Genomic DNA, 63,221 nt, shown 5'->3' with positions numbered 1-63,221 from the left:
TGTCTTAATTTGGGGGCCATGTATGATTTGTACTTGGGTCGGGGCCCACGGAATTAGTTTTTATGCTTTTTTTACCCCTTTCCTTCTTTGGTTATGACCTCGTTTTGTGTATGCCATTTTTCATGCTCGGTACATATTGTCCCGACCCCCACTGTCGAAGTCCGTTTCGAAAGCGCGGGTACCCACGGATGAGTAGATGGCGTTAGGGGAAGCTTTCCCCGGTGGTTTGGGAAGCTCCTTTCCCTCAGGGATTTTGCCCAGTCGGGGTGTTTTGTATGGTTCGAAGTTATGGTAGAATTTTCCCGAGAGGGTGTCGTGTTTTATGATTTTCGGTTTGTAATGGGTATGTAAGCGACGTATTATTATGTATTATGCTACGAACTTCGATGTTTTACGGTTTAAAAATTACGACGCTATTTTTATTTGATTTGACAAAGATAAAAGGGGCACCTTTTTTAAAAAAAAAAAAAATCATTATGTGCTTATGCCATGTTTTTGGGGCCCCGGTTGATTATGAGTTTTTAAAAAAGTCCGGGTTCGCTGGGCCCCTAACCCAAGGGTGGGGTGCCCCCCCCTTCCCCCATGGGGAAAGGGGGTGTGAGGGAGGGAAATTTCGGTGAATAAGGTCTATAATCGTCGTATCGTTTTTCATGTCTCGTATCCATCTATATATATACGAAACGTCCCGGGCCTACAGTGGGGGAACCGGTCGTGCCAAACCCTTTCGGGACTCGGTGGATAACGTCCGGGCCCCTTTGGGACTCGGTGGAGTCATCTATGTTAGTACCCCCCCCTTCGAGTGGGGGACTCGGTCGTCCCGCCCTTTGGGACCGGGGGTTCCATATCAAATGTGCACAAATACGTGCCGGCCGGGACTCGATGAATGATGTCATAGTAGGCACAAAGCGAGGTAACGAACCCACGTACACTACCCGATTCATCTTTGAAGTTTTCAACAAATAAGTAACGGATCGGCGGGTCGGGGTCACGGAAAACATAGTCCGTTAAGGTTCCCCTTTAAATTTCCCAAGGGCTGTCCAAAAAGAACCGGAAATCATGGTTACGTATTAAAAAACATATGCTACGAAATTTTCTTTCATCATTTATGATTCCCAAGAACCAAACAAAAAAGACTATTTTAAAAAACGAGCCAAAGGTCTAGTCAAAACCCAGTTTTTTTTCGAATTTTACTCGGGACTTGTCAAATTGAACTTTAGCCATCATAGTTACGTACCTGAATCATATACATACGATTTCTGCCTAAAATTTTAACACATAAGTGAGTAATCATATTCCGGAAGTCAAGCAGCAACTATGTTAAGTTCTTTTAACAAGTGGCTAGAACCATAATAAAGGAACGTCTGCGGCCCCACGGACAAGCACCAACCGATCTCGGCCCGCCGTGCTACATCATCATACGCTACGTAATCCCTCCACGGACATATCGAAGTTTATCCGAGCCTTCCTATGGAAGTTACGGACGGTCAGAGTTGGCCGACCGTTTCGAACATAATCTTTTATGCACATTCATATTTGATCATACAAAGTATAAGAATCATAATTCGACTACATTATGGAATACTTGCGTATATCAAGAAGCAACGAGAATCAAGCGTACATGCCTGGATCGCAAGAGTGGAGTTACCTCGGGATCAAGTATCATAGCCTACTTTAACTAAGACATGCTAAAGAAAGAAAGGTGGAGCTTTACATACCTTGGCCGTCTTTAGCTAATCCGAACTATCGACTTCTCACGATCTACAATAACGTCATCGTGCATCAACCATTAGTCATAACACTTGGAGAATCCAATTCCAAACCGACACCTTATTTGCGAAATTCCGGCAAAGATCTCTCCTATAAATCCAAATTTCCTCCACCCCCGAGAATTCAACCTGGCCACAACAACAAACAACAATACCAATAACTATATAAACAACATCCATAATTAATTCAAAACACATTCTAATATCAACAACCTTCTTCCACATAGTTCGCCGACATTCCATTTTCATTCAAATAAACCGCATACAATCAAGCCAACTTCATTGATCATACGTTCAAGTATTAATCACAAGGCCATTCAAAACACGATTCAAGAACATTTCAAGCAATTCGCACAATATTCCAAAACAACCCGTCCACTACACCATGCACCCAAAACCTTCCAACTTCGTTAGGAACATTCATAACACGTTTTCTTCTTCCAAATTCATAAACTACGCCAACAATCCCATACATTACAACATTATCCTCATAATTATGAGAAAACATGTTAGGATCATATTGACTTTCAAAACAGTCCACACGACTACAACTTCCATTTGGATCATTAAATCTTCATTTCTCTGTCATAGAATTCACCATACGACAACCAAATTCTACCAAATAAAATTAGTCCATCTCTTCCACACAAAACAGCCACCATTCGGTCAACACATCAACACACACAACTTCATGCATTTCATCCATTTCAACACATTACAACATGCTCAAACTACCATAACAATATCAACCAAACACTAAATATGATTAATTTTTCAATTCCTACATAACATTATACATACACGGCCAAGCACACACCCAACACCATATTTCTATGAACTTCATTCATTCCCACATATCACAACATGTACTAATCACCCACAACACATGGAAGAAGTATGGAGTCCTTACCTTTTCCCTTCAATTCCTCTTTCCGGCTAGGGTTCCAAATTGCACAACGAATGACTTTCTCCTCCAACAACCACTCCATGTCGTAGAGAACCTTCCAATTAGTAAGGGAAACGTTAAGAAATAATTTTTCTAGCCAGTCTAAATTCATATTCGCCGCTTTGGCCGAATGGTTGCCCCTCTCTTTCTTTCTCTCCAAACTTTGAATTTTCTATAGTGGAAAAGATGATTAATTACCTTAGAAAATTATCACTTATATATATATATATATATATATATATATATATATATATATATATATATATATATATATATATATGCATAGCACATGGCCGGTCATGTGCTTCTTTCTTTTCTTTTTTTTTCCAATTTTCTTCAATTTTCTAGAAATTTCCAAGGTCACAAAAGATGAATTTATAGTCTTGCTTAGTCATTCCATGCATATACATAGCTCCACAAATATGTAATGTACACACGTACATTTCATGGCATGAAAAATATTGTCCAACCAAGGGTGGGGCCTACCCGAACATGTCATGAACTAAAAATTTTCAAATTCCAAGTTTACCCTTAATGCTCCATACCAACAAAATGAATATGCGACTCATGCATTCTTAACAAAGCCGTAAAAATATAACCTTGCCTTTAAATTTCCGCCACTAACTTTATCCAAATGTGCAAAATGCGAGGTATAAATGATTATCACATTTGTCTTCGTACATCGCTTATGTATGATTTAGGCCAGTGCAAGCACTTTGGTATTCGGGATTTTATGCTCATTTTCTCGCACTTTATTTTGGGTTATGACCCCGGCTCGTATGCCATGCTTTACATGCTCAAGACATATTCCGTACCGACCCCCGTCCTCGGGGCCGCGTTTCATGCCGCGGGCAGTACCTACAGTATTTATAGATGATGGATAGCAGAAGATGTTCCACCCGGATTGGCGAGCTCCATTTCCTGAGCGCCGCCGAGTCCGAGTGTTTTTGTGTATGGTATCTGGTTATGGAGAGACTTTAACGTACGTGTACGTGTGTGTGATATGTCGGTTTTGTAAATGGCTATGTAAGACGACGTATTATATGCATTATGTTACGAACTTCACATGTTTACAGATTGATGCTAGTTTCATTTGATTTTGATAAAGATTTAAAGTCATGTTTGTTTTCAAAAAGAAATTTCATTATATGCTTATGTCCCGTTTTACGGGCCCGGTGGTTATGATTATGCCGAGTGTGCGGCCGGGTTCGCTTCGGCCCTAAGTAAGGGTCGGGTACCATCATGCCTTATCGAAATTAGGTGTGACACCTTTCTTCGAGGCAGGCTGCGCTTTCGTACAGGCAGTACAGATACTCGTTTGGGTGATCCGCGACCTGATTCCCATTCAAATTGTCTTGGAGTGCTCCTTGTTCCGAGCCTATATTTTGGGTACGCATCTTTTCGTTGTATATGTATATGTTTATTCAGTGGGTACGGCGGCCCCGCTCGTCATATGATACGATCGTTAATCTTAGAGTGTCCGTAGACATATGTGTGGGTTGCAAGTAGTTATTGTTCAGCTTATGTCCGGTGGTGATTTATGTTTTGGGCATCCCTATTTTACAGTAGGCGTACTTGTCGTCGTGCGTATATATGTCTTCGAGATGTCAGGTATTATGATAGCCTTGCCGGCTGCATGCGATATCATCTCACAAAGTCGTGGATCGCGATATGTATATATATATATATATATATTTGTGTACTTTGGGGCGACGTTTTACTTTTCGTATGTATATTTGTATGATGATTCTCAAGTTAATCGGTGTGTACGAGTGCTCCATTTTCGGCACTAGTCACGCCTACGGGTCAGGTCGTGATGATTGATTTGGATACGTTCTTGAGTTGTGACTTGTTATTAATGTTGTTAATCTTGTGGTTGGGTTGTGGATGTGTATAAAGTAGGGGAAATGCTGGACGATTCTTTATAGAAGCAAGTTATCATTCGATATACGTGATATACTAGAGATACCTAAGTTACACCTTTGTTATAGAGTGGGCGTACTAGTTGAGACGAGTTCATTGTTGGTTTGAATTGACCACACGAGGTATGAAATGGATATCTCTTCTTTTCTTGGCATGATTCCATATCTAGTAAGAGCTTACGAATCACATAAAGAGGAACCTATTGACTAGATCTTGTCTTAGCGATATATAGACTCCCGAGTGGTTGTGTTGTACTTTCTGAGAGATTCTTATCCGCTCCTTATTCCCTCAATGTTAGTAGAGATAGAGAGACATGTTCGTGCCTTATATATTCCAAAAGATTGCAAGGATCTACAAAAGATGATATACTTTTTATTTTCTTTAGCTTGGCCATCGGGTCGCGTTGATGTCACGACTCAACCCTTAGGCCGTGACTAGTGCCCGAGCTGGACACTCGTATACCTCCTAGACATAATCGACTAAGTCTCAACATAATATGGAAGTTTTTCAAGACAAGACGTTATTTCAGTAACGTCACTTTTACATATAGGTAACTCCGTCTCCTCAAGAGTCACCAATCAAAGATAACATAGGCACACGAGCCGACAAGGCCGCCATAACGTACGGGAACGTCCCAAGTATATATATACGCGAGCTCTATTGCCGCCACTACATACAACATCCCAAAATAAATCATATTGACACAAAATTAACAACATCTATATACAACCCACACATATGTCTACGTAATCTATAAAGAGTATCAATGGTAAAATATGACTCCGTATCGTGGCCCAAATTGCATTCTCAGATAAACATATACATATATACATCAAAGATTCCGTATCGAAAGTCTAGGCCTGCAACAATGGGAGCACTCCAAGACACTCGAGTAAAGTCCTAAGTCAAGGATCACCAAAGCAAATATCCGACTGCTGGCATTTAAACGAGCCCCCGAAGAAAGGGGGTCGGTATGAGATATGTAAATTTAGTATATAAAGTACGGAATACAATAAAGAAGATCATATCCAAGTAGAGATTTCAGAGACAAGTATGATAATCAAGAAATCACTGTACCTGTGCCTTACGAATGAAATCATGCATATCATTATCATATACCATACCCTTTATAGGACTCGGTGAATAAAGTCGTATACATGTATGTATGTATACCATACCCGGCCCATCATGGGACTCGGTGCCATCATCATATAATCATATCATCATATCAACATATCATCATATCATCATATACATATATCGTACCCGGCCCTCTAGTGAGGGACTCGGTGAATAATGCAATAACCGTGCACGGGAATACATACACCTACGGACACGGTGAAAGATGTAATAACAGTATGCACGAGCAGAGTAGTGAGCAACCATATGCAAATTAAATCATCATCTGAGACTCAATAGAATCAGTAGAATGAACTAACATCTGAGTATCAAGGCGATAGTCATGTTAAGTACCCTTTAAATGTCACTATGGACTACATCGAATAGAGCCTCAGGAATCATAGAGATGTATCAAGATAATATGAAATAACTTATGGAGGTCAAGGACATTAGTCATTGTAGAGTCTTTAAGAATAGGAACTTTTACGTACCAACTACTATCCAACGTATAGAAGACTCGAGGGGCAATAGCTCAATTGTCACGACCTAACCCCGTAGGCCCCGACTAGTGCCCGAGCTGGGCACCCGTACACACCCATTAATCAGAAATAGCGAGAATAACTTATACGAAATACAAATGACATATATATGCTTAAAAGTGAACGTCGCCCCGAAGCCGTCACAAATATATATACGTATCATAATCATATCTTTCAACAGATGATATCACACATAAGTTCTGCTAAGGCTATCATAGTATAGGACGTCCAATTCACAAATCACACGTACACATATGAATAGTGAGTACCCACAACCCACACATATATGTCTAGACTCTAAGAACATAACAGACATCTCATGACTCGACAAGGCCCCCCGCTCGTACCCGAGTAAACATATACATATATACAATACCGTAATCTGATCAGCATAGGCTCCAACGAGGGAAGCGCTCAAAGACAAAATTCGAACAGAATCCTAAGTCGTGGATCATCCAAATAAGTATCCTGCATCTCGCCTGATGAAAACGCAATTTCGGAAGAAAGGGGTCGCATTTTAATATGTACCGAGTATGCAAAGCATGAAATATAGTAAACGCAGTCATAATCAAAACCAAGGGCAAAAGTAAATGCAATATCTGCATATCAAAAATGCTTACTCATAAAAAACATAAATCATGCATTAGGCTCTAGAATATGGTCGCCCGCACTGTCATTGACGCCATAACACATCATACTCCGTAAGATTTTCATATCTCCGAACCCGACATATCACATAGCACATCATAACGCTGATATACTCTCGCACCTTGTACCCCTCTAGCAAGGCTCGCTAACCGGACATCATACTCCGAATATATCATAGTGCCACGAAACATAACCGCCGGACTCGGAAGGATGTAAATACGTAATGCACGAGGTAGTCGTGAGTAACCATATGCAACTTAAAAACATCTTTCAAAGACTCGATAGAATAATCAAATGAGCCGTCATTTAAAACCAAGGCGATAGTCAAATCAAGGTTCTTCCGAGTGTCGTTCGAGAACATATCAAATAGAACTTTAGACTCATAGATACGTATCAAACCATATGAAATAACTTATGGAAATTAGGGGCATATAATCATCTTTACAAACTCGATAGAGAAGTAGGTAGTCGACGTCCGGTTTAAGACGATAGTTGCACTAAATCCTTTCAAAAGTCGTTAGTACTACACAAGTGGAAAAAAGTCTCTGTGGCCCGCGACGAGTATCAAACCAATCCGAGTCCATCTATAAAAGTTGGAGACCTTATTCATTATAGAATCTCCACAAACGTTTCAAACGATCCCAGCTCGTCTATGAAAGTTACGGTCGTTCGTAGTTACTTTAATCTTTTTAAAACAACATTCTTTATGCAACACTTGAAATCCAACTATATAAAAGACGAAGAACCATAATTTGACCATACTAAGAACATTAACATCGAAGTGAATAAGAATCGTATACGGCTTGATCCTAAGAATAGAGCTACCCCGAGACTCGTGTCATAGTCTACTTACAACTAAGACATGCCAAGAGAAAGAAAGGTTAGCTTTACATACCTCATCCGCTTCCTAAGCTAATCCAAACTTAAGTCTCGCTCAAAATCTACAATAACATCATTTGGCACCAAACATTAGTCATAAGCGTTTAGAAATCCAATTTAGATTAACACTTTGTTTACGTAAATTTGGGCAAAAGATTTCCACCAGTAATTAACAACCCCGAGAATTCAACTCGGCCAAATCTTCAGCAACAATACCAACAACCATACTAACAACATTAACAATTAATTCAAAGTGCATTCTAACATCAATAACTCTTTTCTACATAAGTCAACAACATTCCATTTATATTCAAATTAACCACATATGATCAAGCCAACACCAATGCTTATACATTCAAATACTAATCCGAAACCTTCCAAACAATATTCATGAACACTTTAAACAATTCACACAATATTTCAAGCAATCCAACCAATGGGCAACATCACCCGAAACCTCTCAAATTCCATAAGAACAACGACAACACATTTCTTTCTTCCAAATTCATATACTACACCAACAATCTACATGTTAACAACTTCATTTTCATAATTACAATAGATTGCATTAAAATCGCATTAACATCCAAATCAGCCCACATGCTTACCATTTCAACTTGGATCATTAAACATTCATTTTCATCATATAATCCACAACAATCATCAACCAAAACACTAAATAAAATTAGTTCATCTTGTCCCACCAAAACAGCCCATTTCACGGCCACACACCATCATCCATATTTTCATGAACTTCATTCATTTTCACACTCTACAACATACACAAACCATGCATAACATGTGAAAATAAAGATTGAACCTTATTTTTCCTCCTCCTTGGCTTTACTCCCCCTTTTCTTTCTCCAAATTTTTCTTGAAACTTTTAAGAAATGAAAATGATGAAGATGACTTAAGTTGTCATCTTTTGTGTCCATATAAAATTTACACATGTGGCCCTATGGCCCACACCCCTTGGCCGGCCACCTAGGCCCCCTCAAGTGATCACATGCACCCTTCATAGCTTGACTAGTCAAATTTGGCCAACCAAGGGTGGGACCCACACCACCTACCACGGCCAACATGGCCATTTCATGAAAAATTAACAACTTTCCATAATTCACTTTTAACTCCAAATTTTCTTTAATATTCCATACCAACAAAATCATAAGCAACTTATGCCTTAAAACAAAATCGGATATCAAAAGTCTCAACCTCGTATCCCGGAGTAGTCTTGTCCTTATCTTTTCATGGTTAGCTCGGAATGTCCCGTCGTACAAAATACGGGATATAACATCAATTACCTTAAGAGTTCTAACATCAAGAAGTGAATAAGAATCATGAATCACACTCGGAACTTATGAATAGAATTACCCCAAAGTTTATATCGTACATCACTTATATCTAAGACATGCCAAAAGAAAGAAGGGATAGCTTCACATACCCATCGTAGATCGACCGTAACCAAGCTTGCTTCGTCGCTTCCTTTAGCCTATTTAATATGAGAGTAACGCTATTGTCACTAAGCTACGACTTCCCAAACTTATAAATCTACAACCAATCACTTATAGGAATCACTTCTTAATTCATACTTCTTGATTAGTGTTTTGATTAGTTAAGAACTTAACAGAAATCGGGCAAAGATTTCCTCTATATAACTCGCCTAACCCGAACTTCCAATTAATCTCCGATGATCACAACAATACCAACAACAACGATAACAGAAATAATCATATCAAATCTTTAAATTCCAGCCCATAAACAACTCAATCAACCACCAACAACTTACACGACAACAACCACATCGACAGTAACAACAACAACACGACAACGACATCAACTACCACACGTTCAAGTACTCTATCAAGATTAGCCAAAACAAGATTCGAGAATGTCCCGAAACAACCCGCACAACATACCAAATCAGCCCACATATTACGACATTCCATAATCTTTAACATAACGACTACGACATATTCAAGTTACTCTTAATAATCTATAGCCACAACACTTCATCGAGTGACCTTATAATAGTCCAACAATTACAACAACACAATACATAGCCTTAACTACTTTTAGTCCTTCAATTCAACAAGAACTTAGTCTTCCAATTCAACAAGAACAACAACACAACCAAACCAGATCGTTCTCGATACAATACAATTATAACTTTAAATATCAAATTCCTTCACTTTCATCATATAACCAATGACAACACTAATTTAAAATTAACCCACCATTATTAGATTAGAACAGCCCCAACATGGCCCAACGGAATCTTAACACTAACATATACAATTCCTTCACTTTTAACACATAATCCATAACAATAATAACAACAACAACCATCAGCCCAATCTAATTTAAACAACTCCAAATCTGTCCATTTCAACACCAACGAAATCATACCATTTTTCTTACTTCCAATTTCATCTAATACAAATTAATCTCTTCATTACAACATCATTAACTCCAATTTTCTAACAAAAGAAGAAACCTTACCTCAAATTCAACTTGGGCAGATTCCATAATGACTTGCACCATTTGCACCATTTCATCTTCTTCAACTTAAATCCCTAACCTTGCTGCTCCTCTTAGTACTTAGAACACCTTGGAGATTAATAATTTCATCAAGAACATGGATTCACTCAAGGGCGGCCATGGTCGTGAGCTTGGCAGCCATGGTTGTTCATGCTTCCTTCTTCAATCCAAGGTGAAATTGGTGATTTAATGGTGTTGAAAAGAGGGGCTGGCTGTGAGCTTGGTAGAGCTGCCATGGCTGTGGCCGAGAGCTTCTCTCTCTTCTTGGTGAAGATGGAGAGCTTCTCTCTCCATATTCACAATTGATGAAAATGAAAATGAATTGATCTTGGTCATTAATTTCACTAATATATGCTGCCCATATTGGTGACACATGTCCAACCACAATGACATGTGTCCCATTATGCCAAACACCAATCGGATTCAGCCACATGTTGTGGGGCCCACTTAGTGGTCTTAATTAAGCTAATTAATCATAATTAATCACTAATCCTCACTTAATAATCTAATCATGGTAAATTAATCCCTAATCTCCACTAATATTTTCATGCTATTTGAAATTTATAAGCAAATTGTGCACTAATTAAAATCGGGGATTAAAAGTCCTTGTTTCATATCCCAAAATAATCTTGTCCTTGGACTTACGTCGATTAGCTTACGAATAATTCATCGTATAAAAATACGGGATATAACAAGTGAGACATTATTGCCTGGCCACTTGGTTAGTGAGACATCATTATTGCCTGGCCACTTGGTCAGTGAGATTTTATATTTGTCTGGCCCTGTAGCCTATGAGATTTTACAGTTGCCTGACCACTTGGTCAGTGAGAGATACACCGAGCCCTATATGTGGCCGATTAACTATGATATTGCAGTATTGCATCGATATGAGTTGGACCAGGTGAGTTTGTCCCAGGGTATCCTTTGGCCTCCAGATTATTATGCTTTTCAGCTTTCAGTTATTCTATTGCCTTACATACTCAGTACATTATTTCGTATTGATGTCCCTTTTGCCGGGGACACTGCATTCATGCCTCCAGTGTCCGACAGCAGTACGTACCTCCCTAGTAGGCGGGACCGTATATCGGTCGATTGGTAAGCTCCACTCATCCGAGTTGCTGTGTCTAGATTTGGAGTCTCTCTTTTGCGTATATAGACATGATGGGTAGGTCGGGGCCCTGTCCCGATCATGATATAGTTGTGTTCTCTTAGAGGCTTGTGGAAAAACCCTGTATGTTTGTATGTTAGTTTGTGGCCTTGTCGGCCCTTTTATATGTCCATTTTAGTACTGTTGGTTATAGACGTTCATGGCGGCCTCGTCGACACCTGCACAGTTATGTATATATATGTTTTGGGTGTGTGCGCCCTTCAGATATGCTAGTTAGTATTTACAGATGGTTCAGAACGTTCCCTTATCGGCCTTGTTGGTATTATATGTTTGCAGGCGAGCCTCATCGGCCTAAGTTGAGGGTCACCCCCTTCAGAGTTACAGTTACAGAGTGGAACGCTCTGGCCGAGTATAGCACCGGGTGACGGCCACGCCTCTCCAGATTTGGGATGTGACACCTCCCCAGCTGTTCGTGCATCCACTGTTCTGTTGAGGTGATTTCTTCTCAACAAAAGTTGACCCTACGGCTGAGGCTCCCGATCAGGTGATTACGCTAACATCCTCGGTGTTGCAGACTTGTTAAGAAGTTCGTATCAGGCTGAGTAGTGCCTCTACAATTTGATTGGCCCATAGAGAGGGAAAAGCTCTAGGGGTACACTACCGAGGAGTTGTTTGCTCGAGTAGGGTACTCAAATCTTCGTGCAAGCACGCATTGATTTTTAACTTAGCTCTCATTCTAGCTTAAGAGGCATTTTATCTTGACGTATTCTTTTTGGCTTTCTGTTTGTCCGGTAACTTGCTCGCTATAGAAGCCAAGAAGGGGTCCAGAGGAGCATGCCCAGCTAGTCCAGATGTTCCAGGATTACATGCATCTGTCGACCACCACTTTGGGATGATGAGGTTGTGAGTGCCACCTAGGCTTTGGAAGAGGCTCCTCTATTCAATTGCTAAAAAGCTTTGGACATTTCCTCTTCACATATAGGTCTTTGTATTGCGAATTGCCACCTTCAGCAAGTCATATTAAAATGGTGGAACCAACAGCTCCGACCATGGATGAAGCTCGTTTTTTATGATATGCCTTATGTTATTTTGTGAAAATTGTGGAAGAGGTGAAATATAATTCAGCACGGTGGTAAGATATCGTTTAAAAATTGATACATGAAGTAACTTTATCGTTACACAAGCTGCTTATGACTCACTACCCAATCAGTGGTGTGCCATTAAATCAGCCTAGAATGGTGCAATCAACGTGAGCTTCAACCCTTCTTGACCGATTTCCACACCCGAGCACATCCAAACGACTCAACTCTAGCCAAAAGAATGTTCATAAATGTTGAAACAAAGCTAAATAATCGAGATTTTCGAGATTTAATGTGTTTTAAGTTAAAGTCAACCAAAATCAAGCCAAAGCCGCGAGATCAAAATTGAATTGCCCATGACCTAAGGATTCCAAATTGTGTCCGGACACTAGAAAGAGAACAATTTTCTTTTTTTTTTTTTTTTTTTTATAAAGGTAACAGTTAGAAGAATTTTCATTCTAATTTGTAATTGACATCAAGGGAAAATTTGAACTTTTTTCAATGATGTTTTAAGATAAGGAGAAAATAGGACCCCCAACCCCACGCGTTTCTTTTTGTTGAATGTTGCATCATATTCCCTCCGTCTCAAATTATTTGTTGTTTTTTTTGTTTGTTTTTGACTCGCCCCTTAAGTATTAATTAGGAGAGGTATTTATCTACTTTTACCCTTAATTATATCTAAATTATAATCTCTCTATTTATGTGATATCTCCATTAATGACAAAATTCTACCAAACGTAAAATGAGAAAAAAATAATTAATTGAGCCTTGAAGTTGTAAAACAACAAATAATTTGAGACTACTATTTTTAATAACCACGACAAATAATTTGAAACGGTGGAAGTACCACTCTCATCTATCAGAGGAAAATTAAGTAGGTTGACAGCTACCTACAGATCAGGTGTAGTGCTTCACCTCACAAAGCGTAAGAAATTAAAGAAACTCAATGTCTACTTAGAAATAACATATTTTTTATTTGTTTTCGTTCTCTAAAAATTTATTGCGTGAAATAAAACTCATCATTACTAGGAAGTGGAATGCCAAACGATGAAAGGCCTTCTATAGGATTAGAACGTATTACAAAAGTGTAGATTGCAACCACAACCATTTAAGTTGCGACTCTAAAACGTGAATAGTTCAGACGAAAAATATAATCGAAATGACGCTGCAAGAATTGAAAGTTGCTTGCAACTTTACATTGCATTCATCAGTAACTATTACGCAGAAGGCTGGGAGTGACAAATTATGTTGTCCCAACGAAATCACTAGTTACTTCTACTTTCCGCTCTTGCAATTGAGTCTATAACTTTTTTGTCGACGCAAGGCGAACAGAACTCCAGTACATCAGATTTAATTTACTTTTAATTGGAGCCAAGGAAAATAAAAATAGAAAATAAATACAGGCACAAAAGCATTGCATATAAATAGAGTAATAATCGAAGAGCTAACTACAAAAATTAAATGAAAATGATATATACACAACGAATGAAGACCGTAAAATTGGCAAAACTGTAGTATACCTCAGAGACAGAGACAAAGAGAAGAGTAATATATACAATCCGGAGTAGTCACAGAGCCCCTAATTCTCGTGATAGGGTGTGCTCCATTCCAAAAGAAGCTAGCAAGCGCTACTCAAGTCTCAACCCAGCCACCACCATTTTTTTCTTGTTCTTGTTTCTCCAGCAGGATACTCTGTAATAATGAAACTGTGTAACGAATACTGCAATTTATATCCCTACCACTACGGCAACAGCTGAGCCCTCCTAGCCAGATAAATAAGCTTTAACTATCTTGTTAAACTTGCTTTATTAAATAAAGCAAAGCCTCAAACTGGAAGTATACCAGTTCAACTAAACTCCCCCTTCGACAACCATTGCAAAAGTACCTAAATGATTACTGAATTTTGACCTAATTGTTTTTATGGACTTCGGAACAGCAGGCACAACGAGATGAAGTATAGGGAAGAATAGATGCAAGGCCACTGGTTAGCAAACAAAAGATATAACCAACGGAAATTTTTAGCCAAAACATGATGGTACTTCAAAATCAATTTGAAACGAAGGCAAGCTCAATACCTTGACAAATGTGGAATAGTAGTAATACTTTGTCTATTTCAAAACCTTGGTAAACGTGGAAGAGATTTAGTTTTTGGGTTGAAGGTGGAGTTCAAGATTATGGGAGCTTTCAGGAAATAGTAAATTTACGTCAGACACTAATTAGAAACTTCTTCAGTAGGCAAAAGATACGTTGAAACCAAATAAATTGTAATACCAATATCTGTTCACTAAAATAGCATGGCTCTTACAAGGATATAGCTATTAAATGCATTCCCTACCACAACTAAAAAAAAAAAAAAAAACAATGGTCACTTACCTCCTTGCGGATAGATGGAATTGTAGTGCACTTCAGCCCAAAAGCTCAAAAAAATGACTGCATAAATTGAAAAGCAAAATCATTTTTGGTCTTTCTTTGAGAGGATGAAAAGAAAGAGGAGGAGACGTATTCATTACAATAGGAAGATAATGTGTTAAATATTTTTTAAAAAAATGAGAAGACAATGTAATAAATTAGCAGCACAGACGATACTGATTCTGCCCTCCCAAAAAAAAAAAAAAAGAGAGAGAATTAACCGGACAAAACATCCATGACATATGATCCATTCCATATGTTAAGTCGACCAGGTAAGTCGTTCAGTATGATTATATCACTCATGTCACAACATTTGATACAAGTATGCACACGAGTGGCACAAACCTATGCTTTTTTATAATTTTGTTTTTCCTCTTTAACTAGATGAAGTTGAATAGCCAAAAATAGCTGACTCTTTCTGCACAAGCTTGTAATACTATCAAATACCATGTCAAAAAAATCAAAATAAAATAAGACACTGCAGATTGCTTGCGAAATTATAGAAGAGGGAGGAAAGTCTCATGAATTAGAGAGGAAAGCTAATACAGGTGTAGGAGAAATCTGGCTGGTTTGTTAGAAGGTTCAGCAATGTTGAGATGCAAATCCTTTTGCTTTTCAAGCACCCGAATCTGCCCACTTATAATACATGGACTTAGGTATAGGTAGGCGTCTAGAAGCCCAACTTGACAAAAACTTGGTGCATAAGGCCCGATATGGATATAAGGAACCAGCACACAAGTATTGTCCCCTCCATATTATTGTTGTCATGCTTGATGGGAGTAATGAAAAGGCAAATTAGCATACCTGACTTGTTGACTTGTAAATGTACTGAGGGTATCTTTTTGTTATTTGTGCAGATACTTCATTCTCTATTTCCCTCTCAATCAGATTACTAGCTTCAGTTACTAGACTTGGCTTCCTACTTTAAAATTGCAATATCTTTTAAGCACGGATTATAATAATTGCCAAAAAAAGAAGTCAGGAATAAGTTCATTCTGTTAATTTTGTGTCAATTTTTCGATATTGGTTTCCCCATGACTTCATAATTAGATCTAGATTCGTCACCCAATGTACAGTTTCCTTTTTTATCCCGTAAAACAAAAGAAAAACAATGAGCACCCAAGAGTGTGGTCGAGTGGTCAATGAAGTGGGTGAAAACTGTGGAGACTAGGGTTTAAATACTATCAGGAATTTTTTTTTTAAAAAAAAAAAAAAAAAAAACTAGGGGATCTCTTCTTATCTTCCTAAGCCATGGTGGGCAGAAATACCCAGTACTTGTGCTAGCGGGAGGTAGAAGGTACTCGGTGGAATACTCAAGCAACGCACATGCTAGCCTGAACACCACCATAATTGGAAAAGAACAAAAGAAAACAGAGATGAAGAGAAATTACACTTCAAACAGCAAAAATAATCCTTCTGAAGTTACAAATCCAGTGATATCAGGTCGCCAAGTTTCCAACATTAGCATACTCAGTTCAAAGCTTATCTCAGGAACATCAATTGAAAATGCTGCTAGTTCAATCTAGGTCTCCTTATCATCAAAAAACCCCCACCAAAATGCAAAATAATAACTAAAATAAAGACAATAATAGAACCATGTTTTCTACTTCTCCTTCTGACGAGAAAGCAGTTGCATGCTGGAAGCAACAAGCATCAACCGTTCAGCTATGCTTTGCTTGGTTTATGTATTCTAATAATTTCTTTTTCACAAAGAACTGTGGTTTCCAGAGCAAGAAAAAGGCCTGTATATTTTGTGGCAATGGCGTTGCAGGACCATAATTGTGCCGCGCACTCAAGAAATGAGTCCCTATTATATCTTTTCTTGAATGATGTGATTGTTAAGAATCTAGTTCCAATAACCATATTTGTCATCTCTCCTCACAACTATTAAAACACCTAAGCAATAGCTCTACTTAATGAAACTTCATCTAGTCCTAGACTCAGGGACGGATCAATGTAAAAGCTTTGGGGTGCCCTAGACTCAGGGACGGATCAGAGTAACAGCTTTGGGGTGCATTGGCACCCGGACATTTTTTTATTTTTTTTTGAAATTGGTAACTGTATCTATATTTCATCCTGATCAAAACAGTACATATGTTGTACTGAACCATATTTACAAAGGTATTCCTACTTTCTGAGATCCTACTCCTACATTGAATCTAATACATCAATGATGGAGACTGTATCAATGGAATAGACCTGATTACACCAAAAATATAATAACATAATACAATTCACCTTGATTTTCTGCATACTATTTTCTACATTTTCAAAACACCTAGAGTTCCTCTCCTTCCAAATTGTCCACCAAATGCTTGCAGGGACAATTCTCCATCTACCTCTGTTCTTTGCTTGCAACCCTGCTTCCTCCCAGCTGTGAAGTGCCTCTGTAATCCTTCCAGGCATAGTCCAAGATATACCCTTAAGATTTAAGAATAATCTCCATAGTTGTCCTGTTGCCTTGCAATGTAGGAATAGATGGTTAACTGTCTCTGCATCATCACCACAAAAAAAGCACCTGGAGCATAGTGGCAACCCTTTTCTCAACAAATTTTCTTGTGTCAACACTGCCTCCTTAGCTAGTAACCATATAAAGCATGCTACTTTATGTGGAATTTTTGTTTTCCAAATTTGTTTCCATGGCCAGTTGTTGGGTTGTTGACTGTCCTGATTCATCCATCTGTAAGCTAACTTTACCTTGAAGATTCCCTTGCTACTGTCCTGCCACCATAACACGTCTTTCCCTGTCTCCAGTCCACTGAACTGCTCTATTGTACTAAAAAATTCAGCTACCCTTGGAATTTCCCAGTCATTTAAATGCCTCCTGAAATTAAAGCTCCATCCTTGAGGGGTCCAATGATCTGCTATACTCCTTTGCTGGTGCAATACAAGATTATGTATGTCTGGGAAAAGTGATGCCATCTTTCCTGCCTCATGCCAAACATCCTTCCAGAAATCAGCCTTCACCCCATTACCCACTTTTATCTTGGTATTCAGCTTGAATTCATCACATAATGCTCTGATGGATCTCCATAAACTTACTCCATATGGTGTAGTAACCACTTTTGTCATCCAATTATCCTCCTCTTCATACTTAGCTCTGATGACCTGCCACCACAGAAGATTTTCATTATCGTTATTGTACTTCCATAACCATTTCATTCTGAGTGCTTTACTATGAACTTTCAGATTCTTGATCCCTAAGCCTCCATATTTCTTCCCTACTAACAAAGCTTTCCACTTCACCAGATGATATCCTTTCCTTTCTTTGTTCCCTTGCCACAGAAAGTTCCTCCTTATGCTATCCAACCTTTTGATAATCCCTGTTAGGATAGGGAAAAAAGACATCATGTATGTTGGTAGAGCATCAAGAACAGAGTTAATGAGTGTCAATCTACCGCCCAAGGATAGATATTGAGTCTTCCATCTTGTCAGTTTTTTCTCACATTTCTCAACCACACTGTTCCAAATTCTTGTGGATTTAGACTTTGCTCCTAAAGGCATTCCAAGATAAGTGGTTGATAGATCACCAATTTCACCACCTAAGATAGCGTTCAACAACTCCATATTTGGCACTTCATTGATCGGGTATAAGAAACTTTTCCTCCAATTGATATGTAAACCAGAAAATCCTTCAAATAAAACCAGAATTACCCTTAGGATTTTAAGTTGTTCTTCTTCTGCATCACAAAATATGAGAGTATCATCTGCATATTGTAGGTGAGTAATCTCCATATTCTCCCTACCAGCTTTTGCAACATCAAAACCTCTTATCCATCCATTGAAATTTGCAGTTTTAACCATTTTGTTGAGACCCTCCATAGCTAACCGAAACAGAAAAGGTGAAAGTGGATCTCCCTGCCTGAGTCCTCTTTGAGTTTTGAAAAAACCTGCTGGTGACCCATTTATCAGTACTGAAAAGCTTACTGTTGAAATACAGTATTTGATCCAATGTATCCACTTTTGCCCAAAACCCATACACTCCAATAACCTCAGAAGATATCCCCAATTAACATGGTCATATGCTTTCTCAATATCAAGTTTGCATAAAATTCCAGGCTTCTTTTGCTTCATTCTGGAATCTACTGCTTCATTGGCTATTAAAACAGCATCTATGATTTGTCTTCCTTTGATGAAGGCCATTTGTTGGGAGTCTACCAGTTTATCCATCACTCTTTTCAATCTTTCAGTGAGAATTTTAGATAGAATCTTGTAAATGCTGCCAATCAAGCTAATTGGCCTGAAATCCCTCATTTCTTTAGCCCCTTTCTTCTTTGGTCTAAGAGCTATGAATGTGGCATTGAAACTTCTTTCAAACATTCCTTGTTCATGAAAATTTTGCAGTGTATTCATAATATCTTGCTTCACCACCTCCCAGCATTTGATGAAGAATCCCATGGTGAAGCCATCTGGACCAGGTGCTTTATCAGTTGCACATAATTTTAAACATTTCAGCACTTCACTTTCCTCAAAGTTTCCTTGCAGTGACTCCTTCTCCTCCTCTGACAACACTGGGCAGTTAGTAAAATGACAAGTAGGTCTCCATTGTGTTGTTTCTGAAAATAGCTTTTGATAATAACCAACAATTTCTTCTTCAATCCTGGCTGGATCCTGTGTTATTTCCCCTTGAACAAGCAGTTGATCAATATTGTTGTATCTTTTATGTGCATTTTTACCATCTTGTGAAAGAACTTCGTATTTCTATCACCTTCCTTTAACCATAGAGATCTTGATTTTTGTCTCCATGATATCTCTTCATTTTTAATCAGCTCTTCATACTCCATCAGCAATGTTGCCTTTCTAACTGTCTCATCTTCTGCCATCCTCCTTTCTTCAAGAACTGCATCCAGTTCTGCTATTTTGCTTAACAAGGATCTCCTTTGTGCACCCAAGTTTCCTTGCTCACTTCTACTCCACCCCTTTAGCTTAATTTTAAGAGCTTTTAGCTTAGAAGCTAATATGAAATCAGGTCTTCCTCTGAAATTAAAAGAGTTCCACCATTCCTTGATTCTGTCAGAAAAGCCTTCAGTACCTAACCACCAATTTTCAAATTTGAAGTAATTCTTGTTTCTGTTCCAAGATCCACCTTGTAAAGCCAATGGAATATGATCTGATACTAATCTCTGGAGAGGAATTTGTTTCAAGTTGTTGAAACTGTCATCCCACTCTTCAGAGATCAAAATTCTGTCAATTCTAGATGCTATTTCTTGATTGTCCCCTTTAAACCATGTGAACTTAGCATCTTCTAATTGAAGATCAACTAGCTTCATGTCTTCAATAAGGTCTAAAAATTCCCTCATGCCCCTTGTTCTTCTGGCACAATTCCTTTTTCTGAGATGAACCTAGTGACATTAAAATCTCCACATACTGTCCAAGGTCCATCCATCAATCCCCTGACTGAGCCAATCTCCTCCCACACTAGCCTTCTTTCAATGTAGCTATTAGGTGCATAAACCCCTGTAATATGACAAGAAAAATTCTGAAGTTGTGCCTCAAACTTGCAGGTCAGGGTATAAGCACCCATTTCCAGAATCTCTCCCTTCCAAATTCTACTATCCCACATCATCACTATCCCTCCTCTTGTTCCACTAGCCTCCAAACAAGCATATTTAACCCATCTACCTCCCATATCTACATTACCAACCCTGATATGTCCCCCTCCAGCTTTGTTTCCTGGAAACAAATAATATTTGCATTACAGTCTGTCACCAAACTATTAATCATCCTTCTTTTGTCCCTGTCGTTCAAAGCCCTTACATTCCATGACACAAGTTTGAATTGCATCAAGAAGTAGTTAAGATGTTCCTCCCCTTGCTCCTATTCCCATTGCTCTTGAATTTAACATCAAAGGTCACAAGATTTTTCAGTTCTTGTGCACCTTTGAATTTTGCTCTCTTACTCCCCATCTCAGTCTCCATTTTCCTAGCTTGTCTAGCACTATCAACTTGTAACAATAATTCCAAAGCCTCTTCTTCATGGCCCTGAAACTCTGCCCCGAACATTTTCCCCAGTTTGATCATATTCTGTTGTACCCAAATTGATGTGTCCCTCTGTTTATCCATAATCAATTGCTGCTGTAGAATATGGATTGGTTCTGCCTCCTCAATCTCCCATTCTTCAATTCTGGCGACTGCATTTTGGACAGCTGATTGGGTAGCAACATCTGTACCTTCATTCCTTACTTCATCACTCGAGTTTATCTGGTCTACTGTGGCATATTGGACAGCCAACTCCCCATTCTCCGATGCTGTCACCATCATCTCCTCTGGTGGGAATCGTTGTTCTATGCTTTGCATACCTTCCTGCGTTGTTGACCGAAGAAATCCAGGTTCTAATGCTTCAAGTGAACAGTATCTGTTCTGATTTGGGGAGCCCAGGCATTTTAAGTCATTAAATATGACTTGGCCTGCTAGATCAGGGCCAATCTTCCTTAAGGTTGTATTCTCAGTAATGGGCTGTTTATATGGGCCCAGTTCTGAGGTTTCCATTAAGTTGATCATGTGCCTCTCACATGCTCCACCTATTCCTTTCACAACAGCTGTTACAACTGTAGGTTGTACCTCTCCCATGTGCCCTTCTGAATTTGAATCCCTGAATTGATGGGATTGTTGTACTTTGTTGCAGTTGCAACTCTCCATTACCTGCTGGGTAATCGATTGGACTGGATTTTTCACTACCCTTTCTTCTCCAGCTATTCCCCTTTCAAATTCCGGCGAAGTTTCGAATCTGATTTTGCTTTCAGCCCAAATCGGAAAATGGTAAGTGATACCATTTCGAGAAATCGGGACTTCTTTTGGCAGACTTCTCCCATCGTTCGACACCAAAATTCTAGCCCACTTCATGTGATTTTTCAGTTCTGTTTCTTCTTCAGTAGTCACCCATCCCCCACATAGTTGACCTATCTCTTGAAAAACTTTGTGTGACCACAAATGTAATGGAATTCCGACAACTTTGATCCATGTTTCTTTGATATTAATAGAGTTTGACATACAGCCCACTGTTGGACTCCACCATTCGAGATTGAATCTGTGGTTCTTCCAGTTCCACTGCCCTTGTAGAGTTTGTTCTGCCATGTATCTATTGGGAAACTCGAACAGAAATAAATCTCCATACATCTCATAGATGTTCACCCCGATGGCTTTCTTCCATATTGCTGTCGACCATCTCCTTATTTCATTTAAGGTAGGTTTTTCCTTAAATTCCACTCCAAAAGACCCAACCAGGCATCTTTTGAGTAGCCCATCTTCTTGACTGCCAGCAGCTTCAGAAATTTCTATGTTACCCATCGTGTTTCTCACCTTTACTTCATGTAAGCTCTTTGATTGCCATTTACTGTCTCGTTCAACCTTCGCATATGGGTAGTTGGCTTCAGTTATTCTTGGAGGGACTACCGAATCCGACTTTTTGTTGCATTTAATGAATCTCTCGATTTTAAATGCTATGTCGCACCAACCAGCATTCAATACTGGTACTGGTTCTGGGATAATGAGAACAGATCTTCCCCCTCGACTTAATGATAATATGCTTATATATCTCCCATATTCATTATATTTCCTGGTGCAAAAGTGCTCTGCACCTCTTTCAGTGGTTTTCCACCTTCTGATCATCTTCTTCTGGTCACTAGAAGCTTCCTTTAATGTAAAGCATATCCATTCCATGATCTTGTTGCTCATAGTTGATCTTCGCATCATCTTACGACTCCTCTCAACCCACTCGAACCACACAGAGCCCTCTGAGTTCCATCTAGAGCCCTCTGAGTTCCATCTAGTAATGTCAAACGATTTGAAACCAGCATTGAAGTAAATCCTGTTCTCCCCCATTCTAAAAATCCAGATGTGCAAGGAGAAAGAAAGAAAAAGACAAAAGAAAGAAAAGCTATTACCGAAGGTAATAGCTTGGTTGGGAAGGAAAAGAAGATTCCGGCTGAGATGGAAAGGAATGGCTCTCCTTCCTAGGAAGTAGGAGAGAGAACGTTCTTGGGAAATGTGCCTGGCAGCATTTGATTCTCAGATGTACTTGCCAAAATTAATCAATTGGCACCCGGACATTTTGGCCAAAACTTCTCATTTGTATAGGTATTTCTCTAAGAAAAACATAATATAAAGAAAGGATGGCACCTGAAATTACGAAAAGCTTGTGGGTGCATTTGTTTACTCTCTGAACTCCAGGCGCATGATCAGTGTTCAAATTTGACTCTATAGGCACGCCTAATTTGCTTTTTTCTTTTACTTCCTCCATTGTTTGTTCTCCCTCGCTCTTCGCCCATTTAGCCCCATTCTTTCTTCCTTTATTTATATTATATATTTCTTTCTTTTTCTTTTCTAAGGTCTACAAATTTATATTTGAATGCTGTTTTACCCTTTTTCTTCATAATAGTCTTATGTAACATTTCCTTATCGATGAGACAAATCTAGCTATATGTAAATTATATAGCTAATTTAATTGGTTAAAGAAGTTGTGAACTTTGGCAAATTGCATCTATTATCACTATGAGAGCTCAAAGAAGAATGCAATGTTAATAAGGTTCCTTGGCTTCAAACAAAGATTTTTTAAGTTACTATCTCTCTCTCTCTCTCTTTTTTTTTTTTTTTTTTTTGGTAACCATGGTGTTCTGGCCAACTTGCACGCACCTCGACTAATTCCACAGAATACCTTTTAGGTTATTCTCTTGTTAACATGATCTGGTAGCTCTCAAGTTAGACATGTATATACAAAGGTTCTATTTGTTTATACTAGCATCAGCTTATACAAAAATTAGGATCATCATCATTTAATGTTTATATTAGGTGTGCCCAATGATGAAGGATAGAAATTTCAAGAGTGGCGATGCTACAACTGAATTTTATCTCTTATATTTCACTCCTTTTTCTTAATGTTTTGCAACAACATATTAGGAATCTTATTTTTTTTCTTAATCAAGTTATGTAAAATTAGTTCATCATTTGATGTATTATGATTCAAGTACAGAATGTTTGACTTGAAGGGGGTGTAACTGACTCTTTTTTCTATTTTATGATTTTTTGTGTTTTCATTTTATTCAACTGTATTTGAATGGAAAGAACTAGATCCAACTGAACCAAACTTTTTAGCTTGGTGATCATGCGGTTTATCTATGAACCAAAAGTCAAGTACACTGAACCATTTTGTGTTTTCATTTTATCCAACTGTATTTGAATGGAAAGAACTAGATCCAACTGAACCAAACTTTTTGGCTTGGTGATCGTGCGGTTTATCTATGAACCAAAAGTCAAGTACACTGAACCAAACTAACCCAAAATGGACTGAACAGATCGAATGTACACTCAAAAGACAATCTTCGTCACTAGTGGTAGGCTTTCATTAAAGACGGTGGCACCTGTGACCTTCAAATCCTAGATCCACCCTCCAACTAGACTCAAAATTACGCTGCTCCCACCATGACGCCAAAATTAAGTTAGCAAGGATCCCAAATTTCTTCTTATTAAAGCAAGCTTTTTGAAAGGCCTTAAACAGAGAACAATGAGCATAGAGAATATGGAAATTTCCTAGCGAAACTAGGTCACGGTCTTCCATCGTTGAAGAAATCAGCATGAAGGAACAATTCCTTCCTTAGCCAACTACAGCTCTACACCACTATTTTGCTTTCAAAACCAAAATCCTTCTTGTTGTGAAGAAATTAGAGCACTTATTTCAAAAAAAAAAAAAATAGAAGTTAATGCAACTATTTAATGACACGCATTGGAACATGGTGCTAAAGATGAGTCAATTTCTACATTTGACTATCTCTCCATCAAATGGACAAGTATAATAGGGGTCTTTTATGCAAAGTTTCCTAGTTTACCACTTCACCGACATTAAGCTTATCATTTTTCCCAAGGTGAACAAAAGCTTGGTGCTAAAGAGACCTAGACTAGAAAAACTTAAAAGACCATGGAAGCAATAATGAGGATAAAAAAAGACTTGCAGCTGGATAGCAAACGGCCAATATCTTCAGAAGGGCAGGTTTTGCACTTTTTAACATTGAAATTGTACTTCGTCCTTTTGTTATGCAAAAATCAATCAACTTTCCAGTTTTTGAATTTTGATCCTAATGTGGTCAAGTTGAAAAAACTAGTGAAAGATCACAACATGAAATCATTATAATGAACTCATTCCAAATTGATTTCTAGTATTACAATGTAATTGTGCTGAAGAAAATCGTAATTTTAAACCAGAAAGTGAAATTTATAATCAATAACAGATAACACCGAGAGGGAAAAAGGGATGAAAATTAGCATGAGATAAAGCTTAATGCCAATAATCACTATTCAGTTAAGGCAATTTGTTACAATTATCACATGTTACTGCTTATTTTTGTTTCTTTGAGTTTACACGCGTCAGTGTTTTTTCTGTTTTAGAAGTTTACAAGCATTCAGACTTGTGCTGTTATTTAGTCCAGTAGTGATACATGCCAAATTGTCCACTGTTCTCCTCATCCCGTTACTTGTTTCTTCAGTATATCATGTATGCTACAATCTAAGGTCTAACGTTACCCAACACCTGGACAACCTGTACACAACACCAGTACCCATATGCATGTAACATAGCTTGTTTCTCCTTCCAAAATTAGTGCTGCTTCGAGCATCTCTCACTATTTGTTGTCTTATTATACTTCAAAAAGTTGTAATCCTATTCCACAAAATCTTTCTCAATTCTCTGTACTAAAGGGGATAGCTCCAACTTGATTAATGTGTATGCGTAGCCGATGTGGATCATTAGGACATCATTTATCACTTGCTATTCATTTTTGATAAGACACGTGATATTATTCATTTTTATCTATTATCTAGAAACAACATAGAGATCTCAGAGATAATATCTAATCTTATCTTTTTCGTTAAGAGGTCTAGTTCATTTAAGAGTTCTAACTTCTTCAGAACTCACTATCCCAGTGTTGTGAAAGGCGAGCGCCATCTCGCCAAAGGCGAGAGGCGTGGCGAGGCCGCCTTTTAGGGCTGTGGCGAGCTCACCTTCAAAAGGCGAGCCAAAGGCGCTAATGGCGCCGAGGCGAGGCGCCACTTGTGGCGAGGCGACAGTGGGTATTTAAAAAAAAAAAATAAAGCAATTAAAAGTTGAAGACTTAAATGAAAACAACGGCTAGGGTTTTTTTTTGCCTCTCTTCTCCTTCAAGCTTTTCAGGTACGCTCTCTTTCTCCTTCTTCTTCTTCTTCTTCTTCAGTTCTTCTTTCTTCCTCCTCTGTTTTCTTCTTCTGCTTCTTCTTCTGTTCTTTTTTTTTTTTTTCCGGCGACTCCTCTGTTTCCGGCGACTTCTGCAATTTTCTTTTTTCCTCCTTGTATTCTCTTCTTCTTTTTCTACTCTGTTTTTTTCTCCTCTGTTTTTTTCTTTTTCTATTTTCTCCTCTGTTTTTTTTTTCTCAACTGCCAGTGAGGCAGTGACTGTATTTTCTCCTCTGTTTTTTCTGTTCAATAATTATTGAGTCATTGACTCATTCAAGTTCTAAACTTTTAGAATCTACTATCTACTTTCAATTTTTGAATTGAAATATTTGCTAATATGTTATTGCTAGTGAGATTTTGATTATTTATATATGCAATTAAATATTTTAATTTTTTGGTATTTATTGGCGCCGCACTTCAAAAAGGCGAGCGGCGAGCCTTAAGGCGAGGCAGGCCCTTGTCGCCTTTTGTCGCCGCGCGCCGTCCAAAACATTGCACTATCCATAGCTAGGATCCTCATAGGCTTCGTTTGGAAGAAAATACTTGAATAATATTTTCATGAATTTTTTTTTGAAACTGGTAACTTTGTATTCCTCAGCATTAAGGGTATGCTGGCCGCCTCCAAAAATTTACACTCTACTAAAATATTTTCATGAATTCTCTATCTTTATTCCTTTTTCTTCCTCCCTTCTCACCACACCCCCTCATTCTCTCTTTCTCCCCTTCCTCAGATCTCTCTCTATCTTATTCTGATTCTTTTTGTACTTGTTAGACCTAGTAATCGTCCTAGAAACTCCTTGAAGTTGCCAATTTTAGGATCTTTCTTTTCTTTTTAGGTTAAATAAATCTACCATAACACGATTACATAAAAACATGCACAAAAGAAACAAAAAAACAAGATGAATAATTAAAAAAAGCTCACTCTGATACAAATATATAAAGATGTACAACAGAAAAACTACTCGCTGACATAAGAAAAAAGCACGTATAACAGAAAAATACTCTATGAAAATAAAGACTTACTTCTGTTTGACTTCTGACTTTGTGGAAGAATCTCAATGTAGCAGGTGTCTTTAAATGATGTAATGACAAATATCTTAACACCATACTGTAATAACATTGGAACAAATGTTAGTTACCAATTGAAAATTTAAAATACACACGTGAATTGAGAATATAGTAGATTACCATCATATTCATATGATAATAGGCAATAAAAGAGAGAAATTAGGGTCTTTAGGTTAGGAAAAGAGAAGGAGAAATGACGGGAAGGAATCAAACCATTCTCCGAGGACTGAGATTCCTCGGGAAGAAAATTCAGAATCTATCTATGCGGATCAAATCCCAAAAAAAGGCGACAGCCCTAGCTAATCAACTGTTTCAAACAAAAAATTGGGGTTTGGGAGAGCATAAAAGAACAAATCCATGACATGCATCGTTCTCCAGAACAAAGTGAACAGTGAGGCCCTATAATAGCAACATATGTATTCTAACCTTTGTATGTTGCTCTTAGAGTTATAGTGCTTGTTCTTCATAAAGTATTTATTGAAGTATAATAGCTACGGTAACTGTTGCTTTCAAGAGTCAAGAAGCAAAATGAATTTAAAGGGATTGCTTGTGAATCCAAAAATCTGGAATAAGGGTAATGTTGAGAATATAATTAAGTAAATAAAGTGTGCTCTCTTACTGCTTAAGCTTTCTGATAAGATGGTCACAAACTTCAACATGGTATCAGAGAAGACAAAAATCACAGGTTCGAGTCTCACCACCATCATTATAAAAAGAAGGCTTAATACATAGATTGCCCCCTGAGATTGTCCCCAAATCCCTGTTACATAACCCTTCACCACGAAATCATCTTACACATCCAAATATTTCAAATGCGTGTCTATTACGCACCTTTTCACCTACATGTCACCCGCGTATTTTACACACAGAACTGGACTCGAATGCTAAAATAATTTACTTTTTTTTATCAATGATCTTTTTCTAAATTTAAAAAAAAAAAAAAAAAAAAGTTTTTCCACCTTATTTATTCACCACCGCGCCACCTCATCTCAACGCACTGCCATTACTACCAGCAAAAAATCACCATTTTTCACCTTAAAATTATCTCCATCAGCTTTTCATACCAGAAAACTACCATAATAAATCACTATAGTTCTACTACATAATTCATCTCCTATTGCCGATTCTAAAAAGGACTCAGAGTGGGAAGAAACAGGAGGTAGAAATGGTCACCAGAAAAAATTTCGGGCCAAGATCCGGTGAAATGGTTCTTCTATCTCATAGGAGTAATTTGGTATTCGCCATTTTGTACCCATATGCAGTAAACAATAGATAGCGGGAAGGAAGTTTCCTACATATTTCTTCTTTATAATAAGATTCTTATGCAGATCTCTCTCTCTCCGGCAGAAAAATTCTGGGTTTGTAGTGCAGTTGCAAGTGAGGAAGATGATGGAGCTTTAGAGTTCTAGTCCTAATTTTTTGGAGAAAATCTGAATCTTGAATTGGGACTACATTGAACTAAGTACCTAAGTTTTGGTTTGAACAGGAAGGTGATGGTTGTAGGTTTTTCTGGTGGTTCGCGGTGGTGGAGAAAGAGATGAACTAAGGTGTATAATTGTAATTTTAGGTGTTTTATTTTTAAAAAAAAATCAATGACACGTATCACGTCATTGTTGGTGAGTGAAATACACCACTTTATCTGAAGTGGTTAAACACAAAAGTGGTGTGTAAAAGAAACACTTTCAACACAATTTGGGTGTGTAAGGTAATTCCTGTGGTCAAGGGGTGTGTAACAGGGATACGGTGACAACCTCAGGGGCAATACAATAGCAACAACATGCCCAGTATATCCCCACAAGTGGGGTCTCGGGAGGGTAAAGTGTACGCAGACTGACTCAGGGGCAATCTATGTATTAAACCTAAACACGTGCTTGGCCCATGAAAATGAATGGCCCGCACGGGAGGGGGCGGGTTGAGAATACAATAAAGTAAATAAAGTGTGCTATATCTCTAACAGGTTAAGCTTTAAGATGAATACAATTAAGTAAATAAAAGTGTGCTCTCTGTAACAGCTTAAGCGTATATAGATGAGATGGTCACACACTTAAACAAGTAACTATCTCTTTTACAAAAACATTAGAAACACCAAAATTTGGAAATAAGATATGAGATATATTACATTTTAGAATCATTACAGAACAACATATTGATTCTAAAGTAACTAGTCTTACAGAACAACAATCAAGTTCAACAGACCTGAAAACTACCACAGTAGCCCAAATTTTTTATGTTCCTCAATCTACTTGCAAGTAACTATCAGTTTCATCAATATATGCTAGAGTAAGTTCTAAATAAATCAATTCAACAAATTACTGTGGAAACACAAAAACACCAGAACACAAGGGAGAGGGAAGAGGACAATACTGAATCTGCAGCAGCCTGCAAAGTTACATGATCACCCCATTCGCCAGCCCTGTTAGATGGAGCAATTCAATAAGATAATCATCATAAAATAGAAAAGACAAACTGAAAGGAGCTTCAGGCCTTACTTGCTCATTTTCTTCAAGTATTCATCGAAGACCATCAGAACATAACCCTCATACAACTCCCTATGGGACTTGAGCTAATAAAAACAATAATTAGAAGTAATCAATAGTTAGAAAGAAGTAAACTGAAGGGCATGATCACAACACGCAGCCATGATTTAATTTAACTTCGTATGAGAAAAGGTATGCAGATGTAAATATTGGATCGATTGGCCGCCTCTTTGTGCCTACACTTTCCCAGTTTTGTTTTTTGGAAGCTGGACACAGCCTTTTGCTGACATGCAACTATTGCTTTTTTTCTTTTTATTTATTATGGCTCACAAGCAACCATGGTATGGAAACGATGTTGCAACTAATAGAAATGTTTGAGAAAGACCTGTTTAAGAACTTCTTCCCTCACAAATTTGTGATGCTCAGTACTGCGATATATTTGGTCTGACAGTGAGCGGAACTGCAAATATGTCATAAAGCATTACATAAGTTAAAAAAATATTACCTCATATATCATATCATGCGTAATAGAGGAAAAGATAAGATGTAAGAAAACACAGTTGCGAAGGGCCTATCTCTGATGCAGCTGAAATGGAAGTAGAAAAGCTTTACCTCCTCCATCCTCTACAATTTCCTCTCAGGGGTGACGTTCTAAAAGATACATCTCTCAACTTTTACTTCCTAACCAAAAGTAAGAAAAATCCTAAGCCCCCGCAACCCCCAAAAGAAAAAGAAAATAGAAACAGACAAAAAACCATCTAGTAATTAACTAAATAAAATTGCTCATATAGATCGGAACATGTCATTCACAGCATCAAAAGAGATAGGGATAGGGACAGAAAAGAAGGGGACAGATCGAGAGCAAAGGACACTCCTGAAGTATCATACATGAAAGCAGCAGGTCCCTTCTTCAAATTTCCTTGGATTCCATTGGATGCGGAACTCAGCAGACTAATACAGAATGGACATTAATGTTTTCAGCCCACAACGGACAGCCAGGGAAAAAAGTTAAAGAAAGAGAAGAGACAGATGCATTTTACAGAGATTTCAAAAAAGCTATTTTGTTCTCTAAGGGGTCATTTGGTTCACATGGATAAAGAAAAATAATCCTGGGATAAAATGTGGGATTATTTAATCTCGTGTTTGGTTGGATTTTTGTTTCCAGTATAAGCAAATCTGGGATAAAATCCCAGGATAGCTAATCCCGAAATAAACAACCAAATGACAAAAGTACCCTTCTTCAAAATTCTTTTCCAAGTCCTTTAGGAAAACCAAAGTTAAAACTAATAATAAAAGTTTATCTGTAAAACCAAACACATGTTTATATGTCGTATATCCCATTTTTAACCAATGAACCGAACATTTTCCGAAAAGAAAGTATATCCACTAAATAATCCTGTTATTATTTAATCCCGTATTATAATCCCTGTATAACTTGTTAACAAACCAAACTACCCCTAAAGAAATAGTGTATTGCAAGTGATTTTAGTCCCAAAAAAGGAGTTAATCTATTGCAATATTTCTATTGATCAGCAAGGAGTCATTAGAAGAAGACGAAAATAAACTGACCTGACAGTTGCCATCTCCAGAAACTTTTAACTCAACTAGATCATATACTTCCAGCCTATAGAAAAAGTGTTCCTCTGAAACATCCATCCATCATTATGCAAAAGGTACATATAAGAAGAAATCTTTTCTACCACAGATATTATTTCGTTACAGTTCTTGCTTATTTCAAGAATGAACTGTGTGTTCAGCAGCGCAGACAAAAGTATAACAAATGGTTTTCCACATTTAATAAAATCCACTGAATGGAATAACTTTCATAAGGGAGATTCTCTCTTCCCGATTTTCAAGAAGGGAGATTCTAGGGTCTTCAAGGGAGGTCATTCCACCACTCCAACTTAAATTTTTCTTCTTCTTTTTTTTTTTTTTTTTTTTAACCTCTCATTTCAATTAGGGTGCTCAAGAACGATATTAGAGCATAATTATGAGTAGAAATTGCAATATTTGTGTTGAAGAAGTCCCACATCGGTCTAAGATGGGTGATCTCTTTATATGGCTTAGTCCTCACCCCTTGAGCTAGCTTTTGGGGTTGAGTTAGGCCCAAGATCTATTTCTTTACATGATATTAGGGCGGACCATTTCAATTCTCGTTCACGATGTTGGGCCCCCATACAAAAATTGCCACGCTCCAGATATCCATCCTTGGGTGTGGGGTTTTTTTTTTTTTTTTTTTGGGGGGGGGGGGGTGTTCAAGAAGTCCACATCGCTCAATTATGAGATGCACGATCTTTTCTCAGGCAATCCTCACCTCGTGAGACTCTACTCCCACTTATGATGTCTTTGATTTTGCTGTTACTTCTCAGTTAGGCGAAACTAGTTAACATGCAATGTTGACCGTCTCATATGCAAGTCCATCGCTAGCTTGGAGAAGACAAAGGTCTACCAGACAGGAAAGTCACGTAACTTATCTGACAAGTTTGAATTCCTTTTTCTAGCAAAAAGCTACCGGAGAGAAGTTAAAGTTACCTGTCCATCAGCCTTTGATGATCTGATTTGGCTTCATCTACTGAGGGTATATCTCCATTAATTTTGGGAACATGCTGTGGAAACCAGGGAACAGAGTTGAAAGTAATTCCAGTTGTTCTAAATGAATGGCATAAAAACAAAAACAGGAAAGGGGAAAAAGGGTAGTTCAAGAATCATACTACACAAACAGCAGAAAAGAATGAAGATTGATGCCAGAATATCACAAACTATTGAAAGGGCCAACCATCAATGCCTAATAGCTGCATGAACCAATTATTTGTATTTGATTGCTGTAAATTTATGCGGTAAAATTAAATAAAGAAAAGTGAAAAAAAGATGACCACTATAGCTCATAATCAGGTGACCAGCTAGAGATAAAACTTTTTAGCATTTCTCAAGTACACAGGTTTCTAAAGGGATTCTAAGCATAAGGACTTACAGTGATAAGATTTATAGTTTTCCATTTCAAAAGATTAGTTACCCAAAACTTAGGGGTAAATCAAGATTGGCCTAATCACATCTGCCCTGTTAATATTTTTAATCTAGTCTACCATTTCTCTTTTGCATATAAAGTAACACATTTTAAATAGGCAAAATATATAGATGACTGCTTTAAGTTGTCCACAACAACCACATAGACACTTTAACTTTATCAAAAGACCAGATAGACACCACAACTTTGACTTCATTCTTTTCTGCTGTTTGAGTAGAGTAAAAATGTTTAGCTACAAGTAAAACTCACAGGGATAGCAGCCAACTGATTCAAACGTTTCCCAACTTCACCATCAAGAAGAGATTCATCCTCTATCTCTGGTGAAATAGCTTGATGCCCCCAGTTGGATGATGTAACTGAGAGAGGGCAAAAGGTAATCATTCCATTACTATCTGTCTCTTCCTCATTGCCATCAAGTGCTGCACATTCCAAAATATTATCAACATAAGTATGCAAAGCAGAGTTGTCTAATCTGTGTACATAAAACTTCGGCCTCTTCCTTACAAAAATTGTAATTCCTCCTTGACGGTGAAACCCAATCCTGAGCAAGAACTGACGCTCTTCGATGTTCTTCGTCAGTGTGTGAAGATCCTATGGATTCCTCCAATGAAAGTCGTGATAGTTCCTCCTGAAGAGCATGGGCAATCACCTCATCATTCTCCACGTTAACATGCATAGGCTCAGAATAACCTTCTCTCACATACCCAAGCTGAGAAGAATTCCTGTCATAATGAGTAACAGTTCTGAGAGAACCACCATTGTTTATACCACAAACATCTATAAGGTGGAGATTCCACCTCACCACATCAGGATCTGGCTCATAAACAGTCATTTATGCGTACAAATTCCTGCAGATCCCAAAGAATTAACAGCACTTGAGTCCACACATCTCTTTCCAAAAAAATATTAAATGGCCTTTTAAAGGCTGAGATTTTTTATTTTTTTTTTTTTTTTTTTTTTTTGAAAAGAAATATCTCTTTCCAAAAGCTTGTAAGCTAATAGATTTTAGGGTTCAACAGTCAACCACATCCGCAAGAGGAGATGTTAAACAGAAACTGGAAAAGTGAGTGCATGCAAATACATTCATACATTTACAGATACAGACTTTTATCAGAGCTGTCAGAATGTTGTAAGTGAAGTTGTACCAACGATGGAGACATCTAGTCTTTCTGCCTCTTGAAAGAAGGACAGGACATAATACATTAAAGTTAAATTTAAAGCTCTAAGCTTCCTTTACCTTTATAAACTTGTGTACCCTCTCGCTTATTGTAGAAAAAGAGTGTTTTCCTGTTGTCACTTACCCTTTCCAAAACAGGACTTAATTCAATCAATCAACAAATTTCAAAAACTGTTCAACCTCTCCATATAATCCTGCAACATATGCTACAGAGTAATTGTACTTTTCTTCTGGTAAAATTCCTTCCAGTAAGGACCATATCTAACTGCTTTTTTCAGACTTATGGAGGACAGTTTTGTCGAAATAAGTACTTACTCCCTCCGTTTCAATTTGTTTGTCTGGTTTTGACTTGGCACGGAGTTTAAGAAAGAAAGGAAGACTTTTCAATCTTGTGGTCATACAATAAAGATACGTAGAATGTACCAAAATGCCCTTTAATCTTGTGGTCTTAAACATCCCATGTGGAAAGTTGGAATTAGAGTTGCCAAAAAAGGAAAGACGCATTCTTTTTTAAACGGACTAAAAAAGAAAGTAAGACAAGCAAATTGAAATGGAGGAAGTACTTAATTGGTTGACTTATGGGACAAGCACAAAGGACATCCAAACAAAGTCAGTCACTAAATAGAACTCCTTTGTGCACTGTTGGGTATACAAGCTAACAAGATAAAGAAGATTATGCAAAGTACATAATCCTTCTACTTTCAACCCACCCACAAATGAAATTATACTATAGATAGCCAAAGTATCTAATTCCATCAAATGCATTATTGTGTAGATGAAAGACATCATAGGCGGGACCCAATAGTGCCAGACAGCCTATAGTCAACAATGTTATCTCCTCCCGCCCAGAAGCATATTTGCTCTGACGATGCATCAAGTTTTTCTGCCATCTGAGGTTGGACAATACAAGGAAAAATCTGGATTTTTCACCTTCATCTAGCAGAGTAACTCACCAAGTTCTTCTGCAAACTCATGCAGGAGAAGATAGCTAGCTGGCCGCAAATACTTCAAAGAACAAAGTATGTACTCATAGGCATTCTCATTAAAAGGATTCATTTATATCGCAAGAATTAAGCTCCGCTATTCCCTTTCATTCTAGGAAGTGGTGGTAAAAAGGTAAAAACACTACAATATTTATTTCTTAATTCCAACTCGTTAATGTTAATATACTCGCATCATCAAAAGGGAGTGCCGAAATTTTGTTGTGCCTACTATCGAATTGCTGCCGGACAAAAATGAAAAGCCTCACAGATGAGTAGGTCAGTTTGTACTAAACATGTTTTAAATGGAGCCGTTATTGGTATGTAATCCAATTCTGGTGTGTGTAAAGATGTAGTACACAGGACTTTTGCTTATTGTCTGCATCTTTAGTCGAAAGCTATTCTTTCCCCTAATTTCTTGAAGACTTCCTTTTATATTAAATAGCCGCTCTCCTATAAGAGAAGGAGCTTTCTCCAATTGTCTCAGAAGAGAAGACTAAGAGTTGCATGAGTAACTTAGACTAGAACCATTCACTTTCCAGAACTCACCACAAATATCAAATAAAACTACAAACTCTATGATGACAAGACTTGCTAAACTCTTCCTACAAATGTGGCACATTAAAATTCTCAAAGAACAAGTTAAAACATACATACATAACATAAGCATTCAATACGTTTTCACTACTTCTCTTTCCTCTTCCTTTCATGGAATGGATTAATAGAGTTTTCGTAACCAAAACCAAAAGTAACACTTGAACAGAAAAACAATTTTCTTTTAAAAAAAAATTACAACATGGTATGCCACAGCCACAAAAAAAAAAAATTACTAGACAAAGATTTGATCTTCATAACTTAAAAATAAGTCAAAAAAATCTCCGCTTTACAAAAGCATTTAGTTGCTTTTTCCAAATCTAGCAAACAAATTTCCAATTAACCGTAAGGAAAAAAAAAGTAGAGTCTGATGTAATAACAGAAGAGTATGATAGAATTCTGAAAGTGCGTAATTAAGTAGATATGAATTTGAACAGAAGATACGAACCTTTAAATTGGAGAAAGAAAACTTGAAACTTGGGAGAGAAAGCATAAACAAAATCTGGAATATTATTATTATTATATCCTTAAAACAATGGAAGGGTGAAATCAGGCGTGGTGGAGTAGTTGAAGAAAGATTGTATTCCTTGAATAGGAAAAGAGGAAAAGGAACAAACGGATTTCCGGCGTGAAATTGATCTCCCAAGTAGGGAAGGTGGGGCCCACTAATCTTAGGCTTGTGAAATTGGCGTTTTTCGCAGAAACCAAAGATGAGCCGCCAACCGACACGTGGCCTGCACCCGCTTCTCGGTTATTGTGACGTCTACGGATAATAGTCCGGATGCTTTTTAAGAAGGTTTGGACATAATTTGAAACGATGAGATGAAATCATAATTGGAAATTATATTTGGACATATAATTTGAATTTCTTAAGTTGTATTTTTTTTATACATATAAAATTTTTACAAGTTGTGAAAATTATCAAAATATTTTCAATTCTTATACAATCTTATAAAATGAGTAAGTCATAGTTTATAACAAAATTAATACGCTACTAGAAGGTCTTTCTAAAAATACAACTGTAAATAACGAAATTTTATTAAATTTAATTCAAAAGAAATTCGAATTACATTCAAGATATATTAGTCCGAATAAATAAATTGTGGGCAAATAAAATTGGGTTAATTATTTAAATCCAATAAACATGGATTTAAGTAATGGTCCAATTTTGATGGGCTAATCCATTTAATTGGGCTACAAATGATGAGCCCACTTTGTCAAGCCCAAGATATCATCTTATTCAAGAGGCCCAAATTAGTGCCACATGTCAACTGACGTGGCACGCCAAGTCAAATAAACGAGCCTATAGGGTCATGCCACGTGTCAAAATGATGAAGCATGCCTAATCAAAACAAAGGCCACCCAGATGCGTCACGTGTACAGTTGACATGTTCCGCCCATCAAATACTCCAAGCTTGTCGCCCACCGATCGGGTCGAAAGTTAAGCCCGTCCTTATCACAACTCCTCCATCCTACAACTATAAATAAAATCTCATAATTCGAAAAGGAGAGAAATTTAACAAGAAGCTAGAGCTCGATCAAACGCCGCATTTCTCTACAAGATAAAAGATTCAAGCACTTAAGTATTTCTAAGTTCTAGAGATCCAGACGAAGATTCAAGACCAAGCTCAAAAGCCATTGAATTCAAGTCCAAGTCAAAATCAAATCCATCAAGTTCAAGATCAAGCTCAAAAGCCATTGATTATTATTTTCTCGACGCGAATTTTATTGTCTACAAATTCTGGCGCGCCCAGTGGGACAATCTCTACCTCTCATCTCAACTTTTCGACGATCGAAGCTCAAGAACATTGAAATGACTTCAGAGAAGATCAACTCTAAGGTTGCTAACTCCAAGTTCTCTACTGATGTGGAAAGCATCCTCGACATTACCTTTGGTAGCATTGGACCAGTTACGAGGAGCAAAACAATCTTGTTGGGACAACAAGCAGTCCAAGTGTTATCCGCAACAACTCCTGTTTTTGGATCTTCATCCCTAAAAGGAGCAAGATCCTCTACCGATGCGCATCGGAGGAAGGAAGCAATATTCTGCCGAAAAGATTAAGAAGACTTAGCTCTACTTGATCTCTGGGATCCAAGAAATCTGCCATGAAGGAAGATGATGATACTTGAGTGACAGATCCTCTCCACTCACAATCGCATGAAGTAGGCCGGTCAAAGATCAACTTATGCGATAATCCATGCTATTCTCTAACATCCCCAATAATCACGCAAAGCAATGGTAACTAACGCTTCATCGATGGAGGAGACACTAGAAAACTTGGCAAAAGGTGATTGATGGCTTAGCCAAGCACTGCAAAATCAAGACGCTCGGATTGAGAAGTTGATGGATAAGATGGATGCATTAATGGAAGGAGAATCCGCCCACGCACACAGGAAGGGTCCGGAAGCACGAGATCGAACCTCATGCAAAACAAGTACCGCCTACCAAGGAAATTCCAGCTTTCTTACGAAGGGATGATTCCGCTAGACCGACTAAAGGAGTTCATCGAAGGGACTATCAAGGATAAGTACGAAGTTGCTGCTAAGTCTTCTTTTACTTACGGAAAGTCGTACACTACAAGAATTGATAGCTTCAAGATGCCCGCCGGTTATCAACCTCCCAAATTTCAACAATTTGAAGGCAAGGGAAATCCAAAGCAACATGTTGCACACTTTGTTGAAACATGTAATAACGCCGGACACGTGGAGACCATCTTGTCAAGCGCGGTTCGTCCGCTCCCTCAAGGAGACCGCCTTTGACCGGTACACCGATCTTGAGAGCTAATCCTATCGATAGTTGGGAGCAACTAGAGCGGTGAGTTCCTCAATCGCTTTTATAGCACAAGGCGTACGCGAGCATGGTCGAACTTACAAGCACTCGCCAGAGGAAGGGAGAACCAGTTATTGATTTCATCAATAGATGGAGAAATGCAAGTCTAAACTACAAAGATAGACTCAGCGAAAGCTTCTGCGATAGAGATGTGTATCCACGGAATGCATTGGGGGCTTCACTACATCTTGCAAGGAATTAAGCCAAGGTCTTTTGAAAAACTAGCTACTCGTGCTTATGACATGGAGTTGAGCATGTCTTCTACTGGGAATGAAGTAATGCACACGTCTATGACCCTCGCAAAAGAAAGGACAAGCAGGAACCCAAGAAATGGAGCAAGTTCGTTCCCAACAAAGAATCCATGAACGTCAATGTCTCGCCTGTAAAGTTTACTACGAAGGTGAGCAAGAAGCAGAGTATGAAAGCAACTTTCTTCCAAGACAACAAAAGCCGAAAGTTAACCTTGACGGAGATGCAAGAAAAAGAATACTCCTTCCTAGATTCTCGATATCCCCGAAATTTTTTTGATGACTACTTCGAGTCGAAACTCATTGAGTTACCAGAGATGAAGCGGCCCAATGAAGCTGGAAGAACAAACGACCCGAGCTATAGCAAGTATCATCGACTTGTGGGTCAACCTCTTGAGAAGTGCTTTGTCTTCAAGGACAAAGTCATGCAGTTGGCTAATGAAAATAAGATTCTGCTTGACGATGAGAAGGAGAGTTCGAATCAAGTCTCTATCACCTTTGGTTCTCTCGATCCGGTCTAGATACGCAGCATTGAAGAGCATGAGAAAGGACCATCTGAAACTCAAGAAAGTGTGTTAGGGGGGCTAACTCTTCCTATCAGACGAATTGACGCGATAAATTTGTCCTCAAAGCTACTTGGAGACTTCGTGGCTCAAAATCCGCCGCAAAATATGGCACTCCCTACAAAACGTACAAATGAAGGCTTTGATCCAAATGCTTACAAGTTATTTGTCAAGGCTGGGTACAACCCCAACGAGCCATCAAAGTTAGGCAAACTTCCATCAGGAGCTACCATGATGCAATCACGTGAAGGCTTGGTATACAAACAACCTCCGCCAGTTCGCATATCCATAAGAAGGGTAAGTACCAACTACATCACTTTGTGGAAGATGAGTCTCCTTGCTTCCAACAAAAGGCCTTCGGTGTTTGATTGTCTTGGAAAGTCGACCACGAAAGCTTCGTGTTTAAAAGATTGGGGCCGTTGAAGAAGAAGAAGAAGAAGAAGAAGAAGAAGAAGAAGAAGAAGAAGAAGAAGAAGAAGAAGAAGAAGAAGAAGAAGAAGAAGAAGAAGAAGAAGAAGAAGAAGAAGAACAAGTTCCATAGAAATTATCAGAGCGTGAAAATGCTCGCTTTGCATAGAACCCAGAAGGATATACAAAGCTATCCTTCTAGAATGAGGCGACAAACAAACCTTGTGATTTTATGTGGGGAGGTACTAAAAGCAAAGTCTCACACTGTGGTGTATACCAAGGAGCGTGACGAAGATGAGGAAAGTGTAGGTTCTTCATATCATATTACTGCACAGAGTGCTCAAAATACCTCATTTCAGATGGAGGTTGCCAGGAAATGGGAGGACATCTCATCGTGTTACCACATATCTTTCAATGATGGTGATCCTCAAGAGCATGAAGATGCTAGAGATGCTCCTCCAGAACTTGAAGAAGGGGTGAAAACCACGGTAGACTCCTTGAAAGAAGTTAATCTTGGTGCGATGAAGACCCAAGGCCCACCTACCTAAGTGCTTTTCTAACGTATGAAAAGACGCCACATGGGAATACTCAAAGAATATAGGGATGTTTTTATTTGGAGTTATAAAGAGATACCTGGATTAGATCCCAAAGCGATCCATCATCGGCGGTCAAGAATGGTGCCGTCTGTTAAACGAGCCCAAAGGCGTTTCGGGCCAGATTTGGTTCCTTCGATCGAAAATGAAGTCAACAAACTCATTGAAGCTGGCTTTATTCGTGAATTTAAATACCCTACATGGATTTCGAGTATCATTCCTATGAAGAAGAAGACTGGCCAAATTCGAGTTTATGTTGACTTTAGGGATCTTAACAATGCATGCTACTAAAAGATGATTTCCGCTTCCCATCCCGAGTTGATGATTGATGCCACACGGTTGCTGTACAATGTCTTTCATGGATGGTTCATCCATTTATAACCAAATCGCGTGGTGCCCGAAAAGATGAAGAGCTTCTTTGCATTTCGTACACCCAAGGGTATTTATTGTTACAAAGTGATACCTTTCGGTTTGAAAAATACTGGTGCCACATACCAAAGGGCTATGCAGAATATCTTTGATGATTTGCTCCACAAAAATATCGAATGCTATGTAGACGATTTGGTGGTAAAATCGAAAGAGGAAGCGACAGCTTGTTCTGGCCCAATTTTGAAATCGTGTTCGAGGAGATATCAGCAATTAATCCATTAAAATGTGCCTTTAGAGTTGTACGGAAAATTTCTTGGTTTCATTGTTTGACATCGAGGAATAAAGAAATTGATCGAGCCAAAGTTAATACGATTTTGAAGATTCTCAAGGCAAAAATATTCGCGGGCTAAAAAATGTACGCAAAGGGAAGCTAACATACATTAGGAAATTCATTTTCGAATTTATTTGGAAAGGTGCCAACCATTCGGTCGTCTCGTGAAGAAGGGCGCCCCTTTCAAGTGGACGAAGCATGTACTAATGCCTTTGAGAATATCAAGTCGCATATTTAATGAAGCCTCAGGATTGGTAGCCCCGTGCACAGAAAACCATTGATACTATGCGTTTCGACACGGGAAAGGTCGGTCGGAGCATTGTTAGCCCAAGAAAATGGCGAAGGGAAAGAAAATTCTCTTTCTTACTTGAGCAGAATGATGACACCAAATGGTGATTACCGCCAAGCGAAAAGTTGTGTTTGTTAGTCTTCTCGATTCAAAAGTGAAGCACTACTTTCAAGCTCACGGTGTTAACCTTATTTCCGAGAGAAAATCCCATCAAGTTTGTGATGTCAAAAACCGGTCCTCGGTGATCGACTAGCAAAGGTACTCCTCCGGTTTCAACAATTTGAGATTACATATATCCTTCAAAAGAGCTATAAAAGGACGAGCGTCGACGGACTTACGGACTTCTTATACACCATGGATAGCTGGAGCTAAGCGATGAACTTCGATGAAGATGCAATGGTCGTTGAAATTCAACCTCAGTGGAAAATGTACTTTGATGGTCTTGGCACGTGATGGATACCAGTGCTGGTGCTGGTGTTTGTTACTTTGGAAGGAGAAGTTCTACCATACTCTTTTAATTTGACACAACGTTGCTCCAATAATGTCGTTGAATATCAAGCACTAATACTTGGGCTTGAAATGGCTGTCGACATGAAGCCGATTGCGATTCAAGTCTTTGGTGACTCTCGGTTGGTGATCAATCAACTCTTGGGAAGCTATGAAAGTCAGAAGCTTAAAATTACTCTGTCATGGTTATGCTCGAGAAGTTTATCGGATGGCTTGGTGATGTGACTCTTGACACGTTCTAGGAGGGAAAATAAGAAAGCGATGCTATAGGCATCCTAAACTTCATCGCTTACTCACGGTCAAACACAAGTGACTATCGCCGAAAATGGGTAGTACTCAGCCAAGCGAAATGAGGGATGAAGGTTCAGAAAATGAGCTTGAGCATCTCGTAGTGACCCAAGAAGGCTGCGAAGAAAAGGCAGCGACAACCCGTAGGTGACTACTTGAGTTATGGGATGCGCCGGAAGACTCAACAAGAAAAGAGCGAAATTCGTCATCGTGCACCTCGATTCCTTTATTACAAGTATACTTTATAGAAGATCTTTTGAGGAGTACTCACGATGTTTGGGGAGGATGAAGCGATTGGCTTTATGAAGCACATTCGGAGTATGTGGATCACATCGTACGGACCAAAAGCTCCCTTCCACGTAAAAAAAATGGGATGTTATTGACGGCGATGGTGAAAGATTGCTTGGACTATGCTCGAAGATGCAAGGCTTGTCAATTTAAATGCAATTTTCATCATCGACCTTCCCGAAGCATTACCACTACTTGTGGTTGCACATCTTGGCCGTTAATGACGCTTGGGGGTTGAACGTCGTTAGTCAAAAGATTGCCAAATCCTCACAGGTGGACACTTGTACATCTTAGGCGCAACCCGATTACTTTTAAAATGGGCGGAAAATTTGTTGCTCTTAAAGAAGTGAAAAGGAGAATGTTGCGAACTTTATCCAAGTAAATATAAATACGTCTACGACATTCCTCGTTACATAATAACGGATAATGGCAAGCCAATTGATAACAAATTGATTGTTATATCCCGTATTTTTGTACGTTGGATTTCTCGTAAGTTAATCGACATAAGTTCAAGGACGAGTATTTTTGAGATATGAGAACAAGGACTTTTTAATCCGATTCTAATAGTGCATGGTTTGAAAATTGATTACAATTAGTGTAGAAACATTAGTGAAGATTAGGGATTAATTAACCATGATTAGATTATTAAGTGGAGATTAATGATTAATTAAGCTAATTAGACCACTAAGTGGGCCCCACTACTATATAGTGATGGTAATTAGTAGTGGGACTTCAAATTTCATGTTCAAAGTGGGTAGGCTCAATATATATATAAAGGACCACTAAAGACCATGGGCACTTCATTTCATCTTCTCAATCCAATTGAAAGCAGTGGTAAAGGAAAAGTTGTAATTTTTTTTTCTTAGTGTTCTAAAAACGTCCCCTAAAGTGAGCGACAACTTCCTATTCTCTTGAGTTGGAGGAACATTCATGATTGATGCAAGCTGAGTCAAGGGTGAATAAGCTAATCAAGGTAAGTTCCCCACCACTACATGGTGTAATTGGAATTAAAGTCAAGTGTTGTAGTTGAGAGAATTAACTGTATTAAGTGGAATTGGATGCAAGGAATTGTGTATGCTAACGTTAAGGTTCTGTTTGGCCGTATTGGAGTTGTTTTAATTTAATAATGGTGGATTAAGTTTTATTGGTGTTGTTGTTATTATTGTCATTGATTGTGTGTTAAAAGTGAAGGAATCATAAAAGTTGTAGTTGTTTATATGGAATTGTTGAGATATGAATTGGATTAGATGTTCATGAGGTTGTGGGCTGTTTTGATGAGATTTTTGGGGGAAATTCTCACGTGATGTGTTGCTATTTGAGGTTGTTGTTGTTATTGTTATATTGTAATTAGGGGCTATTCTTGTTGAGTTGAAAGACTAAGTGTGGTTATGATTATATATTGTGTTATTGTAGTGATGGTCTGTTTGGGGCATGTTATTGTAAGGTCATTTTTGATGATGTGTTGTGGCTATAGATCATTAGGAATAACTTGAGTATGTCGTGGCCGTTATGTAATTATTGTTAAATATGCAACGTGTGGACTGATTTGGAGTGTTATGTGTGCGGTGCGGGCTGTTTTGAGGTGTTCTGGGATCTTGTTTTGACTAGTTCTTGATGTGGTAACTTGGACGTGTTGTTGTTGATGTTATTCTGGTTGTTGTATAGTTAGCTTGGATGTGAGGGGAGTGAGCGATATAGGGAAAATACCGCCCCCGATTTTCTAGAAATGAGTTACTAACTTGAAATACATTTTAAGCCTTTAGTAGCTTAACCATAGTCTTGACGTCTTAATATAGGTTGAGGTACTTCGGGCGGCGTATACATATTGAGTCACGGATTAAGCATCAAAGGTATGTAAACTATCCCTTCTTCTTTTTTTTGGCACGATACGTGTGAGACAAGCAGGCAGACGAATGTATAAACTCCAAAGAAGCTCACTATTCTTAGAGACACTAGGATGGCTAATGTTCTTGATTTCCGAAGCTATTTCATTATGTCAACACGTGTCTATGATTCTTGAAGTTCTATTTGATATAATTCATAGTGACATTCGAGGTACTTGACATAGGTTGTCTTTGATTCTCGAAGTGTTAGTTCATTCTAATTATTCTATTGAGTCTCGAGATGGTGATTTAGTTTGCATATATATGGTTGCTCATTATTACTCACTCGTGCATCTTAGTTAATATATCTTTCCATAAGTCTCGGGCGGGGTATGTTTTTGTGCACGGTTTCTTTGCATTGTTCACCGAGTCCCTCGGCTAGAGGGCGGAGATACGTATATATATATATATATATATATATATAATGATGATGATATGATTATGGACACCGAGTCCCGCGAGCGGGGCCGGGTATGGTATACATGTATACGACTTTATTCACCGAGTCCCATTAAGGGTTTGGGTATGGTATATGATATAGCTATGCATGATTCTCATTTCGTAAGGCACGGGTGCATTGGTATCTTTGGTTATCATACTTGCCTCACCGTAATCTTTTATTCAATCATGATCTTATTGTGTATTTCATACTTTATATACTCGGTACGTATCTCGTCGGCCCCTTTCTTCGGGGGAAATGCGTTTCATGCCGCCCAGTCTGGACACTCGATTTAGTGATCCTCCGACTTAGAACTTCTGCTCGACAATTTGTTTGGAGGCTCCATTGTTCACGAAGCCTAGATTATTTTGGTCTGGTCTTTTGATGTAGACTTATGCATACCTAGGGGGTGCGGCGGGGCCGTCCCGTCATATTTCACTCTTATATTCTTAGAGGAGTGTTTGTAGACATGTGTGGGTTGTATATAGGTTTTGTTGAGTGTCGATATGGTTTGTTTTTGGATATTCACGTATATAGTGGCGCCTTGTCGGCTTGCGTATTGTATTATCTTTTGGTTATTTGTGACTCATCGGGGAACGGGTTTATTATGATATATGGCGTTACGAGTTAATGGCTGCCTTTACAAGTTCCCATTGTCCTTAGTTTCGATGGACTATATCTAACGGGTTCGTAGTGTCTGCTTAGGCACTAGTCATGGCAATAGGGTTGGATTGTGACAAAAGTGGTATCGGAAGCGGTTCATCCTCGGGTGTCTACGGGCCGTGTCTAGTAAGTCTTGTTTATCGGTGTGTTGTGCACCACATCTATAAACGGAGGAAGCTACGGGACATTTAGGATATTATCTTTCCTTGTCTTAGATCGTGCGATAGAGACGAGTACGGAAATATCGGCTTACGACCTCTTTTCTAATAGGTAGGTGCGGTAGCGAGAGATGAAGAGATCGAGTTTTGATAGTGGGGGGTGCTAAGAAGGCCACGGAGTAGATTCGGGGCCCCGGGCTCCCGGGACCGAGGGAGGAGCCTCGGTTATTCTATTGAGGCCCGATCCACTCGGAGGACCCCGACGGTTCTCCCGGAGTTTTTGACATCCGGGGATGAGGACCCCCGAGGACACCGGTTATGGCCGAGATACCGTCGAGCACTACGTTGGACGTACCTCGGGACACCCAGAGGAGGAGAGTCCCGAGCCGTGCCGAGATGATGAAAGCTAGATGAGCGAATGCTGGGGAACGTACATTAGACCGCCGATGGAGGCTACCACTTGATGTATGTGTTATGGATTACTCCGGCCCCTAACAGTCTGTCCGTCACCATAGTCGGATGGAAGCCGGGAGTTGCCGGTTATCTCGTTAAGAACTCGAACTCGGATGAGCGAAATGATGAAGAGCGACGAACCGACTTTGGGTAGTTCATGATGAGGAGCACGCTTCACCTTATAGATCACCCGGATCGGAGTAGAGACCGATCGACTAAGAGGCAGATGGGCAATTTGGGTATATGAGACTTTATTGAAATTTCCTATGTATGTGCATTTGCTATAGATTATTACCTAATAGCGGCGAACGGAAATCAAATGGACCGACAACCAAGTATTTATAAGTAACGGCGACCAAGGTGTTTTCGTCACCATGGGTAAGTTAATGTTATTCTTACTGCAGGTTAAAGTTAAAAAGTCTTAATGCAATAACATCGGGGAAAGGAAGAAAGTGAGTATATATAGGAAGAGAAGAGATTTGAATGTCTTGAGAAAAAGAGGAGAGAGTGAGAAATAAGGGTGAGTGAAGCTTCTAAGAGAAATGACGGGCAAAGTAAGGGACTATTTGGATAAAATTTGGGAGTAGGTGTGTGAAAGAAATAAGGTATGATAGCACGGACGAGAAATGTCGTACGGGGTCAGGAGAACAATACTAGTAAGTAAGATTGAAGGGAAGTAACCACGAAGAGGAAGGAAGTGAGGAAGAAAGATGGTCGGCTATATGTGTATTGATTATAGGCGGTGAATAAAGTAACAATAAAGAATAGTATCCCTCCCCCGGATTGATGATCTATTTGACCGGTTGCGAGGTGCTAAGTGTTTTCGAAGATAAACTAGACTTACGGTCGGTATCATCGGGTGCGGGTAAAGGAGGTAAATATTCCAAAGACTGCATTCAGGATCCGATACGGGCATTATGAGTTTAGAGTGATGTCTTTTGGGTTGACCAATGCTCCAGCAGTATTTATAGATTTGATAAACCGAGTATTCAAACCATTCCTAGATATGTTCATTATTGTATTTATTGATGATATTCTGGTCTGTTCATGTTCAGAAGAGGAGCATGTAGACCATTTGAGGTCGGTACTTTTGATACTTCAGCACCAGAAGTTGTATGCTAAGTTTTCTAAATGCGAATTCTTGTTGACTTCAGTAACACTATTCGGGCATATTATTGGAGCTGATGGTATTCGGGTAGATATATAGAAGATTGAGGGCTGTAAAGATTTGGCCTAGACCTACACACCTCTTGAGGTACGCGAATTTTTACGGGGCTAGCGGGATATTACGGGATATTCGTGAAAAGTTTGCCTCCATTTCGGCGCCTTTAACAAGGCTAACTCGAGAAGGCGACTAAGTTCCGGTGATCACGTGCTTGTGAGCAAAGCTTCCGATTCTTTGAAAGACAAGTTGACTACGGCTCCAGTTCTAACTCTTCTAGAGGGACCAGATGGCTATGTTATTTATTGTGATGCTTCAGGGGTTGGACTAGGTTGTGTATTGATGCAGCATGGCAGGGTTATAGCCTATGCCTCCCGACGACTCGAAAGCGAAAAAGAATTATCCTACTCATGATCTGGAGTTAGCAGCGGTAATTCATGCCTTAAAGATATGGAGGCATTATTTATATGGTGTTCATGTCGATATTTATACGGACCATAAGAGCCTCCAATATATCTTCAAACAGAAGGAGTTGAATTTACGGCAAAGACGGTGGTTAGAGTTATTAAAGGATTATGATGTTAATATTCTATAGCATCCAGGGAAAGAAAACGTTGTAGCAGATGCTCTGAGCCGTAAATCTATGGGTAGCTTGACAGACGTGCAACCAGAAAGGAAGGAGATAGTTCGTGAGATTTACCGGCTAGCTAATCTTGGAGTCCGTTTGGCTGATTCTGGAGATGGTGGAGTTTCTATTTGGGAAGTTGATGAGTCCTCTATCATAGAAGAGGTAAAGAGACGCCAGTATGAGGACCCTGTTCTGGCACAGTATAGAGATACAGCTCTTCAAAAGGAGAAGACCCCGTTCGAGGTTACATCTGACGGAGTGCTACGGTACGGAGGCAGATTGTGTGTACCTGAGGTTGCAGGGCTACGACAACAAGTTATAGGAGAGGCACACTATGCCCGTTATTCTGTTCATCCAGGGTCAACGAAGATGTATCATGACCTCAGATGTTTATATTGGTGGGATGGCATGAAAAGGGGCATAGCGGAGTTTGTTACTCAGTGCCCGAATTGTCAACAGGTTAAGGTCGAGCATCAGAAGCCTGGTGGGTTATTACAGGAGATAGAGATCCCAACTTGGAAATGGAAAGTAATTAATATGGACTTCATTACAGGTTTACCTCGCACTCCACGGAAGTATGACTCTATATGGGTTATTGTGGATAGGCTGACAAAATCAGCCCATTTTCTTCCCCGATCAGGACTACTTATTCAGCTGAGGACTATGCGAGGTTATATACATCAAGGAGATAGTGAGACTTTATGGGTTCCCACATCTATTATATCGGACAGAGGAGCTCGGTTTACGGCTAACACGGAGATCATTCCGAGAAGGGATTGGGGACACGGGTGAGTCTTAGCACGGTATTTCACCCTCGGACTAACGGACGGTGAGCGTACTATTCGAATGCTAGAAGATATGTTGCGAGCACCGTATTATTGACTTCGAGAGGTAGTTGGGACGATCATTTGCCACTTATCGAGTTTGCTTATAATAATAGCTACCATTCTAGTATCCGAGATGGCACCGTACGAGGCCTTATATGGAAGGAAGTGCGGTGTCACCTATCGGTTGGTTCGATGTTGGTGAGACTAAATTAATAGGCCCAGACATGATTCAGCAAGCTGTTGATAAGATGAAGCTTATTAAGGAGAAATTCTTGGCAGCCCAGAGTCGACAAAATTCATATACAGATAACCGACGTCGACACTTAGAGTTTCAGATTGGTGATTGGGTATTCCTGAAGGTGTCGCCCATGAAGGGTGTGATGAGATTCGACAAGAAGGGGAAGCTTAGCCCGAGATACATTGGGCCTTATCAAATTATTCGTAAGGTAGGCAAGGTTGCCTATGAGTTGGACCTACCATCTGATTTGGAAGCAGTACATCCAGTCTTTCATGTATCAATGCTTCGTAAATGTATTGGTGACCCTTCTAGAGTATTCCCTGTAGATGATATCCAGGTAACAGAGGAGTTGTCTTATGAGGAGAGCCCTATAGCTATACTTGATCTCCAAGTTAGAAGGTTACGTACTAAAGATGTGGCTTCCGTCAAAGTATTGTGGCGAAATAATAATAGGGAAGAGGTAACCTGGAAGGAAGAGCGAGATGAAGAATAAGTATCCTTACTTGTTCCCTATGCCTATGGTAATTTAATTCCTTACTTGACTACATTGATTGGTAGATGAGACTATATGTTATTGTGGCCCTGTGAGGCATCTATGGGTTGTTAAATGCAGGTTGGTAGGGATAGCGATAAAGGAGACTTTCCCAAAATTTTTATAAGACCCTATAGAACTAGTTTAGCATTCGAGGACGAATGTTCCAAAGGGGGGAAGGATGTTATATCCCGTATTTTTGTACATTGAGTTTTTTGTAAGTTAATCGACATAAGTTCTAGGACAAGATTATTTTCGAGATATGAGACAAGGACTTTTTAATCCCGATTCTAATAGTGCATAGTTTGAAAATTGATTACAATTAGTGTAGAAACATTATTTAAGATTAGGGATTAATTAACCATGATTAGATTATTAAGTGGGGATTAATGATTAATTAAGCTAATTAGACCACTAAGTGGGCCCCACTACATTATTCATTATTAATTTGATTGGTGCATGCCATAGTGGGACACATGTCAAGTGGGCGGCCACATGTCAAGTGGGTATATATATATATATATATATATATATATATATATATATATATATATATATATATATATATATATATATATATATAGATAAGTGATGACTAATTAATAGTCATACACTTCATTTCATTTTCTCAATCCAATTGAAAGCAAGGACCGACTAATTAGTAGTCCATACACTTCATTTCATCTTCTCAATCCAATTGAAAGCAAGGCCAGTCAAGTGTGGTAAAGGAAAAGTTGTAATTTTTTTTCTTAGTGTTCTAAACATCCCTAAAGTGAGCAGCAACTTCCTTCTTCTCTTGAGTTGGAGGAACATTCATGATTGATACAAGCTAGGTCAAGGGTGAATAAGCTAATCAAGGTAAGATTCCCCCCTCCTTTATGGTGTAATTGGAATTAAAGTCAAGTGTTGTAGTTGAGAGATTAACTCTCATTAAGTGGAATTGGATGCAAGGAATTGTGTATGCTAACGTTAAGGTTCTGTTTGGCCGTATTGGAGTTGTTTTAATTTAATAATGGTGGATTAAGTTTGATTGGTGGTGTTGTTATTATTGTCATTGATTGTGTGTTAAAAGTGAAGGAATCATAAAAGTTGTAGTTGTTTATATGGAATTGTTGAGATATGAATTGGATTAGATGTTCATGAGGTTGTGGGCTGTTTTGATGAGATTTTTGGGGGAAATTCTCACGTGATATGTTGCTATTCAAGATTGTTGTTATTGTTATATTGTAATTAGGGGCTGTTCTTGTTGAGTTGAAAGACTAAGTGTGGTTATGATTATGTATTGTGTTGTTGTAGTGATGGGCTGTTTGGGGCATGTTATTGTAAGGTCATTTTTGATGATGTGTTGTGGCTATAGATCATTAGGAATAACTTGAGTATGTCATGGTCGGTATGTAATTATTGTTAAATATGCAACGTGTGGATTGATTTGGAGTGTTGTGTGTGCGATGCAGGCTGTTTCGAGGTGTTCTGGGATCTTGTTTTGACTAGTTCTTGATGTGGTAACTTGGACGTGTCATTGTTGATGTTATTCTGGTTGTTGTATAGTTGGCTTGGATGTGAGGGGAGTGAGCGATATAGGGGAAATGCCGCCCAATTTTCTAGAAATGAGTTACTAACTTCGAAATACGTTTTAAGCCTTTCCGTAGCTTAACCATAGTCTTGACGTTTCAATATAGGTTGAGGTACTTCGGGCAGCGTATACATATCGAGTCACGGATTAAGCGTCAAAGGTATGTAAAGCTATCCCTTCTTTCTTTTTTGGCACGATCTGTGTGAGACAAACAGACGACGAATGTATAAACTCCAAAGAAGCTCCTATTCTTAGAGACACTAGGATGGCTAATGTTCTTGATTTCCAGAAGCTATTTCATTATGTCCTAACACGTGTCTATGATTCTTGAAGTTCTATTTGATATAATCCATAGTGACATTCGAGGGGTACTTGACATGACTGTTGTATTTGATTCTCAAGTGTTAGTTCATTCTAATTATTCTATTGAGTCTCAGTTGGTGATTTAGTTTGAATATGCTTGCTCATTATTCTGCGTGCATGCCGTTAATATATCTTTCACCGAGTCCCGGGCCGGGTATGTTTTTGTGCACAGTTTCACTGCATTGTTCACCGAGTCCCTCATTAGAGGGCCGGGTATGGTGTGTATATATATATATGATGATATGATTATGGCACCGAGTCCCATGACGGGCCGGGTATGGTATACATGTATACGACTTTATTCACCGAGTCCCATAATGGGCCGGGTATGGTATATGATATAGCTATGCATGATTCTCGTTTCGTAAGGCACAGTGCATTGGTATCTTTGGTTATCATACTTGCCTCACGTAATCTTTTATTCGATCATGATCTTCTTATCGTATTTCATGCTTTATATACTCGGTGACATATCTCATCGTCTTGGCCCCTTTCTTCTCGTTGTTTCATGCCCGCGTACGGACACTCGATTTGGTGATCCTCCGCTTTGGACTTTTGCTCGAAATTTGTTTGGAGAGCTCCATTGTTCCGGAGCCTAGATTATTTTTAGGTACGGATCTTTTGATGTAGACTATATGCATACCGAAGTCGGCGGGGCCTCCGTCCCGTCATATTTCACTCTTATATTCTTAGAGGTCTGTAGACATGTGTGGGTTGTATATAGGTTTTGTTCAACTGTGTCGATATGGTTTGTTTTGGGATATTCCCGTATATAGTGGCAGCCTTGTCGGCTTGCGTATTGTGTTATCTTTTGGTTAGCTGTGACTCCCCAGGAGACGGGTTTATTATGATATATGGTGTTCTGAGTTAATGGCTTACCTTTACAAGTTCCATACTGTCCTTAGTTTCAGTCTGACTATATCTAACAGGTTCGTATACGAGTGTCCAGCTCGGGCATTAGTCATGGCCTATGGGGTTGGGTCGTGACATTAATGAACAAGATTTGTGATCTCTTGACTTGAAGCGACGTAAATCTTACTCTACCACTATCACGGGCAACTCTCTAGCTGAAGCGTTCACTAAGACTCTATGTAACTTGTTGAATAAGGTTGTCTCCAAGTCCAAACGAGATTGGCATGAACGAATGGAAGAAGCTTTGTGGGCATGGATGACTTACCGCCCCAGCAACCCCATACTAAGCTTGTTTATGGAGTTGAAGCGATCCACCACCGCCAAATACCTTCTTTACGACTTGCTATTCAAGAAGGGCTCACCGAAGAGGAAAATGCTTGATTGCATCTTGCAGAGTTTGAAGCACTTGATGAGAAAAGGCTAGAGGCTCAACAAAATCTTGAATGTTATCAAGCCCGTCAATCTCATGCCTTCAACAAAAAGGTTCGCTTGAGGTCCTTCCAAGTCGGAGATCAAGTTCTTGTAGTAAGAAGACCCATCATCATTTCCCATAAGTCTGGGGGCAAATTCACCTCAAAATGGGATGGACCATATGTCATACAAGAAGCGTATTTGAGTGGCGCTTACAAGCTTGTTGATGCGGATGGCCTGAGGATCGGTCCTATCAACGCAAAGTTCTTGAAGAAGTACTATCCTTGAAGCAAGATGACACTCCTTGACGTACGAGCATAAACTGCATGTTACTCCTGACCCGCAAGAGTATAAACTGTGCACGGCACCCAAAAAAAAAATCAGTCGGCTAGGTTGAAAACCTCGTGAGAGGCGGCTTAGGCAAAAGTTAGGACACACAAAAAAAAAAAAAAGTCCGCTAGGTCGAAAGCCTTGCAAGAGGCGGCCTAGGCAAAAGTTAGGACACAAAAAAAAAAAAAAGTCCGCTAGGTCGAAAACCTTGCAAGAGGCGACCTGGGCAAATGTTAGGACACACAAAAAAAAAACTCACTTCTCTGAACTACGGTATGACTTGATCCTCTTCACTGAGGTATGTAGGCACTTAGAATTTTATTCTAGGTTCAGTCGCGCAAAAAAAAAATCACTTTTCTGAACTACGGTATGACTTGATCCTCTTCACCGAGGTACGTAGGCGCTTGGAGTTTTATTCTAAGTTCAGTCACATGAGTTAAAAAAATGCATCCCCCTATGCGTTGTTCAAGTGAAGTATGACGAAATGAAGTTCGCCTGACTAGGCGCATGTAGATCATATATACAAGTATCCTTTCGTTAAAATTTGGACCTTCACTAAATACTGATGGTTTAATTGGGGGGGGGGGGATCTCCATATAAATAGATTTCTTGACGGGATGATTGTAATCTCTCGGCATGTTAAAATCCAAAGCCACTATACATCCGCAAGTCAAGTCTTAAAATCCAAAGAAACCTTTTTTCAATTCTTCAAATCCTCCAAGTTTTCAAGTTGGAATGAAAACAAATCTAAGGTGGACTTTCCGACTTTGATTTTTGGGTAGATGTTAGATTCCTAAGTCTAGTTTCTTGAGAATTTGGCGGCTCGTTGTCACGACCCGACTAGGGGCCATAACGGGTACCCGGGGCTAACCACCGAGCACCACTCATTCTATTACTCATCGTACTCATCCTGCGTTCATTCATTAATCTCATGCTTATAATCATAGGGAAAACCATTTTCATTTTGAAACGTAATTACCATTATATACATAAGCCTTAAAACTTTCAAAATAATATATATATAATGAGGAAATCGTGAGACCATACTACCCACACATACGTATCTACGAGCCTCTACTAGAGTACTATACATATGGACGGGACAGGACCCCATCGTGCCCAAAACATATATACACAAAATAATAAATCAATGGCACCTCCGGAATAATGGAGTGCTCGCAAGGTATGCTGATAGCTCCTACGAATCTGGATCGCCTCCCTGTCTACCTGTAGGCATGAACACAGCGTCCAAAGAAAAAGGACATCAGTACGAACATTGTATTGAGTATGTAAGGCATAAATAACAACAATACATCAATGAAATAAGGAGACATCAAGTGAAGGACAATCTGTAACTGACTATCAGTTTTGATAGAAATAAAGCATGCTAACTCACTTCATAAACATCATCATTTCATGTATGCATATCTATATAAGCTGCCCAACCATATAGGTATGGTGTGATCATCATTAGCCCGCGTCCGGGCCTTCCGCGTCCGGGGTAACCATCTCTACGTCGCCCACCGTGGTGTCCGCCCATGCCATCTATACGTGGTGTATATCCTTAGCGGTGTACGCCCGGCCATATAGGCGCGGTGTAATATCATCATCATGTCTCATCATAATGCATGCATAGAAACTCAAAAACAACTATACTTTATCGGGGTGACATAAGGTCGTGAACCCCCGATTTTCCATTATGGAGCATTCATAAGCATTCTGCCTCACCTTGAAGGAATTGGCACATAAGGTGAGTGTATACAATAAACAGCTATATCTCGTTTCTGTATCTCTCATGTTAAGCTTCGTATAATCATAGGCTCATAATTGCCGGAATGTAAGAAAGTCACGGGAAAATAGGAGAATTCATGCCATAGGAGTGTCATGCCTTAGAAGGAAGGGACTAGCCTCGCATACCTTTTCGTTTAGCTATTCTACCGCTTGGTCGTTCTCCTTCAATGCTCACGTTTCTACCTTCAAGAGAGTTCGTATTAACATTAGCTAATCGATCATATGAACATGCTCAACTAAGGCTAGAAAATTAGGATTTCCCCCATATCATATAGCAACTCCCAATCATCAATAATAGCATTCGTAATATCATAATCAATAACTTTTGTCAAGTTCATCATTATCCAACTGTTACACCCCAGAAAATTTCGTGTTACTAAGGTTGTAGATGGCTTAATGTGAGCTCAAGGATGAGCAAATATTACAAGTATAAAGGATGAAATTCTACTGTATTAGCATGAGGATAGCATGAGTATGATATTTGGAATTCGTACAATATGATTGGAATGATACGTTAAAAGATATATAGCCCTTGTAACCGTAAGCGGAGGTGGGGCCCACATGATGGGGTTTTTATAAAGGACATATGAAAATTTATATGGAAAATATATATGAAGTTAAACACAACTCAAGAAGGACCCTTGAGCCAAATCCAAGTGGAAGCTCTCCAAAAAGATGTTTTTAAGTTACGTTTTCGGGTAATCGACTTCGGAGGCCATAACCCCATCATTATTTGGGAATTTGGGAAAATTTCAAACATAAAAGTTGTATATAATTGAATTCTATTTCCAACGATAGGTCGTGGGACTTCACACGACATAGGAATAAAACGTTATGGACATTTTTAAGACGAAGGTCAAGGTGGGCGGTTACCTCGGCCCGACTCAAGTCGGATCAGGCCCACTTCCCTTGCTATTTAAGGGATGTTTTAACCCTTATCATCCTAATTTCATACCAAAAAGTCCAAAACATGGTAGAGAGAGAGTGAGGGGATTTTAGAGAGATAAAGCAAGGGTTCGATCAAGTTCGAGGCCCCGAATCCTGAGGCTCGTGAAGGATAAAGCGTAGTACGAGTTTTCGTCGTCGTTTTAAGATAATTATTGAGCTTGGGGGATGATATTTCGTGGTTGAGCTGCTTCTAAGGTATGTATAAGGTTCCTTTTATGTTATTAAAGTGTTTATTTAGAGTTTTAATGGATTAGAACGGAGGAAATAATGTTAAAAGCTCGTTTGACATTTTTGGGAGGTTTATGAAGGTGGGGCTGTTTCAGTGGAGTTAAATGGATGGAAATATCTGAGTTATAATGTAAATTGATTGTCGATATTGTTGTTTGACGTTGTTGCTGATAATTTAAAATTGGATTTTCGGGTTTGTCCAGTTTATAAAGGAAATGCTGTCGAAATTCCGTTAGAAAATCCGAGATTTGTATGTAGTGAAGTAATCTTGTGGGTGATCTAATTTGAATGTTATAAGGTACGTTCTATGTCTTAATGTTGTTTTTGAGTAAGTTTGATGGATTATTATAGCTCAAAAATAAAGAACATGATAGTAGTTGAGGCCATAATTGAAATTGTGAAGAAGTGAAGTTATGAGCTGATTTTCATGGTATTGTAAAGTGGATTATTGTGCTGTTTGTCATGAGTTTGATGTTGATGATGTTGTTGATATTGTTGTTGATGTTTTAGGAGTTGTTTAAAATTGGATTGGAGTGGGTAACTGTCACGACCCAACTCATGGGCCATGACTAGTGCCCGAGCTGGACACTCGTATACGTACCTGTTAGATATAGTCAAACTGAAATAGAGGACGGAACGGAAACTTGTAAAAACAACTAAAGATTCATAACGCATATGTCACAATAACCTGTCTCCTGAGGAGTCACAGCTAATCAAAGCATAACACAATACGCAAGCCAACAAGGCTGCCACTATATACGGGAACATCCAAAACAAGCCATATCGACACAGCTGAACAACACCTATATACAACCCACACATGTCTACAGACCTCTAAGCAAAGTGAAATATGACGGGACAGGGCCCCGCCGTACCCCTGGATAAGCTTAAGTCTACATCAAAAGATCTGTACCAAAATAGTCTAGGCTCCGGAACAATGGAGCTCTCCAAAACAGCTAAACACAATATGGAAGCTTGTAAAAATAAGATGTTATCTCAGAACGTCATATATATCAAGATAACCTGTCTCCTGAGGAGTGAGTCACAACTAATCAAGCATAACACAATACGCGGGCGACAAGGCCGGCTACGTCTTTGGAACATCTCGAAACAAGTCATATCGACACGGTGGAACAACACCTATATACAACCCACACATATGTCTACGTACCTCTAAGAGTATCAAAGTGAAATATGACGGGACAAGGTCCCGCCGTACCCTGGATAAACATAAATCTACATCAAAAGATCCGTACCAAAATAGTCTAGGCTCGGGAACAATGGAGGCTCTCCAAGACACCGAGTAGAAGTCTGAGTGGAGGATCACCAAATCGAGTATCCGTACCGGGCATGAAACGCAGCCCGCGAAGAAAGAGGTTCGGTATGAGATATATCGAGTATATAAAGCATGAAATACAATAAAGAGGATCATGACCGAAATAGAGGTTACGGAGACAAGTATGACAATCAAGAAATCACCGTACCCGTGCCTTATGAAATAAAATCATGCATAGCTATATCATATACCATATCCGACCCATTATGGACTCGGTGAATAAGTCGTATACATGTATACCATGCCCGCCCATCATGGGGACCCGGTCCATCATCACATCATCATATCATCATATATATATATATATATATATATATATATATATATATATATATATATATATATATATATATATATATATATATATATACATACCGGCCCAAGACTCCGTGAAAGATATAATAACAAAGATGCACGAGCAAAGTAGTGAGCAACCATATGCAAACTAAATCATCATCTGAGACTCAATAGAATAAGTAGAATGAACTAACACTTGAGTATCAAAGATGACAGTCACGTCAAGTACCCTTCGAATGTCACTATGGATTATATCAAATAGAACTTCAGAAATCATAGACACGTATCAAGATAATATGAAATAGCTTATGGAAAATCAAGGACATTAGCCATCCTAATATCTCTAGGAATAGGAGCTTCTTTGGAGTTTATACATTCATCGTCTGCTTGTTTTATATAGATCATGCCAAAAAGAAAGAAAGGATAGCTTTACGTACCTTTAACACTTATCCGTGATACAATACGTATACGCTGCCCGAAGTGTCTCAACCTATATTAAGACGTTAAGAACTATGGTTGAGCTACGGAAAGGTTCAAAACGATTCCAACGTTAGTAGCTTATTTCTAGAAAATTGGGCGGCATTTCCCCTATATTGTTCATTTCCCTTATATTCAAGCGAACTATAAAACTACCAAGTCAACATCAACAACCACACGTTCAAGTACTATATCAAGACTAGCCAAAACAAGATTCAAGAGTATCCCGAGACAGTCCGCACAACATCCCAAATCAGCCCACACATTACAACATTCAACAATCGTTAACATAACGGCTACGACATATTCAAGTTACTCTTAATAATCTATAGCCACAACACTTCAGCGAAACGACCTTATAATAGTCCAACAATTACAAAAACACAATACATAGCCTTAACTACTCTTCGTCCTTCAATTCAACAAGAACTTAATCCTCCAATTCAACAAGAACAACAACACACCCAAAACAGCCCCTAATCACAACATAACAATGCCCGATAATCTCACGAACATCTAAGAATACACCAAGCAGACCACATACGCTTCGCATACGATATTTTATACACTTCTTTCTTCCAAGTTTGGTGATTCATATCAGCAACAACACAACAATGACATCAACTACTATATGCAAGTGGAACTATCCTAATGTCACAACAAGTTCTTAAAACAACCCATAAAATCAATACAAGTTTCAGACATGATTTAAACCTTCCTTTCACTTTTAACACATAATCCATAACATTAATAACAATAACAACAATCAAACCCAACCTAATTTGAACAACTCCGATTCTGCCCATTTCAACGCCAACATTAATCATGCAATTTTCTTACTTCCAATTCCACTTAATACAAATTAATCTCTCCATTACAACATCATTAACTCCAATGTCATGACAAAACAAGAAATCTTACCTCAAATTTAATTAGGGCGTATCCTACAATGACTTGCACCATTTGCACCACTTCATCTTTTCAACTTAAATCCTAACCTTCTCGCTCCTCTAAATGCTTAGAACACCTTAGGAATTTAAATTTTCTTGCAACACTTGAGGTTGATCAAGGTTGCTATGGCCGCGAGCTTGGCGTACCATGGTTGTTCATACTTCCTTCTTCAATTCAAGATAAGATTAGTAATTTATTGGTGTGGAGAAAAGTCGGCCGCGAGCTTCAAGAAGCCGTCGCCATAGCCATGGCCGTGCGGTTCTCTCTCTTCAACTTGGTGAAGATGAAGAGCTTCTCTCTCTAATTCAACTTTGGGATGAGAGAATGAATTATAAGTCACCCTTTTGCTATTTATATGCTGCCCTCTAAGTTGACACATGCCCCACTATGGCATAGACCAATCAGATTTGGCCATGTTGTAGTGGGGCCCATTTTGCACTACTTAGTTAATCATAATTAGAAATAATCCCCACTTAATAATCTAATCATGGTTAATTAATCCCTAATCTCCACTAATATTTCTACCCTAATTGAAATTTACAAGCAAGTCGCGCCATATAAAAAAATCGGGATTAAAAGTCCTTGTCTCACATCCCAAAAATAATCTTTTCCTTGAGCTTATATCGATTAGCTTACAAATAATCCAACGTACAAAAATACGGGATATAACACTACTATTCAATCTCCCAAATTATACAAAAGATGCTACCTCTTCGGGATTAGAGTGAGATTATGGACTCTATAGTCGGACGACTCTTTTAATTGTTTATCCTTTAGTCAAACAATTCACGACGAGTTAAAACGAGAAAAGCTTGAAAGAATTAGCACGGAAAAAGTTATAGCTCAAGAACTAGTAAACTTTGAGTAGGTAATTACTCAATGGATACTAGTTAGAAGTTATGTCACAAAGAAAGGATTAAGAGTTTCTAACCCCCCAAAATGTGCAAGGCCCTCTTAAGTCTTGCTAATTAATATCCTTTGACCAACTTGTCTTCGAATTAATTACTACAAGTTTCAACGTAGCTTCTATCTTCCCAAAAGATGACTGAGGACTTGCAAACTTGACTTCTCATTTCTCCCAAGAGGTGATTAGGAACTTGGACACTCTTTCTCATATTATCGTTAGTCTTCCCAAGAATTGACTTGGGCACTTGTGTCAATTAATGGTTTGACTATTTGTTTGCCTCTACACCCTTTCACACACTCCAAACTGATTTTTGACTTCTCCTAATGAGTGCAGCCCCCTTCTCCATGTTTTGGAGGGGTTCAATGCACCAACGCCTTGGGAATCAACTCTTGACTATTCCCTTTGACTTCCAAAACAGCTTTCACACTCCCTAACACCTTGAAAGCTTAACTTATCAAAATTAGATTAAACGAAGTTAGTAAATCAGAAATTATCAAGAACACACATGAACATTCACAAAATATTTATGAACACTCAAGAACACAAGTATTCAAAACATTTCAAATGATATACCAAAATGACCGTCTTGATGTCTAGTTTTCAAATATCACTATGGGTCACCCAAAACACCTAAACTAATGGCACGATTGGAGATTTTAGAAATAATAGTTCCTGAACTTTTTCTTGAACATATGAACATCCAAGAACACAAGTCTTCAAACACCAAAAATCAGATTCACCAAAAAGATCAAGAACACCGAAATACTCCAAATCTTTCCAATTTTTCGATTCTTACCCTTCTTAACTAGAGAAATCAACCCAACAACTTTCAACCTCAATTTCAACCTCTTCTATAAGACCCACTTTGAGTCTTCAAGTTTCAAGGTCTAACAATGGTTGAAATTGAAAATCTAACTTCAATTGACTCAAAACTTCGCCATTTAGAACCTAAGAACTCTAAGGAACTCGAATCTAACACTAGAATCAACAATAAAACAAGGAATTTAAACCAATTTTGGATTATTTTTTTTCTAGTTTTTTTTTTTGTAGAATACTAAACTCAAGACTAGATTTGTTAGAACAAATCTATACTAGGCTCGATGCCAAATGATGCAAGAAAATAAAGACAAGATAGAAAAGAAGACTCAATTGATAAACAATTGGATAATAACTAGAAGAACTAGTCCTAGTTACCTTCCAAAAGGATCAAAGGCACCTATCTTATGCAACAATCCTCAAGAGAATAGCAATCTCTTGCAAATTGAATGATCAAATGGGGGTTGTACAATTTGGAGTCCACCAAATCACAACAAGTCTCAACTAGAGAGAAAAGTTCAATATTCATATATTTCAAGATAGGTTCCTTTCAAATGATTTACAAGCACCTTTAAATAAGGTTCTTAAAATATACTAGTCAAAAGAAATAAATGGAAGTGTAGTCTTCTAGGTGCATAGAAGACTACAAAATGCATACTCCTAGAAGCTAGAAAGCCACTACACATTATGAAAGTCGAATAGCCTTTAATAAGCCTAGAAAACACAAAAAGGAAGCTTTCTTCATTCACATTAGACCAGCCCCCTCATGTTCACACTAGAGCTTCTAGAAGTCCTAATTTGGGGTCGCTAGACTTGTTTTTCTGTGAGGCAGATCTTGGGCTTCAATCCACATCTTCTCGAGCTTCAATTTGGGTCTCCTCGCTGACTTGAGTCATCACCATGGTAATTTGGATCACACGTAAGTGCTCTACATAGAGCAACCGATACGGCCTCGTGATCTCCTCCTCCGGCGTCCCGTACGAATACTCGTACGGATCCGTATCATCCCGTCCCTCGGGGGGTCCTCCTCCCTGGAAGTCAAAAACTCTGGAGGAATCGTCGCTGGGTCCTCCGAGGGATCAGTCTCAATGGAATAACTGAGGCTCCTCCTGCTCGGTCATGGAACCTGGGGTCCTGAATCTACTCTAGGGGCCTTCTTAGCACCCCTACTATCTCGAAGTCGATCTCTTCATCTCTCGCCACCGCACCTACCTACGGGGAAAAGAGGTCGAAGCGATATTTCCTAGACTCTGGCTCTATCGCACGATCTAAGACAGAAGGAAAGATAACATCCTAAATATCCTGTAGCTTCCTGTTTATAGATGTGGTGCACAACACACCGATAGACTCTACTAGACACGGTCTGTAGACACTCCGAGGGTGAACTGCTTTGATACCACTTCAGTCACAACCCAACCCCATGAGCTATGACTAGTGCCCGAGCAGGACACTCGTATACGAACCTGTTAAATATAGCCACACTGAAACTGAGGATAGTATGGAAACTTGCAAAAGCAACTAAAGATTCATAACGCCATATATCATCATAAACCTGTCTCCTGAGGAGTCACAGCTAACCAAAGCATGACATAATATGCAAGCCGACAAGGTCGCCACCGTATACTTAAATACCCAAAACGAACCATATCGACATAGTCGACCAAAACCTATATACAACCCACACATGTCTACGGACCTCTAAGCAAAGTGAAATATGACGGGACGGGGCCCCCGTACCCCCCGAATATGCATAAGTCTACATCCGTATCCGTACCAAAATAATCTAGGCTCCTGAACAATGGAGCTCTCCAAACAACCGAGCAGAAGTCCTAGTTTCAGGATCACCAAATAGAGTGTCCGTACCGCGGGCATGAAACGTGTACCCCCCCGAAGAAAGGGGTCGATACGAGGAACGTGCCGAGTATATAAAGCATGAAATACAATAAAGAAGATCATGGTCGAATAAAAGATTACGTGAGGCAAGTATGATAACTAAAGATACCAATGCACCGTGCCTTAAGAAATAATGAGAATTATGCATAGCTATATCATACCATACCCGCCCATTATGGGACTCGGTGAATAAAGTCATATACATGTATACCATACCCGACCCATCATGGGACTCGGTGCCATAATCATATCATATCATATATATATATATATATATATATATATACCATACCCGGCCCTCTAGTGAGGGACTCGGTGAACAATGCAGTGAAACTGTGCACGAAAACATACCCGGCCCAGGACTCGGTGATAGATATATTAACGGCATGCACCCAGATAGTGAGCTTATATGCAAACTAAATCATCAGTCCGAGACTCAATAGAATAATTAGAACGAACTAACACTTTTCGAGAATCAAAGACAACAAATATGTCAAGTACCCCTCGAATATCACTATGGATTATATCAAAAGAACTTCTAATCATAGACACGTATCAAAAAAATGAAATATTTGGGAAAACAAGAACAAGAATCCCAGGCTCAAGAATAGGGGTTCTTTGGGGTTTATAATTCGTCGTCGTTTTTTCTCACATGATACGAAAAAAAAAAAGGATAGCTTTACATACCTTTGACGTTAATCCGTGACTCGATAGTATATTTCCCCGGTACCCAACCTATATTAAGACGCGATAGGTTAAGCACAAAGGCTTAAAAAGTATTTCGGTTAGAAAATTTCTAGAAAATGGGCGGGATTTCCCA

General features: G+C 38.9%; 1 protein-coding gene across 2 annotated transcripts; it reads right to left on the bottom strand.

The window, feature by feature from the left end:
- Positions 1-13,926: 13,926 nt before the first annotated feature.
- On the bottom strand, positions 13,927-36,212 carry LOC132045549 (OVARIAN TUMOR DOMAIN-containing deubiquitinating enzyme 9). 2 transcript variants are annotated; one of them, XM_059436138.1, is made up of 11 exons: positions 35,920-36,212; positions 33,225-33,568; positions 32,970-33,139; positions 32,228-32,301; positions 31,265-31,319; positions 30,081-30,155; positions 29,708-29,781; positions 29,583-29,631; positions 27,174-27,258; positions 14,919-14,975; positions 13,927-14,237 (listed from the first exon to the last, which is right to left on the bottom strand). In XM_059436138.1, exons 2-11 carry the CDS (start codon positions 33,550-33,552, stop codon positions 14,185-14,187), a joined length of 1,020 nt encoding a protein of 339 aa, XP_059292121.1. In that variant the 5' UTR covers positions 33,553-33,568; positions 35,920-36,212; the 3' UTR covers positions 13,927-14,184. The 2 variants fall into 2 exon arrangements, with proteins under 2 accessions (XP_059292121.1, XP_059292122.1); XM_059436139.1 differs by lacking the exon at positions 35,920-36,212 and adding an exon at positions 33,958-34,324.
- Positions 36,213-63,221: the final 27,009 nt, after the last annotated feature.

This window comes from Lycium ferocissimum, unplaced genomic scaffold (genome assembly GCF_029784015.1).
Source record: "Lycium ferocissimum isolate CSIRO_LF1 unplaced genomic scaffold, AGI_CSIRO_Lferr_CH_V1 ctg7012, whole genome shotgun sequence".
In the NCBI taxonomy this organism is placed as follows: domain Eukaryota; kingdom Viridiplantae; phylum Streptophyta; class Magnoliopsida; order Solanales; family Solanaceae; genus Lycium; species Lycium ferocissimum.
This window is presented reverse-complemented; position numbering and strand designations above follow the sequence as displayed.

Bases quoted from the DNA above. Each gene is read 5' to 3' on its own strand.
- LOC132045549 (XM_059436138.1), bottom strand. From the start codon at position 33,552: ATGACTGTTTATGAGCCAGATCCTGATGTGGTGAGGTGGAATCTCCAC. The intron at 33,140-33,224 runs GTAAGGAAGAGG...TGGAATGTGCAG, and splicing joins AAGGAGGAATTACAATTTTT to CACTTGATGGCAATGAGGAA. The intron at 29,632-29,707 runs GTAAGGCCTGAA...TCCATCTAACAG, and splicing joins TACTTGAAGAAAATGAGCAA to GGCTGGCGAATGGGGTGATC.